The 60,948-nt window shown below is 44.4% G+C and overlaps 3 protein-coding genes across 5 annotated transcripts in view; 1 reads left to right on the top strand and 2 right to left on the bottom strand.

Annotated features, from left to right (window-relative positions):
* Positions 1–297: 297 nt before the first annotated feature.
* Erp27 (endoplasmic reticulum protein 27) lies at positions 298–17,028 on the bottom strand. Its single transcript, XM_038319140.1, has 7 exons — positions 16,935–17,028; positions 16,637–16,737; positions 14,740–14,877; positions 6,368–6,484; positions 3,247–3,372; positions 780–977; positions 298–342 (listed from the first exon to the last, which is right to left on the bottom strand). Exons 1-7 carry the CDS (start codon positions 17,026–17,028, stop codon positions 298–300), a joined length of 819 nt encoding a protein of 272 aa, XP_038175068.1.
* Positions 17,029–18,297: 1,269 nt separating this feature from the next.
* Positions 18,298–36,060, bottom strand: Arhgdib (Rho GDP dissociation inhibitor beta). 2 transcript variants are annotated; one of them, XM_038319142.1, is made up of 6 exons: positions 35,942–36,060; positions 27,831–28,018; positions 26,509–26,592; positions 23,899–23,975; positions 21,214–21,277; positions 18,298–19,002 (listed from the first exon to the last, which is right to left on the bottom strand). In XM_038319142.1, the coding sequence occupies exons 2-6, from the start codon at positions 28,006–28,008 to the stop codon at positions 18,803–18,805; spliced, it is 603 nt and encodes a 200-aa protein (XP_038175070.1). In that variant the 5' UTR covers positions 28,009–28,018; positions 35,942–36,060; the 3' UTR covers positions 18,298–18,802. The 2 variants fall into 2 exon arrangements, with proteins under 2 accessions (XP_038175070.1, XP_038175069.1); XM_038319141.1 differs by lacking the exon at positions 35,942–36,060 and adding an exon at positions 35,824–35,880.
* A 19,152-nt stretch (positions 36,061–55,212) lies between these two features.
* Positions 55,213–60,948, top strand: part of Pde6h (phosphodiesterase 6H) — a 9,451-nt gene continuing 3,715 nt past the window's right edge. The window contains exons 1-2 of one of the 2 annotated variants that reach the window (XM_038320606.1): positions 55,213–55,343; positions 59,925–60,102. In XM_038320606.1, the coding sequence (XP_038176534.1) occupies positions 55,220–55,343; positions 59,925–60,102 (302 nt within the window). In that variant the 5' untranslated portion in view covers positions 55,213–55,219. Of the gene's footprint in view, positions 55,344–57,015; positions 57,088–59,924; positions 60,103–60,948 lie in introns of those variants that run through there. The other variant, XM_038320607.1, reaches the window with a different exon arrangement.

Genomic DNA, 60,948 nt, shown 5'->3' with positions numbered 1-60,948 from the left:
ACTCGGGAGGCAGAGGCAGGCGGATCTCTGTGAGTTCGAGACCAGCCTGGTCTACAAGAGCTAGTTCCAGGACAGGCTCCAAAGCTACAGAGAAACCCTGTCTCGAAAAACCAAAAAAAACAAAAAAAAAGAAGAAGAAGAAAGGGAGACGTTCAGACACAAAGGAAGCATGGCGAACCTCCCGCCCCTTATTAGAACACCGGCCTTAACTGTTGGAGAGGTTAGATTCGGACTGCCCCTTTTTATTCAACACAGGATAGACACGTGATTGCAGTGAGCAGAGGGACCAGGGAGCACTCAGAGCTCCTCCTTCCTGGCATCTTCTTCAGCTGTGTGATTTCTCTGAAAAACACAGTGATGCTGGAGTTAGAGTGCAGTCTTAATTACTCCTGAAAACCTTAAATCCAGCTTCACTTTGAACTGCTGAGCTCTTCTGTTGTTGACACGGATTTTTTTTTTTTTTGAAGAGGTCTCACTTTGCAGCTCTGGCTGGACTTAGACTTATTACGTACCCCAAGCTAGCTTCACACTGTGGCAGGCTACCTGCCTTAGACACCAGAGTACCACTCGTGGATGGAGTGTGGATTTAAGTTATTTCCTATTGGTCCTTGAATAGAAAATGGAGAAATCCCAAAATGAGTTTGCTTACACAAACCCTTTTCAAGTGATGGTCTCTAGCTAATACTGTCCCATTAACTATCTGCCCAAAGTCGCCCTGCTCGGAAATGAAATTCACACCAAGGAGGGCGCCAAGTGCTTTATCTCACGGCCACACTCACCAGCAGTGTTCCCTTTAGGAAGCCGTCACAGAAGTCCCAGACTTTCTCCTCTGTAACTTCTGTGATGGGCAGTGTGTCCCACTTGTCATTCTCGGTTTCATAAATGGCCAGAGCAGGCAGCTGAGACTCCTTTAATTGGAAGTAGGATATCACCTTTCCATTTTCCCTTTTGCCGCTGTCTACCAGAACGAAGAGGACCTGTAGTTGGGGAGACATTCAAGAAAAAGGTCCAGCTGACAGCCTGGGGACAAGGAGACACTAGTAATGGCTGTCACTACACAGACTGAACTTACGGTTTGCAGAACATGATTTTAGTCTAAGTTAAAGCCAGGCATGATGGAGCACACTTGAAATTCTAGCACTTGAGAGGTGCTGTGGGACAATGGTCTGTACCCTGTCACTTGTATTTTAATAAAATGCTGATTGGCCAGTAGCCAGGCAGGAAGTAGAGGCGGGGTGACCAGGCAGGAAGTAGAGGCAGGGTGACCAGGCAGGAAGTAGAGGCAGGGCAACCAGAACAGGAGAATTCTGGGAAGAGGAAAGAGTCAGCTGCAGTCATCATCCAGACACAGAGGAATCAAGATTTGACTGTCTCGCCAAAAGAGGTACCATGCCCCGTGGCTAACACAGACAAGAATTATAAGAGTTAATAAGAAGCCTGAGCTAATAGGCCAACCCGTTTATAATTAATGCAGACCTCTGTGTATTGCTTTGGGACTGAACAGTTGCAAGATCAGGCAGGACAGAAACATCAGTCAACAGAGAGGCAGAGGTAGGAGGATCAGGAGTTCTAAGACACATTTAATTATAGCAAGTCAGCAAGTTTGAGGCTAGCCTTGGCTATATAAGATCCACCGCACCCCTCTCGTATAAACACATTTTGATTAAAATTAAATGATTTTGAAATTTATTTTTGTGGATTTGGTATTTTATTCAAATTTAACTCTAGTTAAATTTATCCTTTAGTTGAATTTAACTACAAAAATTTTGGCCAGTTGTGGTAGCTGGTAGGATTTGCTGAAGGATGAGGAGGAGGCAGGAGGATTGTGAGTTCAAGGCCAGCCTGGGCTACACATTTTTGGCTGGATATGGTGGTTCGTGCCTTTAATCCCAGCACTTGAGAGGTAGAGACAGATGGTTCTCTGTGAGTTTGAGGCTAGCCTGGTCTACAAAGCCAGTTTCAGGACAACCAGGGCTGTACAGAAAAACCCTATCTAGAGAAACCAACCAAACCAAACTAAAATCAAAAACTAAAACCAAACCAAAAAAACAAAACAAAAAAAAATAAAAGTTGGAATTTGTTGTTGAAGACATGCCTCAGAGGTTAAGAATACACGAGGTAGTTGACAACCCCTGGTAACTCTAGCTTCAGGCGATCCAACCCTCTCTTACAGTCTTTCTGGGCATCTTTACTCCCCCCCCCCAATTAAAAATAAAAACAATCTTTTAAAAAGACTTCTGTCTTTGAAGATTGATGACTCCCTAAGCAAGTCTAGCTCTGTGTTTGAAGACAGAGGATGGGGTTACATTGGCTTCTGTCTTCCTAGCTGTATGTTTTGCAACTTAGTTTCTCTGAGACTCAGTTTTCTTATTTGTAAAAGGTGCTGGTGGGGGCAGAGATGAAACGGGATGGTGCCTGCAGTAATTGTGGCACATAGTATGCCTTTGGTAAATGTTATTTTCTAGACATATTCTAAGAACCCCCACTCCAGCGGCTCCCCAGAGTCATGGATAGTGTTCTTCCTTGCTATATGTGCACACTTTGAATATAATTGCTAATAACAAAACCAAATTATTGTAATAACATGTGGCAGTGAAAGCCCTATTAGCGCATGGGTTGCTTGCTTCTGGAATTCTCCATTTACTACTCTGAGCCCACGGTTGACTGAGTAACTGAAATGCAGAGAAGGAAACCCCAGATGAGCAGGGGAGCTGAGTGGAGGGGTGGTTACTAAGCCACGTCTAGCCACGGTGGAAATCCTCGTGCTCTTCTGAGCACAAGAGTGTCCATATTCGGGAGCACTGAGTGCTCCCCATACCAGGGTCCAGTGCTCCCCAAGACAGCTTATGTAGTGGCTCTCGTTAGAAAGGCCTCTAATTGGGGTCTGCGATGCAGGGGTAGATGAGGGTGGTGGTTTCGGAGAACTGCACCCAGGAGGGGGGAAGGAGTGAAAGGATCGTGGTCACTTGAGGTAGGCTCCGGGTGCTGTGTAGGTACTCATGTGAGAAGTGGTCTCGGCCCTCTGTCCCGGCCTTCAGAGGTTATCATGAGGAAACAGATGCCTACTAGGCAATGTGTTTTCTGCGTATTTATACTTACTGTCTCCCACAATGACAATATAAAATCTCTTTAATTTCCAAAATCTTCACTTCTTGCCTCCCACTCCTTGCTTTATATCCTTAAAACCACACAGTTTTTCTTCTCCCCAGCCCCATCTTCCTGTGGTGGTGACCTTTCCCAACTCACCTGTCCCTGGAATTGCTTAGCTGCCTTCCGGTATCTCTGCATGCTGTCTTCATACTCTGCGGAAGCCTTGTTCATTATCAGGAGCAGATGGGTCCGAACCATGGCGTTAAATAAGCCAGCTGCAATCTGGGAAATTAAAATGTGTTGCAGAAGAAGGATACAAAGAGGGACAAAGAAGGAGGGAGGGTGGGAGGGAGGGAGAGGGAGGGAGGGGGAGACAGAGACACAGAGGGACAGAGACACAGAGATACAGAGAGAAATATAGAGATAGATACAGAGAGACAGACAGACAGAGATACAAAGAGGCAGAGAGAGACACAGACAGACAGAGACACAAAGATGTATAGAGACATACAGAAAGACAGAGGGACAGAGAGGCAGAGACAGAGGGACAGAGATACATAGATATGCCAATGCAGTGAACAGAATAACATAAATGCAAATAACCTCTAAGATGGCTCTTAAAAGTTTGACCACCTTTAATGTGGTAAAAATGCATTTATACATGTATAGAATTATCATATAATAAAAATATTTTTAACAAGTAAAATCACCAGGATATTGGAGAGATGCCTCAGGGGTTAAGAGCACATCAATCCTTGCTGTAGAGTACATTGGCTTGGTTTCCAGCATCCGTATGGTGGCTGCTGACAACTGCCTGTAACTCCAGCTCCAGGGGATCTGATACCATCTGCTGGCATCCTCCGGCTCATGCACACATGTGGTGCACATATATTTACTCAGGCACATATGCATATACATAAAATAAATATCTTTTTTTAAAAGTACAATTATCTGGGAGCTGGAGAGACAGTTTAGGGGTTGAGATCATGTACTATCCTTGCACAGGACCTGGTTCTCCTTCAAGCACCCATGCTGGGTAGTTTACAACTGGATTTAATTCCAGCTTCACGGGATTTGACATCCTTTTCTGGCTTCTACAAGAGACCAGCATGCATACAGACTGGCACACACAGACAAACAGCATCAGACAAATATGGATAAACAGCATGCACATAGTTAAAAACAATAAAAATAAAACTTAAAACTAAATACAACTTAAAACTAAATACAACCGTCCGGTTTTCAGACAACAGTGTCGATCCCCTACCCCTCACTAAATGTAATGAAACTGAGTAACAGAAAAGACAGCTGAGGGCTTGACAGAAAGTACAAGGTTAAACCATAAAATGCATAACTCTTTATTACATCCTTCACTATGGTATGAGCCCAGAATGGAGCTGTCAGGGAACGCTAAGGATGGATTTATATGACAGGAGCAGCCCTGAGGATGGATTTACATGGCAACAGCAGCCCTGAGGATGGATTTACATAGCAACAGCAGCTCTAAGGATGGATTTGTATGGCAACAGCAGGAATAGGTTGCTGGCCACACTTGTGAACCTTCTTCCAACCAGCTGCTTCAGCCCTGGTGAAGCCTGCAGATGACATCACCCCAGCAAAGGCCTGCAATCTCTCCAGAGACATCCAGCCACTCCTTGCCCACTGGCTGACCCCTAGGAACTGGGTGAGCTTTTCTAGTGCAGCTGGCCACAGAGGAACCACCGGCAAGGCAATAGAAGGATTCCTACAGACTTTGTCTTGGACCTTATCAACAGGTTCAGCTTACATTCGGGACACGGGATGGTCAATAATAGATTCCTATTATAATAGTCTTTGTAGTTAGAGTAACAGATTTACGATACTTCAATTCAGAGTGGCATCCACTCTTGTAAAGCAGAGAAATTCCTAGGAAGAGTCTAGAGATGAGAACTAAGGAGTCAGAAGGCAGAACTCTCTTTACTGAAGGGATGGGAGCATGGAAGTAGCTGGTTTCATCTCAACAGGCACAGCCTGGTTTGCACAGCAAAGCCACACAGAGTGTGTGCATTAGGTGTACGTGCAGGAGCAGAGCATGGCTGTGACTTTCTGCGCAGTCTTTCTAGGACAAATATTCATACCAGCCTGAACAAAAACTAGCAGCAGTTGAGGGGGCAGCTCCAAACAAGAAGGGATTACTTCTGAGATGTGAAAGTCCTAATAAAAATTAAGCGCGCTTCTCTAAAGAGATTCTTTCCTGACTTTCTCTTGGTGGGATTGGTTGTCCCTAATAATGTGAAATTTGAGAAAGACACAAAGTTATCTGTGAGTGCTGAGCCAGGCCTAAGAACTCAGGGATTTGTGTCCTTGCCCTGCATCTAGGACACTATGACATCATGGTCATGTGCACAGGGAACATTGGGCCATCTTTTTCTGAGTCCACATGCAGTTCTGTGGGCACAGCAGACAGCAGTGAATCTCTAGGTAAAGAAAGCTATGATGGCCACTCATGAGTGGCTTCTCGATTGGATTTAGAGTTACCTAGGAGACACACTCTGGTCATGTCTGTGAGGGTGTTTCCAGAGGGGCTTGTAGAGAGAAGAGCCACCATGAAGGTGGGTAGAACAAACCAATGGGCTTCAGTTCTGACTAGAATAAAACAAAACAAAACAAAACAACAATGATACAAAAAACAAAACAAAACAAAAACAAACAAACACAAAACAACCTAGGGAGAAAGTGATCTGAGGACCAGTATCCATCTCTCTCTTTCTTGGCTATGGATGCACTGTGACCAGCTATTTCACGTTCCTGCCTGCACACCTTCTCACCACGATGAACCGTGTCCCCTCAAACTGTGAGCCAAGATAAGGCTTTCCCTCCCTAAGCTGCCTTTGTAGCAGCAACAAGAAAAGCAATGAATAAAAGCAGCCTTCTTGGTCATAGCTTGAGAAAGGTGATTTAGTGACTGTCTCAGCGCCAGTGACCTTTACAGAGCCCACTCACACAAGACTCCAGATTACTAAGATTTTGATCCAGATACCTTCACTTTGCACTCTGGGCTTTTTTCTTATGAGTTGTATTGTAGGTCATCTAGTTTTGCTGCATCTGTTTCTCTCTTTGTCGAGTAGGGAGGGATGCATCTATCGATCTTAAAGGGTTAGTAAGGGTGTCAACGTAAACAGCACACTAGGTGTTCAGTGACGGACACTAACAGTGGAGAGAACACATCTCCTGTGGGGGCCAGGACCCTCCGTGACACAGGAACAGAAAGGACTGGTCATAGGGAATCAGTGTTTACCAGAGGACTGTACTCTGTCACCCAGTGGAGGCCATGCACGTGAATGAATTGCTTCAACTTGGCGGCGTCTAAGCTGTCAATGTCTTCAGAATCCAAATGCAGTTTCTCATTATCAACCTGGGGAAAGGAGACAAGGCACAATAAAGGACTGGGTGGCCCCTGCAGCATCTTTAGAGATTATTGGTAAACGGAATTTGACTATATGGCTATAACAGGCACCGAGCACAGCTCCAAAGACAGGGCGGACATTTCCTACCCTTGGTGACACTTTGCTCTACTTGTCTTTGAAGGGCTATTTTTTATGTAATATAATCACTGATATATTGACTTATGCATTTTCCATCAGTGCAGCTGTTCTGAATTCCATTCTCTTAACCTCTGGCTTATTTTTCATTTAGTTACTTCCCATTATTCCTTTTTTTCCTCCTCTGGTTGGGAAGTTGCTCAAGCATTATTTATCCCTTTAAAGACTGCCATTATGTAACACGTAGCTTTTGTTACCAGAACCTAATATTAGTTGACAGTTAGAATTCCCTGTTGAACCTTGCAACATACACACAAAGATAAAAAATACTGAAAAAAAATCTTAGATTATCTTAAGCCAATTAAACATGAAATAATAAGTGCCAAAGTATAGAAAATGTACTTCTAAACTAGAATCTTGGGGCCAGGCAAAACCCATCCAAACCACTGGATGTTTTAAAATGTGAAGTACTGGCGTCAATATAACCCAGTGGTAGAGTGCTTGCTTGCTTAGTGTGTGTGAGTTCCTAGGTTCAATTCCCAGCAACAAGCACACAGAAATGGGACTGGAGATGTGTAGATCAGCAGGCAGAAGGCTTGCCCAGCTTACAGGAAGCTCTAGGTCTCATCTCCAGCACTATATGAAATAGACATATTGATTCCTGTAACCCCAGCATTCTGGCAGGAAAGGCCAGAGAATCAGAAACTCGAGGTGCCTCTGCTGCACAGAATCTGAAGTGGGTGAGAGGTGGGTGAAGATGCCTGGTTCACGCAATTCTGTTAAAGTCCAAACGCTCAGTAGGAACACTGAGGAGAAGTAGGGACGTAGAGTTTCCATGGACTTTGTTCGGCTTTATGTTCCCAATATTCTTATCAAACCACTAAAGAATAAGTACCAGGTGGTTGTGGTGGTCCATCTTTAATCCCAGCACTTAGGAGGATAAGGCAGAGGGTTGCCAGGAGCCCAAGGCAGTCCGGGTTACATGGGAAGGAAGTTCCAGGCCCTGCTAGGCAATAGAATAAGACCTTGTCTCAACTAAACAAAACTAAACCAGGGGGTTAGAGAGTGGTTAAGTGAACTTGATGCTCTTTCAGAGGGTCTGAATTCAGTTCTCAGTTCGCCAGGTTGGGTGACCAGTGTCTGTACTCATGAGCACGTATCCACACACAGACACAAACAAAAACACAGACACAGGGACATATTCACAGAGACAGACAGACAGACAGACAGACAGACAGACAGACAGACAGACACAAGAGGGGAGGAGGAACACACACACACACACACACACACACACAGAGAGAGGGAGAGAGAGACAGAGAGAGAGAGAGAGAGAGAGAGAGAGAGAGAGAGAGAGAGAGAGAGAGAGAGAGAGAGAGAGAGAGAAAGGAAGAACGCTGTTCTCTTCAATCTTCTCTGCTGCCTGAGGTGGGGCTGGCCAGCTGGCAGGATATCTCACACTTAGGACTTTGCTATTGCAACCACTCAAATCCTCATCGTCATAATCAAAGCCCTCTTAATACCGAGTCCGTCCAAATGCTTGGAGGATTATTTTTCTAGGACACAGAGGCCTGGCTCCTGTGTGCAGCTGGCCCAGCCGCACGTGGGCCAGGGCTGCCCTCCAGCCCTGGTTCCAGGCAGTTCCTCAGGTTTCCCAGAACTGGAGAACTGGAGGCGCCAAGAACTCCAGGTGGATTTCTGGGCTCAGGAATGCTGAGGAAGGACAGAGGGTGCGCAGCAGGGATACAGTTTCTATCCTGGGGAGAGAGAGCGCTGCCCTAAACCGCCACGTCCCTTGCAGGCTCCCCAGATCGTCCACAGAAACATCCCGACTATTTCATTATTTCCTGAACTAATAAACTCAGAAGCCTTTGCTCCAGTGTAGGGATCCTGGAGGCAACACTTGAACGGGAAGTCTGCTGTCAGCCAAGGGGATCATTTGCATAATGCACTGGAGAGGAAGCTCTATCCTAGAGAAAGACTTGGGGAACGTTTTTAAACCTCTATTTTGCTAGTGTTTGGAAGATACCCTCCCCAGAAACAGAGATGCCAAAAGCAGAAAAGAGCGTCTGGAAGGGCTCTGAGCTCCGGTGACTAATTTTTTGTTTTGTTTTGTTTTGAACACTGTGCCTCTGCTGCGACCCCAGCACGGTCTAGCCTTTGCTCTGAGGGTACTCGCATTCCTGTGAGCGCTCTAACAATCGTTTCGGAAACTGCATTAAAACTCGCCTTAGTTTCTTTATGCTGTTCCTAGTTTTATTTTTATTTACTTATTTCAGGCAGGAAGTGAGACTCGTTACTGGTTTTCTATGTGGCCAAAGATGAATCTGAACTCCTGATCCTCCCTGCTTCGCCTCCGTAGTGTTGGAATTACAGGCTTGTGCCACCACGCCCTGTTCATCTTAGTTTATACTACAGGCATAGTATTTTATGACAGCCCAGTCACAAAGTAACTTGAGTAGCACTGAGAAATGATTTTTAAGCAATTCCTTCATGTCTCTAATTTTATATGTGCATATATATAAAATATATGCGTTGTTCAGTTGCCATGTATTTTTACACACACACATATATACTTTTGTTTTCTTTTGAGACAGTGTCTCCTGAAGCCCAGAACGGCTTTAACTTTCCTGTGTAGCCAAGGACGGTTCCTCCTTGTCAGTCTCCTAAGGGGCGGGATTATAGGTGTGCACCACCACGCCCCACTACCCACATACATTACAAAACTGTTTTGATGATTTGACACGTGCTACTTCTCTCATTTACTAGTTTGTTTTTACAGTCATTTCTTCTGACTTCCCGTGTCTGGTAGGGCACATCTCACACCAAACGTTCAAAAACGACTGTAGAAGGGTCAAGAAAGACTTACTGTGTTTTTCTTGTATTCCATTGGGTCAGATCTGGGCTAACTTTATTTCTTTTTTTTTTTAGGGAAACATTTTATAATTTATATATAAAATTTCAGTAAGAAACAATGTAAAATGACAAGAATATCCACCTTACATTAAAATAGAAGTGAATAAGAAAATCCAAAGTAGTACAAACATTCAAATAATAGGGCACACTCATGGCTTATCAACTCCAGAGACCGGATCCCTGTGAGAATTAACTCCGTATAGGTCTATACAGAGACAGAGGGTCTCTTTGCTGCCACACTATCAGACAACCTGAGTCCTTGAGAGCCACACTGTCATATGTGACTCCTTATTGTTCTCTGAATTTTGCTGAAATGCTTCCTGGAAACCTTCCTACAAGTCAGCAGCTGTTAACATGATATTTTAAATCGAGAATATGCACACCTGGTCAGCTGCGGTTGGAGAATCAGCTGTGACCAAGAAGAGCCCAGCATCACTGAGGTGAAATCTTCCAGACGCCCTTCAAGTCTGTGCTTCACACCACACAGAAGCTATGGTTGGGAGGGGCCAAGACGGAATCTCATGTTGGCTGCTGAACTCAGTATCGTGTAAAAGTCTTCCACATGTTACTGGTTTTGGCAGTGTGAAGGGTTCACGGAGAACACGGGGACTTGGCAAGGTGGGACAAGGCTAAAGTCCTTGAAGAGAGACCAGTAGAGGCTGAATAGGTAGGGTTTCTATTGCTGGGAAGAGATCCCAGGACCGTAACAACTCTTGTGAAGGGAAACACTTAATTGGGGCTGGCTTACAGTTTCAGAGGTTTAGTTCATTATCATCGTGACAGGAAGCATAGCGGTGTGCAGGCAGACACGGTGCTGGAGAAGGACCTGAGATTTTCACATCCAGATAAGCAGGCAGCAGGAAGAGAAAGCCACCCTGGGTGCGGGTTGAGCATCTGAGACTTCAAAGCCCACCTCCAGTGACAGACTTCCTCCAAGAAGGACACACTTCCTAATAGTGCCACTCCCTATGGACCTGTGGCAGGCTGTTTTTATTCAAACCACTACAGAGGCCATTTGTGAAGATTCAGTCCCAGCTGCAGTGGAGACCCCAGCATATATGAGATGCCAGGACTGTGTGACGACCACCAAGAACAGTGGCAGGTGTGGTGTGGAGCCAGGTGGAGCCTCACAGACAAGCCATGTGCGCTGTGATTGACAGAGCCTGGGCCAACTGGAGCTTCCCAAGACCTCTGGAGGCCAGAAGACTGGGAGTCCCTGACCCTGGGCAGCAAGCTACTGATACTGCCGAAGTCTGGTTTTGCTGTGATTCGATTGTAGATGTGTCCTGATTCTTACCTCTTGGGGTAAGAAAATATTTAACTTTTAAAATTATTATTATTATTATTATTTATTATTATTATTATTAATTATTATTATTGGAGCCCATAGACTTTGGAGTATTAGTGGGACTTTGGTTATTTTAGAGGGATTTTGAACTCTTTAGGAGACTTTGGATATGTTAAAGAGACTAAACTTTGGAAGTTTTTGAAATTTTAAAGACTGGGACTTTTAAGGTGATTTCTGCTTTCTGTTGTGATATTAATATGAGATTTTGAGGGTGGGCAAGAAGCCAAGGCAACAGTTGAAGAGTGACGCACTTTGTGTCAAGTAATTGTGCTGTTTCTGTCATCTTGACTCAGGCTGGAGCCAGTTGGAAAGATGGCTCCTTCAGACTGGACGAGAGGCAAGACTGATGGACATTTTCTTGATTAATGGTTGAAGACAGAGGGCCTAACCCACTGTAGGAGGTACGTCCCTCAGGCTGGCGGGCTGAGGGACATAAGAAAACAGGCTGAGCAGGCCAAGGGAAGCAAGCCAACAAGCAGCACTCCTCCATGGCCTCTGCTTCAGCTCCTGCCTCTGGGCTCCTGCCTTCCTTCAGCCTACCCTGACGTCTCTCTCGGAATTGTAAGAACAAACAAACCCTTTCCTCCACAAGTCATTTTTTGGCAATAATGCCTCATCACAGCAATAGAAACCCCGGCGATCCACACAGTTTTTAATAATGAGTCAGTGTATTTGTACTTAATCATTATTTCATCTTATCTTTAAATATATTCTTATTGTTGGAAATAAAGTAACCCTAAATTCTGATTTCACTTCCAAACTCTATAGCATCTAGATTCGGAGCTGTAATCCTGGCGTTTGATTAATTAATACCAGGGACTTAGGAAAGTGGTGTGGGGTAAAGTTTTTGAACTGTAGACTTAAGAAACACTTATAATTTAAGAAACATTCAATAACTACAATATTATAAAGATGGAGGTTTTGTTTGGGGGCTGGAGAAATGGCTCAGTCATTGAGAACACATGGGATTCCTGCAGAGAACCCAAATTCAGATTTCAGCACCCAGTTCAGGTGGTTCATAACTGGCTCTACCTCCAGCTCCAGCAGATCTGACACCCTCTTCTGGCGTCTGCTGCACCCCAAAAGCATACAAATACATACAGGTACACAGACACACAGAGACGCGTGTGTAAATGTAAAAGAATCATTAAATTGGTTTTGAAAAGAATTTCCTTGCGTGTCTTAGAGAACCATTAAAGGGAGGCTGAGCATGGAATTGGGCAGCATTTTATAGGTGTGAGCCTTCGGAGAGCTGCTTCAATCTGCTAGAACTTTCCTTTTTTTTACTGAAAATTCAGGAATAACATTCGTTTTTTTCTTCTTTTCTCTTCTTTCTTTATTGGGTTTTTTGAGACATGGGTTCTCTGTGTTACAGTTCTGGCTGCCCCAGAACTTGCTCTGTAGACCAGGCTGGCCTCTAAGTCCCAGAGAGCCATCTGCCTCTGACTCCTGAATGCTGGGATTGAATGCATGTGCCCATCACTGCCTGGCAGGAATAATATTCTTTTCTTCATAGTTTGTGAGATTATAATAGTGCCTAACATAGACACAGTTCTACATACAGAGACACAGATAGGCAGATGGACAGACAGACACACAGTCACACACGCATGAAAATAAGCCAAGTTTGGAAAAGCTGCAAAAAATAAAATGTGGATCTGAGTTGGAAGAAGGTCCCAGAAAGTTTGGCATAGGCTCATGTTTCCCAGTGTAAAATAAAAAGATCTCATTTTTTCTTTATTAAAGTTATTCTGAACTCCTGAACAATAATCCTATTAAGATATGTACCAAAATTTGAAAATGTAAACCAAGAAAAAGTGTTTATGCAACAGCTGGCTTGAAAAGTCTCCCGCCTTTTCCAGCACCGCTAGTGAAGTGGCAGAAAACCAGCCTGTTTGCTTTCTGGCACGGCACAGAAATTTTGTGCACCCAAGTCCCAAGGCTTTGCTTGGAGGAGAGATGTCACTAGCAGTCAACATAAAACAGAAGCTAAGGAAGGATCCTAGGAGAGCCACCAACAGGGCTTCATAAAGAATACATTGTAAGCAGAGTTCACGCTACTGTCAGGTCGGCTTAATGCCTCCTTTGGGGCTGGCTTTGAACTCCTGGTCCTCCTGCCTCAGACTCCTGAGTGCCGGGATCACAGGGCTGCATTGCCAAGCTTAGCAGATGACTTTTTCTTTATTCTCTATCACGGCTCCTCCACAGCAGACCCTTTCTATCTCTTTAAAACATACGTGTATGGTTATTTTCTCTACTTGTATGCACAGCACATGTGTGCCTGGGGTCTGAGGAGGGGAGAAGAAGGCGTCAGAGCCCCTGGAACTGAAGCTGAGAGCTGCCATGTTGATGCTGGCAATCAAACCCCGGTCCTCTGCAAGAGCATCCACTGCTCGTAACCTCTGGCACCTCTCCGTCCCCCACAGACTCTTAAGTCTCACGTAGTCTATTTTGCTGAGCTATCAAGAGCTCCTGCTTCTCACATCTCTGCCTAATAACCCATCTTAGTCTTTGTTTCCAAAACCATCCTGCTAAATCTCATTTCTGTCCACGTTACTCTCCCGATCCAAAGGCTTTGGGGAGCTTTCTGTTGCCAATCAAATTAAGTACAAACTCAGAACTCTGGCACTGTGGTTTTTAGCACAAATATGGTCTAATAAAACTCCCCTGTCTTATTTTCCTTTTTCTGTAACACGTACCTTGGGATCCAGTCAAGCTGGCATCTTGAATTCCTAACTACCTTCAGTTTTCTTCCTCTGGCCACGTTTCTCCGCTTGAGTGCCCGGCTTTAACATATACTTCCCCGTCGATTGTCTCTTTTCTATTATTTTCCTGAATTTCCATACTATTTTCATTCTCCTAACACTACTTACAGTGTTTTCTTCTAATTTTTTTTCTTTTTTGAGACAGAGTTTCATTATGTAGCTCTGGCTGCCCTGGAACTCACTATGTAGACCTGGCTAGCCTCTAACTCACAGACACCTGCCTGCCTCAGCCCCCCAAGTGCTGGAATAAAGGGTGAGCTCCACTTGACCTAGCTTTAGAGTGACTTTTCTATTAGTCTATCGGTTATAATTTTTCCTACATTTCAAGTCCCGAGAACAGAGTGTATATTCCATATGCTGCTATTATCAGTACCTAACACACGAGTTGTCTAATAAAACATTTGCTAACTATAGGTCAACTTCTCAACATGGGAGATTATAAGATTGTTGGCTTGGTCTGTGGCTCAGTTGGTAGTGTGCTTGCCCAGTACACATGAAGCTCTGGGTTTGTTTCCCCTGTGTAGCATAAATAGGGAATGATAGCACACACCTGTAATCTCAGCATCTGGAAAGTGGAGGGTCAGAAGTTCAAGGTAATCATCATCTACGTGTTGGTGGCCGTCCTGAGCTACGTGAGAACTTGCCACACGCACTCACACTCTCTCACAAACACACACATATGTATTTATAGAGCATAAACTCCTGTTTCTCTCTCTCTGTGTGTGTGTGTGTGTGTGTGTGGTGTATTTGTGCACGTGTGTGCATGTGTGTAACTTCAGTGCTTAGTATGACCTTAGAGATAATATGGTCAGACCTTTTATTTTAAAGATGTAAGAACTGAAGTTAACAAACGCTCAGTGGCTCACCCTCCCTCTCTGCCTGGTAAGGGACCTTGCAGGTCTGTTAGTCCCACACCTGGCTCTGCATTCCCGTCCTCTGTGCACCTCAGCCCAGCACCTGTCTTCTAGAGTGATCTGAGTCACTATCCTTGTCAGCTACGACCCTGAATTTGACACTAGCAACAGTGTTAAAGACACAGAATTCTATCCCGTCTCACAAGGGAGAACCAGGAGAGGCTGAAGTTGCTCGCCCAGCTTACCATTCGGAAGAGGTAGATGCTGTTTCTGGTGACGTTGTAGTAGCTCAGAACCTCAGAGCTGTTGCTCATTCCAAACGATACGTCTTGGAACTGTTGTGCCATGCTGCTGAATATGGGCACTATCGGCGCTTCTAAATCCTATAGCAAAACAAAATACAATGAGAGAGAGAGAGAGAGAGAGAGAGAGAGAGAGAGAGAGAGAGAGAGAGAGAGAGAGAGAGAGAGAGAGAGATCCATAGGTCTTTTTTGAGAGAAGAGGTACAAAAGAAAAATATGCACATGTCAGAAATTGCAGGCTTGATTTGGTCTAGTAAAACCAAAGTTACTCTTACACATGTGGGTTATACTTACAGTAGTATTTTTTAGTTTCCCAGGCTGTGTGAGTTTATAGGTCGTTATGAAAACTGTGTCTAATCCTGGGTTTTTGTGTGGCCTTATCATGCAGCCTGAATTCTACTTGTAGCTGATGGAGGCCTTGTTGTCCGGAGGTCTGTGAAGTCTGTGAAGTTGGGCCACACAGCCACTCATATACCCAGGGAGGCAAGTGTTTGGGAACAGTTTGTGGAGGAACAGGGCAATGCAAAATTAGGAAAGAGGTGCTTAGCACGGTCACTGGGAACATGCAGGGGACTGAGGTCCTCTTCTCCCAAGGGTCCTTCAGTTTGTGAATGAAGGTCCTCACTGGTCCATGCATCTATGGCATCCCAGGCCTGCACTTAAGGAGCTGGGAAGCCACTCATCAGTGATGGCAGCTGTCCTCCCCAGACACTGACACTGTCTTCTGTGCAGTGTTAGGATGCTCCTCCGCAGCCACTCTAGGCAGTACATGAGAGTAAGCCACATTTTCCCTGCACCTCTCTGAGCTAAGGGGTGTGTGCAAGGAGAAGGGAAGATTGCTAGTCTTGCATGTGGGATCAACGAGACAGAGTTGACAAGTTGCTCTTTTGAAAGGAAAAGAGTTGTTCATTTAGAAGCTGTGGATCTTTGTTGACTAACTCTCTGGTTTCCAAACTTTAGAATTTCTGAAGAACCCAATGACGCCATCTGGTGGCTATTTATGTTACCGCACCCTTCCAGTTCCCTCTTCTTTTTTGTGTTTATTTCCAGTTTTGCACACGGAAAGGGCAGGGTGACTGTGAACTGGAATCAAGGAATGAACGTATACAAGGTCTGAGGTAAGAGAATAGGGCTGGGTTAGCTCTGAGGATTGTCAGGTGCTATCAGCGGAGAGAGAGGGAAAGGCTAGAGTGAGAGTCTCTTGTTTATGGCTGTCTGCAATGCCCAACGTGAGTGACTACTTCACTTTCCTTTGTATTCAAAGAGGGCAAGAAAGATCAATGAGGATCTGTCTATTTGGTTTAGCACAGCCTGTGGAAAGTGTTTGCAGGTCACAGAAGATAGATTTAGCCTATCTTTCCAGCTAGTCCTGTTATATAGAACATCCCAATATGTCACTACTCAGAAGGCCGAGGCAGGAGGGAAGCAGGGTCCACATAGAGAGTTCCAGGCCAGCCTGAGTTATGAGACCTTATCTCAAATACATCACAGAACATAAATTTAAAAGTGCATTTGCGTTCACGGGGCACCACAGGTATAGTTGAGGCTGTTTAGGACAGCGGCGAGGGATGACGGAAGCTGACTTCCTGAAGACACCCACTTCATTTCAAAGTGCCCATAGATAAGGAGACCCAGTCAGGCAGGTCCGACGAAGACCTAATGCATAGGGCGGCCTGCTTTGAAACGAGGGGGTCTCAGATGAGAGGCCGCAAGCAGGGTCGGAGAGTTCTTGCTTCCGGATCAGTGTCCCTAAAACTGAGCAGATCACTCTCGCGGCTACCCTAAGGCAGAACATGCCAGACCATAGGGTGTAGCAGGTAGGATGTTTGCTTCCACAAACCTGGAAGAAGCCTATGACAGCGACTTCAGCAGCGTTGATGAGTTCCTCGGTAGCTGGGATGTCTGTGAGCCATATGGGTTCCCGGGTCGTGCTGAGACCATCTGCGGTAGGACGGGTGGAGATGCCAGGCAACACACACCTTTACTCAGAAACTTCTGGAAAAGTTTCTAGGCTCGAATTAAAATACCCAGAGGATTTTCATAATCCCCTCTCTTCTCATGACACGCTTCCTTATGGCAACCAAACTGTCAACCCCTCTCCACCCCCGCGCTTTTTTGGTTTGTATTTTTATTTTTACCTGAGGCTTCTTCAGCATCTGCTGTGACTTCTGGGACCAGCCCACACATGAGGATAAATGAAAGGATTAGGCATCTGGACCTGGAGATTCTCATTGTTCTCCTGCTCCAACCCTAGATGTTGAGTTTGGGGGTGCCGATCCAGGATAACCCGGTGTAGTGAAATGGCCGTGGGTTATTAGCACTGTGGGAATTTTACAGCTGGCTCCAGGGGAACCTTCACCTTCTGTGATAAATGGCTCAGAGTGGCAGGGCTTTGGAACGTATCCAACCAGGAGAAAGACAGCTTAGTTTATTTGTTTAATAAAAATATATAAGTACTCTGTGCCTCTTAATAATTTAAATAGGAAGCTACAAATATGGCTGTAAGCTGATTCAATGTCTCCCAGCTCACACCGTGGATGGGAGAGGTGTGCACAAGCATTGATGATTTAAGTATGAAACAGACAGGGTGGGACATGGGAAAATTCCCAGGCCAGTGTAAGAGAGATGATGAACACTCGGGGCAACATGGGGCTTGATGAAGGGTGTCTGCCTGCAAGTACAAGCAGAACCCTGGGTGAACATGGTCTCCTAGACATCAAAATGTGTGACGGACACATATGGCTTTTATAGGACAAGACAAAATAGTGTAGCTGGCAAAAGCAACTTCAGAGGAGTTGGGGTTGCTTTGGTTTATCCCAATTTGAGGTTACAGTTGGTAACGGTGAGGAAGGCGCGCTGGTAGGAGCGCGAGGCAGCCGGTCACGCTGCATCCACAGTCAGAAGCGGAGGTGGTGCTGAGCTTGCTTTCTCCGGCTCATTCAGCCCAGGAGCCCAGCATGGAGAGATACTCCTCCTGAGCAGGAGTCCACCTCAGTGAACTCAGTCTGGAAGCTCCCACCGTCGTGCCTAGAGGCCTTTCTCCTAGATTCCATCGAGCTGACAATATGAACAAGAGATCTCGCGGGAAGAACTAAAGTCTAGACGTGAAAGCAGAACGTGAACAAGCATTAGTCACTGAGGATTACGGCAAGGAGGAGAGTGATCAATGTCGAGGCCGCCTTGCCGTAGGCCTTTATGTAATAGACTCAACCAGCATAGATGTTTCTTCATTCAGTAGATGCTGAGAGCCCATGGAAGAATCCCAAGCAGGAGCCAGAGTCTGACCTGGCCGCCCTAAGCAAATATTATATGATAAATGAAATTCAGAATGGTCACTCTGGTTACCTACACTCACTGGCCATTATTATGTAACAACGTGTTGGCAAGGATATATACATGCCCTATACTGCAGATCTTACCAATGCCCCATCTGCAAGATGACTTAAGATGCGAGCCTTCTGGTACCATATTTGTTTGAGGGAAAAACGAAGGGAAATGAGGTTCTCAATCACACAAACAGTTCTTTATTCTTTTCCTTTTGTGTTGTTTACAGTGTCTCCCACAAACGAAGAGCCCCCATGGAATCATTGAACCAGAAGAACCTACTGGCAAGAATGAGCTTCTGAACAGAAGGCAAAGGCATCATGATAGCTTGCCTGTTGCCTGGCATTCAGTACTCACATCAGAAGAAAAGGGAGTAACGCTAAATGAGACAGAGAACTCGAGAACTCTGGCCCTGCTGAGGGGAAGGAAGTCTGAGGGAACACGCTGGGGTAAAGCCTAGGTTTTAAGTCTCATCTGTGGGGACACGCTTGAAGAATGGAGTAAGAGAAAACACATCAATGAGGAGGCTGTGTGTACGTGTGTGTGTGTGTGTGTGTGTGTGTGTGTGTGTGTGATAGAGTGGATCCAGCTGTGAACAGGGAGGAAGGAGGGAGGGCCATGATTGACATGGCTGGGAGAACCCTTCCGGTGGAGAAGGTAGCAGAGGAATGGACAGACGCGCTTATTCTACCCATTCCTTCTTAATGGCCAGGTTCCATTCCCAGGTGAGGTGGTCCTGCTTGTCGTCATCAGTGAAGAAGGACTTGTTGTGGTAAGTGCCTCGGGCCAACATGCCCTTCGGAGCTTCCTCCACTGGAGTGAGGAACTCGTACTCCTCTGGTCGGGGCCCGTAGCTGCCAACCATGAACGTAGCTTTATCCACTAGGGGGAAAGAACGGTCCATTAGTGTGAGACTCGGGCAACAGAAAAGCAAGCTGAAAATGGGGGATCCTAGAGCACAGCTTACACGGGTGTAAGTCCAAAGCAACAGTGCCCAAGCCTGGCCAAACAGCAATTTCCCTGGGGCATTTTTTAAAAACTAAGCCAGGTGTGTATGATTGCATTTCTGGAACCAGGGAGGTTGAGTCAGGAACTCAAGACCAAGTTTGGATATGTGCCCAGGATCTTGTCTTAAAGACCAAATAATCCCTTCGGACAGATGTATTCAAGCATTTTAAAACCCAAAATTCCTTTAAAAATGTGATTTACTTTGCCATTCCCCGTAATGGATACCAAGGTTCAGTAACCTGTGAGAGCCAAAAATCAGTCTTTAAAAAAGTATCAGAGTCGATTCTGATGATGAAGCCAGAGTATTAATCACTTAAGTCACTGGGGTGGCGGTGGTGGTGGTGAAGCCTCCACACAGGGCCATAGCAGATTGAACCACTAAAAATGGGCAGACAGTCAGGTCTCAGTCTCCCTCGGAGCTCTCCAGTTCTGCAGCACGTGGGGCCTTCTTTCTTTCCTTCTTTCTTTCTTTCTTTCTTTCTTTCTTTCTTTCTTTCCTTCTTTCCTTCCTTCCATCCATCCCTCCCTCCCTCCTTCCCTCCCTCCCTCCCTCCCTCCCTCCCTCCTTTCTTTCTTTCTTTCTTTCTTTCTTTCTTTCTCTATATAATGGACTTTAAGGACCCCTTGTCTGAAATCATTCTAAGGGTGTCTCAGTTGGAGGGGGTTACTGTACCATTTGGTGATCAGAATAGGTAGAATTTAGGAATTCAAATGTGAGATGGGAGGGGTCAATTGAAGAACCGGCTTGAGGGGACTGCTGGGTCTGGGTTCAGAACACCTGGACTTCAGAAGTTTAACCGGCAGCGAGTAGCTGCGGGGCAGGGTACAGCTGGCCTTGTAATTGCTACGCAGTTGGAGGCGCAGCTGCACACTTGCCACAGGCTGCTGGCCCCAGTGAGTCAGCACAGCCTCTGGGCTCAAAGGAAATAGCAAATTGAGCTGGGTTTTCATGAGACCAGGTATTAGCAAGCCAGTCAAAGTTTCTCAGGTCCTCGATCTTCTCTGGAATTTAATAGACTGATTTTTCTGTCCTGAAGTCATATCAAATTAATAATTTCTCCTGGCTCCTTTGTTGATTTGGGGGACTGGGCTATGTTATTTTGTGTACACTCCTGGTGCAGAAAGGAAGACAGGTCAGGAAGGCGTGTGCATGTGTCTGGATTAGGTTCCTGCCCAAGTGATGTCCAGAATAATAGCAGAGGGAAAATGTGGTTCAGTATTTCAATTATACTACTTTTTCTGCACCCTAGAAAGAAGTGTTTTCCCATTTCTTTGTTAAGAGATAAAACACCACCTCTCTGTCCCTCCTCTCAATGAAAACCCTGAGGCTCACCCCAACACACAGTCCTCGGGCAGGTTTTTCTTGTCTTTCTGTTATAGTTTTACACTGTAGACTGTTTGTGCTTTTGAATATTTGGTGTGTGTATGAGTGTGTGTGCGTGCGTGCGTGTGTGCATGCGTGTGTGTGTGTGTGTGTGTGTGTGTGTGTGCACACACATGCGCATGCACGAGCGTGCACACACAGGGCAGAAGTTGACCTCAGGTGTTCTTCCCAGGTAGTATCTGTCTTGTTTTGTTTGATACAGGGCTTTCTCACTGATCTCAAACTCACCAACTAACCTCTGCTGGCCAGCGAGTGATGCCCAGGGGCTCCCCAGTATCTGCATTTCCAGGCTGGGATTACAAATGCATGCCACCATACTGGCTTGCTTCCAGGGCTTCTCAGGCCTCAAACTTGTGTCTTCATGCAAACACTTTACTAAGTGGGTTATTCCTTCCACTTCTTCACCTTTGATGAGCACTTTATGACCTTTGCCTCAATTTATCTTGGTACCCCTCCCCATATATGAATGAGCAACAAACTTGAATTCCGGATTCTGAATGCTGAAGGCCAGTGGTTAGCCTTACCCGAACCTGGCATCCTAAATGCTGGTCTCAACGTCTAGGCCTGATGTACCGTGTAACTTTGCCTAGAGTGGCCGTGCCATCTGCCTATATCTTTAATCCAGCTCTCGTAAGCGTATAACCAAAGGTTGTTCAAAGCCTGGGGCAGAAATACCAGTGAGAAGTTTGGGGCAATCTTACCTTTCATCCCAGTCCGATACGTGTGCTGAACATACTTCAGGCCCGAAACAATATCCTTGTTCACCTGTGGGTCAGAAGCACCAAACAATTCAGATTAAAGACCCTTTCTGGTTTTTTTTTTCCTAATTTCCCCTGCCCATCCCATTTACTTAAATAGATTGAGTGCTCCTGTATTAAGTCAGTGTGTTTCTCTCAGAAAGTGGAGAGACCCAATCACAAGACTTCAAGTTGCCAATGCATGCTTAATATGCAGTATTTCTTGATTTAATTGCTTCTGGGGAGGATGCTAATTAAAAAATGTCTCAGTATTCTTCACCATCTCTCTCCCTCCTTAGTGGCTTGGGCAATAATTTCTAGCCCTCTCTCCTTAATGCTACTAGCAAAAAACACTGCCCTGGTCTCAGGGAAGGTTATAAAAATACCAATGGAAAATTCTATGTAAGTCTGTGGACACCATATCCCCAGAAATGCTCCACCTCGCCTATGAAAAACAAACAACAGGCAGAAAAGCAGTAATGGAAAAGCCAGGCCTGGGGGAGGCTGTGTAGCTGAGATCGGAATCTACAGGGAAGGCTGTGGTCACACCAAAACACCCACCCCATAAATAATGGATGAAGCCCACGGGTACCCGGCAGACACATCCAGGTTCTCTCACCACGTATGTTATCTCAGGACACTGTTGCTTTCCCTAGATACTCAGTGAAAATCCCCTGGAGGGAATGGAGCTGGAGGCAGCCTGGCATTTTTATTTTCCATGACTCACTGTACCTGGGCCTGAGCTGGGCTGCCCGTGAGTTTTTCACAGTGGTCGTGTCTATGCAAACAAGTTAAAGAGGATGCTGAGTCATGAGCCGAAGTGCTTGGGGAACTTTCACCAGCAGAAAAATTAAAGCACCTTCAATAATTTTCCCTGTCAACAATTTTGTCTCTCTCTGTACATATGGAGGGCGCAATAGTTAAAACCAAACTTCTAGGGCTGACATTCATTCTCCTGATGGTGAGACAGACACGCGTGAATCTCGTCACCTCGGTGCTCCCCAGAGAAACTGCTTCATAGAAACATATTTAGGGAAGAAAATAGATGGGTTTTTATATAGTACCCTCTTCTGCCCATGTCCCCTCTCCACTGGATCTCCCAACTCCCAAAGCAAGACGTTTTGGTTACAGGACACTGAAGACTGTGGAAGTCAGAGGTACTTCATGTCCTTAAGAGGCAGAGTTCGGGGGTGGGGACCCAAAGAATCACCCTAGGTCAGGGTTCCAGGGCAATGCCAACTTCAGGATAAGAAAGAGAACATGGAGAAAAACAGAATGCTGGAGGCTTGTAGGTGACTGGTATTATAAATGCGCTTTCTTTGAATGTTTGCCATGAAATGTCAGGAAAGATTTAAATTGTTTTGTAATTGCTCTTTACTGTGGTCTGGGCTCCTTCCGACTGCAGCTCCAAGCAGGGACAAGCTACAGGCTGACTCACCTTTGCTTGAGTAACAGAGAGAGAGATATTGATCTTGATGGAAACCAAGGCAAACCAGAAGCGGGCTGGACTCGAAGGGCCCTCTGTGTCTTGATTCACAGCCCTGACAGCACTAGACTCATCTATACCCATTGACCTCCCCTCATCTTCTTAGTCAGTCAAAATCTACTGGATGGATTCATTTGTAAACCCAAGTTTCCTAAACTAACAGCACAATAGTGCAAATGATTAACCACTGGACGGAGGGGAAGCCATTCTAGGTGCTTTAGATATGAGGCTTTCCCAACATCCCAGGGGCTCTGGTAATAAACACTGTGGCAGGAAGCAATGCCATCCACAGGTCAAACGATGGCTGTGTAGGTGTTAAAAATATTTACAGGATGAAAAGACCTTAAACATTTTAGCATGTGGTAGAGAGTTGCTGTCTGGCCACCTTGAATCATATCCTGCACCCAGGAGAAAGGTGGGCCCAGTGTGCAAACAGAGAGAACAGATGGAGAGTCCCCTGGAGAACATGACTGAGTGGGGCTGGGTGGCAGCCAAGGCAAGCAAACCCTGAACTTCAAAACAGTATGTGTCTCACTTATTTACTTCCAAGGTCCAGGTTATTTTTGGGGGAGCTGTAGTTACTCACTGGGATGTATGTCTATTCATGAGCTGGGAGCTTCCTCCTGGCTTAGTTTTGCTAGGTGATCTGCTCACCTGCTCTACAAATGCCACTGAAATTCCTAGCCACTCTGTAAGGGTCATGGTTCCTGGATCTGAAGGATAATTGAGCAGTTGGAGCATCCTGTTTTCTTCTCCTTTTCAATGAACCATTTATTTGTAACATATATCCACAAAGACTTACAAAGCTGCGTGACATAGTGGAAGGAAGAGGCACACACTTTCGGCTTGCCCTTGCTTGCTTAGGTTGTGTAAGGGAGAAATGGCACAATGCACAGTAGTGTGTGCCTCGTGGAAGTGTCGGGGCACTGAGACAGGGTGGTGGAGGAAGGAGAGGCTGAGGTGTCCTGGCAGGAAAGGTTCAGGAAGCGAGGGCGGATCCCCACAGGAAGAGCTCAGAGGTGAGAGCAGGTTATTTCAGACCCAAGCTGGGAAAAGGAGGACAGCAGCAACCACCACCAAAATCAGTAGTGACAAGAAGAGAGTACCAACACAATTGCACAAGAGACGGACAGTTAGAGCAAGCACATGTGGGAGATACTTACTTTGAAGTTAATTTTGACTCTATATTCAATACCTTCCTTTAGCACAAATGTTTCCTTTTTGAGGGCTTCGAGGTCACCTATGGAAGAGGGTTTAGAAAGTTAACATCCTCAGGAGCTGCTACATAAAGAATGAAAGCCAAGGTTCAGAGTCTTCTGCTGAGACCTTCTGGGTTGCATGATTCAAAAGGTTCTTAATTCAGATAGCATGTGAGATTAATGCGCACACACACACACACACACACACACACACACACACACCCCTATACTGCCTGGAATCTTATAGTCCAGTTATTAAAAAAACATAGTAACATGGTAAAGAGTTTTCCTAAATGTTTGAGGCTAATGCCAAAAATATACAAACTTTATGATTAGTTGTGAACATAAACCTTTTTTTCCCATAACTTCCAATTAGTCCTGATGAAGACAAATACTTTTTATTATTTGTCAGTAACAAAAAAGTGTCAATCAACCGACCACCCTAAAGGAAAGTGAGTTAATATCCTTTCTATTGAAAACTTCATGTATATCCATAGCCAGATGAAGATGTGAATGTTTTTCTTCAAGAAATATGAGAAAAAATATATAAGAGCATCAGCTATTGCTTTCATAAAATTCATATGTCTTCATTAGACTTTCCCTCCATCAATTCATATAATTGATATTATTATTATTATTGCCAGTTGGTAATATGTGGTATATTCCAGCTTTAAAAACTACTTTTAATTTTTATAATTATTTAACTAGGTTCTCATTTTAAGCTTATTGGACTCACATTTACAATGTCACATCATATTATTTTCCTTAAGGAAGAGCATTTAAATTGTAACAGCTTTAGGGTTTATAATCCTGAGAGCTGTCTTTAAACCCTGGGCCCTGCTTAGGGAGGCTATGACGCTTTGTTCTTTTCTCCATACATTTTTTGTAGCTCAATTGTATGGGCATGTACGTGTGTGTGTACATGTATGTACATGTATGCATGCATATATGAATGTATGTGCATATGTATAAGTATATGTGTGCATATGTATGCACGTGTGTCTATGTGTGTGCATATGTGTGTCTGTACATGTGTGTGTTTCACACAGCTTTGGATAAGGATTTCACTTCACAAACACGATTACATGGCTTCAGCTCAGCAGTTTTCTTCCCTAGGACAGAAAACCAGATTCGGGGTTTCAAAGACAGAGTTTCCAGGCGGTGTTCTCATCCTCTGGGCACGCCCTCAGCACTGCCTGACCTACACCTCCCGACTGACAGCTGTACCTAGCCACAGCACAGGCTGAGTCTGGGTGAGAGACAGCCTGTTTCTGTCCTGGAGAGATGGGGCAACGTGGGGCGGTGAGTGTGTGTGTGTGTGTGTGTGTGTGTGTGTGTGTGTGTGCGCCTGCGTGCGGTGTCTGCTCTACTGATTTCAGTTGAACAGGAAGCCTGTCTTCTCAGGCCCTGATTTCCTCCCTCTGACAGAAGAATCCATATAAGGTAAAGTGCACATGGCCTGTGAGCAGGAAGTTCCTGCCGTTGAACTAACAGCCCCAGAGTTGTGCTTTCCTTTGCTTTGGTGAAGCTCTGAACCTGGCAGCAGCCTGCCCCCTGCAGATCTACCTTTGATGCCCCTGATTTGGCTTCTGACCCTTTTCTCACCCCCTAGCAGGTGCCTATTCTTCCATGAAGACCCCCTTCCCTGTCTGTGCCCATCTCCTTGAGACCTGCCCAAGGAAAGAGCACAAAGGGGGAAATGAACACTTTTGTTTGTTTTTTGTAGGAGAACTTGTTTAAGGCATGGAACTTTAAGCTTTGAGTGTGTTGAGCAGGGGAGTATCTATTGTTACTCAGGTGGTCTTGGGGTGTTCCTCCCCTCAGCCATAGCTGGGAGGGGATTAGGGCCTTTTCTGGCTGTCAGACCATCTGAAAACTGCAGGCCCTGGCGGGTACAGTGTGTGTCCACATTTCCATCCGCAGTCTTTCCTGCGGGAACAGCTGCATCTTCCATGTAGAAACACAGAGAGGCGGTAAATGTCACACAAGTAGACATATCAAAGGTGAATAACTGGAGGCTGGGAGAAGGCTCAGTCAGGGACATGCTTGCCACGCAAGCATGAGGACCCGAGTTTGACCTTCTGAACCCATGGTAAAAAAATTTCAGAACTAAATAATCCCCCAAATAAATAAAGCTGGGCATGGTAGCCCTGGAGGGATGGAGGCAGGCAGATCCCCTCCCTGGGGCTCTTTGGCCAGACATACAAGCCCAAGTGAGAGACCACGAGCAATGACACCTGAGGTTAACGTCCGGCCTCCGCATGCATGTACACACATGCACTCTGCACTCTTCACATGCACATGAACTTGGAATCCTAATAGTATGCAAATACATACATGTGTATACACACAAGAGGTGTATAATTCTCAACTGCTCCATTGCATTGAGTCTGGAGCTGGATTTTTCATTAAACACAGCAAGCAGCGGACACTCAGAATGCAATGCTTTGCAGACTGATCCCAGCATGTATGATTCCAAGGGCCACCTTGATGGTTTCTCCAGAGGGGATTGGGGACAAAGTTTTCCTTGTGACATATTAGACCCCTCTGAACAGTAGGGATGAGTTCACTTACCAGTAAGGTCCATGGTGATTGGTCCTGGCGCACTGTCACAAACAAGGCTAAGCCGGGTGACAGTCACGTTGGGGACTGTTGGGTCTGTAGGAAACATAGACAGAGAAAACATAAGTATAAGGAAAGGGCATGTGTGTGGTGTGTATGGTGTGTTTGTGTATGTGTGTGTTTGTGTGTGTTTCAAGTTGTGGAAAGGGAAGAGACTATAAAGAGAAAATGACTTCTCTATGTGGAATAGCAATAGAAATAGTCACTGTGTTTAGCTTTGATCCTTATAGAAATGGCAGAATTGTGATCTTTCTAATTCAGGAATTTGCATACTTTTATATCAAGTTGACACAAGCTAGAGTCGTTTTGTAAGAGTGACCCTCACTTGAGAACTTGCCGCCACCAGAATGGCACACGGACAAGCCAGTGGTGTATTGTCTTCATTGATGATTGCTGTAGGAGGGCCTAGCTCGTTATGGATGGTACTTCCCCTGGGCTGTTGCTCCTGGGTGCTATAAGAAAGCAGGCAGAGACCAAAGGTGGTGGAGGCGCACACCTTTAATCCCATCACTTGGAAGGCAGAGGCAGGCAGATCTCTGTGAGTTCGAGGTCAGCCTGGTCTACAGAGTGAGTTCCAGGACAGCTTGAAAAAATAAAACAAAAAGAAAAGGCAAAGAAAGGAAAAAGAAAGCAAACTGAACAAGCCAGGAGGAACACGCTAGTAAGCAACCTTTGTCCATGACTTTTACATTAGTTCCTGCCTCCAGGTGCTCGCCTTGAGTTCCTGGCCCGACTTCCTTTAGTGACAGATTATGACTGTGGAAGCATGAGACAAATAAATCAACCCCTTTATCCCAAGATGCTAACTAAGACACAGACTTATCTTAATTATAAGTCTCAAATATCGAGACACTGTCTACTCAGGCCTTGTCGCCATATTTTGTTCTGACAGTGTGTGTGTGTGTGTGTGTGTGTGTGTGTGTGTGTATCAGAGACAGACACACACACACACAAACACATAGACAGAGGAAGAGGACTAGTTAAGAAACACCCCCAAAAGAGATAAGAACCTAGGGGCTGATGGAGACCAGAATACGATGTAGTTGTGGTCTGAAATTCTAAGTGCTTTTTGTGGGTGAGTAATTTTTGTCTGCCTCACCTGTGACTCTCACACAGTCTACAGAGAAGACTTAATTATATAGCCTACGACCTTAGACAGCACAAATAAATAGTGCTCATCCACCTCACCGTGTAGCCCTTGGCTTCCGACGGTGGGTGACAGCTGAGCGTGTCTCACTGGAGGCCCTGCCCTGCCCCTCCCCACGCGCACACACCTGCTACCACAGGAACGTCTCCCAGCAGTGTTTTCTTGTACTTGGTTAGGCTCTCGTCGTCTTTGTCCATCTCCTGCAGCTCCTTCAGGGACTTCTGAGGGGGGGGCTTATAATTGAGCTTGCTGTCCAGGTCATCGTCTCCCTCCTCCAGCTGGGGCTGTGCATCCTTCTCGGTCATCTTGATTTCTCTTTATTTCAGAGATAGGATGATGGTCCGTTAGCCAGTTGGGTTGCTATTGGTGCTACCCTTGCCTTATTGGAGGTCTATATGCATCAGGGAATCTTTAAATTGTCCCTCAGCACATTTCATGAAACATGTAATCTTCCCAGCTGTTTCTCTGACTTAATTTTTCTTTGTAGAAACAAAACTATATAAATAAACAACTCACTTGTGAACAATACACTCTAGTGAAGAAGCATAGTGAACAGTCCCAATGACCAATCATTCTTGCTCTTTTTGCTCCATTGCTGTTCCCAGTATATAGTCTGAGCTATGGACCTTACAGACACAGGCAGGGCATCTGCGCTCAAATGGTTGGTTTCTTCTCATGAATTTATTCTTTCATTGAATATCAGTCAGATCTTGAAGGTGACACTTGGGGAAACACAGACCTCTGACACCTGCCTGAGATATATGAATGGGCCCCTTCCCACACTGCTATGACTTGAGGGCAGATACTGGGTCCTAGGTTTTCCTTGAGTTCACACCCCCACCCCATAACATGTATGTAGCCCTGCATTTTATAATTTTCATTGACTGATTTATTTCACTGTGTATCCTGTGTTTTTTGGACATGCCACCAAGTAGCAAAGGGATCAAATTCCTCTCGGCAAAATCGTAAATGCAAATACGTTATAAGGGACCTTCTTTAATCTTCCCATTTCTTTGAGTCCTTACTATATTTTTCTATATTTCTAGTAATCCTGTGCTGTCTATACACTGCAGGTTAGCTATGAGTGTGGTCTAATGGAAAAATCATAAACTTACTTAAAAGATAATGAGATTTGTTTTTGAAAAAAATTTCAACTTGATGATATGACTCGTTCATGAAGTTTACACGTGGTGACATTGTATAAAAGTGTCAACAGGTTAGACGCATCTACAAGGTCTCCTACGGGTGGACCACGAATCTTAATGTAGACATTAACTTGAGGGGTGGAAAGAAAACTGAGGAGGAGATCTAGTAAGATTATCCTCATGTGAGTGATGGTGAGCATCTGTAGATACAGATTTTCACAGCCCAAAAGTTAAGAGGTAAAATAGTCCAGTTCTCACTGAATCATTGGGAATCTGAGAACTGATGGTTAAGAGACTCGTTTCTGGTCACGTAGCAGTGAACTCGGCAGTGTGTGGCTCACATAGCGGTGAACTCGACAGTGTGTGCCTGGAGGTAAAGGGAGGTGCTGCTTGGGAGATGCCCGGGCAAGAATGTCAAATTTCTCCTCTCCTCTTGCCCATAGGCACAGCCTTCGTTTCTCATAGTCTCAAACCTAGAAGACATTATGTATCACATCTCATCCAGAGTGACACGGTGGACGTCTGGGAATTCTCTGGGAATGAGGAAATGTATGGCCCAATTTGATAGTAGTTCATATGTTACTCATATGACAAGAAGAAAAATAATTTGGGATAGAGATGAACTAAAGCAAATTTGATGGAACAAAAGAAAGAAATGGCTGGGGAGTATGAAGAAAGGATGAAGAAGAGGTTGAAACAGAGGAAGGGAAAGACACGAGGGACCTCCTCATTCTTCTTCATCTTCCAGCGAAACATCAGGCCAAGCACCAAAGCCCTGTGTAGCTCTGAAAGCCACATTGCAATGCCCAGGACCGTTTTCCTACACAGAAAGGAAGCATGTAGGGTGGCTCTTCTGATAACCCTGTCTCACTTGAACCACGGTATCACCTCACTCAAAGCCAAGACTCCAGAGATAAGCAGGGAAAGCATAGTGACTAATCCAGCTCATATCCCAAACAACATTCAGAGAAAAAAATAGAATGAACTGGTAGGAAAAATAAAGAAGGATGCAGTGGGTGGATCTCGTAATCTGGGGGCAATTTAAGGACATGCTTCAAGGGGCAGATGAAGAGCAAGCTGGATTAGATGAATCGGAAGAAGCAGAGTCTCATCTGGCGGCCATAGCAGCTTAGCAGAAGAGCATGGTAGTGAGTCCCCAACCTACTGGATAGAGAAGCAGGCTATTTACAAGGACAAGGGTGGCCCAGCGCACAGGAGAGAACCTTTGGGAATGTATCATTCTGTCCCAACAGCTCCCCACTGAAAGCCTAGCCATTAGATGGTGACATCGCGCCCATTCATGAGTTAAGGATGACCTCATTAGCTTGCAAGAGCTGTGATTCTTCAGCTTTAGATTCCAGTTCTTGAAAAGAGTAAGAGAAAGAGGGAAGGGGAAGGAGAGGGAGAGAGGGGAGAAAGTGAGGGGTGGGAGAGGGGGAGAGAGAAGGAGAGGGAGGGCGTGAGGGATGGTCTGCCATAAGACTTGTAAACTTCTAACTGTGACCTTTGCCAAATCAATTCTTCCATCATCTTCCATCTTATTATTAAATCTGACAAAATTTAAATTTTCATAATTCATTGCAACCATAGACATTTCATAAAACCAAGACAACTTTTTGAAGAAGTTGAAGTGGGGAGGACAGTGTGCAGTGTCTGGAATTGATGCAATAAAAGTGGGCATTTCAGAGCCGATTACAATAATTTGACATAATCATAGCATAAGAAAAAGATATGAGACCCGCTGATCCGAAGTTCCTCACTGTGGAAAGATGATTATTATGGTAATACACACAAAATAACTGCAAAGGCAACACTCAGCCGAAACCTTTTAAGCAAAAAAGAGGTTAAGACTTGTCAGTGGGCAGCCAGGGCTTACAAAGGCCTTCACTTTGGAGCATGTTGACATGTACGGTGCTGGTCAGAGGCATGGAAGGAAGGGAAGCTGGTAACTTCCATCACACTCAAGAGACCTAGATGGTTGATTGGTGGTCCTTCTCTTTTGGGACATGGCGGGACCCTTAAAACATGTGATAAGTAGGAAGTGAGAGATGATCCAGTCGCTATGAGTGCTGTCTGCCCTTCCAGAGGACCTGGTTTGGATTCCCAGCTCCTAGGCTGCTCATAACCACCTGTAACTCTAGTTCTGGAAGGTCTGTCACCCTCTTCTTGCTTCTGGGGTCCACACACAAACGTGTGCAAAAGAGTCATAAACATAAAATAAAAATAAGCAACTCTTGAAAAATATGACAAACATCATGGTCTTTAGTCCAAAGAGAAAAAGAATAGAGAAAGATATGATTTTTTATTCTTTTAGCTCATAGACTCATGGATTCTGAAGCCCTTCATAATCTTTTGTTTTGCTTTGTTTTTGTTTGTTTTGTTTTTCAAGATAGGGTTTCACTGTTTGAGCTCTGGCTGTCTCCTGGAACTCACTTTGTAGACCAGGTTGTCCTCGAACTCACAGAAATCTCTCTGCCTCTGCCTTCTGGGTGCTGGGATTAAAGGCATGTGCCACCACTGTGTGGCCTGGCCTGCCCTTCATAATCTTTATCACGGTCTAAGAACTCCAGGTTGGAAATGTGACCTTGGCCCTATAACTTCTGGTGAATGCAGTACAGTTAATTGCTACAGAGGAAGTTCTTTCCCCCTCCTCCCCTAAGGCCCTGCCGGATCCTTGAGATTAAACCTCAAAGTCAGGACTGAACTTCTTGACCCCAAATGTTGGATATACAGAAGCGGAGGACATCAGGTACTATCCACGTCTCATGAGTGTGGGCTTGTGGTGAGACTGTGCCATCCGGGGCTGTTTATCTCCACACTAAGCAACCCCATCACATATGGAGGTTGGTTCTGCCTCCCTCAAAGTGAACTCTGTGGGCACATAGTTCAGCCTTGAGGACCCTATGTTCCTTGTCTTGAGAGATGGGGACCAGGGCACGTGGTCTCTAGATGGCCCACTAGTCCCAGCCTCTCTCTGCAGGTTGTCTCCCTTCAGTGTGAAGCTGAGCTACTCTTTACTAACTTTACCTCATTTGTGAATATGAATGAGAGAACAATGCCAGCATTTAACTCTTTAAATTTCATATGACTTTCCGCAAGCTGCTACATTCTGAATTTTATTTAACTTGCTTTTGTCCCCCTCAGATGTAAATCATTTTTCTTTACCTGAAGCTCTTTGTGTCACAAAGACTATCATAGAAACAGCCGCAAGCAGTTACTGGGCTGTTCTGAGTCCAAACTTAGTGATTCCACACTCGGTGCAGCCCATGGACTATTGAAAGGAACTACCAGGCATGGTGAGGGAGCTTCATGTTACAGAAACAGAAAAAAGCAGGAGAAAACAGTAAACACAGCTTAACCTCAGGCTAATACACACACATCTGGCTGTTGATATAGCTTCATATGAGTTGTTGGCCACAAAAGAAATTAGATTCTACATTTGTAGGAAAGAAATCTTGCCCCTGGTTAACTTAGCCAAGTGATCTTCATGTTTGATAAAATGTGGGCTCAAAAAAGGTGGGACTACTTGAAGCTTGGCTTTGCAACAAACTTCTTACAGGCCCTAAGCGAGCTTCTAACATCCGCCAGGGATGAAGGAAAACTGGTCCTCCCCCATAGGACTGAAAGGGGGGAAGAACTGGCCAGGAGATTATTAATGCATATTAATAAACATTAATCCCTTTCCTCTTCTCCTCCCTTGCTGGCCTTGCTGACACTGTGTGTTTTGTGGTATGTAACTGCCTAAGTGCCGAAAGCTTGCCCTGCGTACAAACTGATCCTGTCCAGACCTTTCTCCTCAATTTGTAGTCTGCTTTTCTAAGGAGTAAGGAAGAGAGCCAAGGTTCAGGGACTTCTGAGGGTTGTTTATAAGTGGAGTCTAATGTAAAACTACAAAGATAACTACTGTATTTCTTTAGAAATACCTCGCAGTAACAATTTCATCTTAGACTTTGTTTAGTGAGCTTTTGCCTGACCAAAGCCCCCGTTCACTCTGAACAATGAGTCGGTGGATACAGAGCAGTGGATGGAGAAACTCCCTCTGGCTCTGAAGCAAAATGCAGGGGCGATTCAGCTAGGTTGAAAGGCTGGGTCTCCTGGGGTGTTACCCTGCACATCTGAGTCACTACAAGGAAGAAGTAGCAACTAGAGAAAGGGAGAGAGGTGTGGAGGTGGGGAGGGATAGGAGCAGGGGATTTCCTGCAGTAGGGCCCAGAACTCTCTGAAAACTGCATGTCTCACAGCTAATCAAGGCTCTTCAGGCTTTGATGCTGCTGCCTGGTCTCAGAAGACCCCAGATTATCTTGCGGGACATCCACAAGGCCTCTTGGTTGCTCCTTGGAATCATCCCCAATCCTTCAGTATTCCTAGCTGCATGGAAGATTTGGCCCTTCCTCAGCATTGAAAGGCCATTCTCTACCAAGTCAGCTGCTTGGACATTCCAAACTCAAAACTAGATGAGAAGATCCAAGCTAGCAACTGAGAGGGACCCTTCTTGAATGCTGCACTGAAGGTTCTCATGTCCAGAAGGGGACGTAGTTCTTAAACCGAATTCCCTATTTCTCTATTTTCAAAAATCCACCCCCCCACCCCGACACCAGGCTTCCCTTTTTTTCCAGACCCGGTCGCACTGTGTAGCCCGGGCAGTCCTGGAAGTCACAGAGAAACCCCTGCCTCTGCTTCCCTAATGCTATGATTAAAGGTGTGAACCACGGCTCCTCCAGAAACAGAGTTTCACCTTTCCCTTCCCGAGGGAGAGGGAAACGGCTTATTATTTCCTGCCTCTGCATTCCTAGCATGCTTCTCCAGCCCTGGTTTTTTTTTTTTTTTTTTTTTTTTTTTTTTTTTTTTTGGTGCAGAAGGAGATAAGACTAAGATTTACGGTGCTTCTCCAACTGCCCACCCTGCGACACCCTTCTTTCACAGATAATACTTTAAAACAGTCTTCAAAGGTAGCTGTGCTATAGAAGCCATGACTAGGCAAAAAACAAAAAACAAACAAAACAAAACAAAAAAACTAGCCTTGAGTAACACAACATATCCCCAAGGTTTTGAATGAATGAAACATTAGAAGTCAAAGACAGTTTCACGGCCGGTCGAACTTAGGTTATCGGACCCCTGAAGCTTCAAAGACCTGGTAGAGTTTTAGTCAGTCTTGGTTGAGGAAATCAAAGCATTATCAACAGAGAACAAATTGGTAAGAGCTTGCTGTATGGCAGAAAGTAGCGATGATGGTCCAGGAGCAAGTGAGACCTGAGACCTGCCACTGTAGGCTCTGCATAAGACTCCAGTCCACCATCCACCAGCACAGTTCATAACAGAGCGTGCTGCCCCATTAATGAAGGCACTCTATACATGGGCGTAGAGAAACCCTCTTCCATGGACGTTTCCTAAGGCTACCATTTCCTTCACCCTACCGGCTACATGACTTCAGTCGAACTACCAAACACTTCCGTGACTTAGTAATCGTCTCCATTTGCTCAGTATGAAAATGTTGAGTTTCCCAATACCAAGCTTGGCACACAGAGGGCTCTGAGCCAAGGCTGGCTGTCTTCTCTCTGCATAATTTTCTCCCCACAGGACTCCTCCTTCCTGCTAGCTGAAGTTAGTCACATATTATATTCCCATAAATTCTCCTCAGAATAACTCTGTTGTTCCGAGCTTCCAGCGCAAACAACGCTGCGAGACTACTCAAGAGTCTTTCTCCCTAGGGACAGACCCATGGTCCCCAAAATGGCGAGGGACCAAATTCCAAGGGCTGGGAGATGCCCATGAGGCTGAGGCCGCTTAGCCATGGTTGTGGCTGTTCCTCACCGGCTGAGTCTGGGCCATGGAGATAGAGAGGGGATCATTGGGTCTATCAGAGACTCGGGCCTCCCAAAAGAATAAGCTGACTTTGCCACTACACTGTGCTGTGTTTGAAACTGGCAGGGAAATACTCTTAGAAATGACAAGATGAACGGCACCTGCTGGTGATCAGTTCTGAGCCAACAGGTCACCACCGATCTCTTCTTGAGTCCTCATGTGAGGATTCCATGTGCCAACCCTGACTTCGGGAGGCTCTTGTCTTTGTGAACAAACGCTTTGGGAGCCTTCCTGTAGTCTATGTCTCTCACTGGCAGTGAGGAACTGCTCAGGGTTTCTCTCAGTCACATCACAACTTACCCCAGATGGGGGGGACATTAGAACAGGCTGCCTGGGAGGTGATAAGGAGAGGAAGGCCTGTCAAGTCATCCTGAAAGCACTTCTAATGAGGCCAAAGTTCAGACCATGACAGCCCGAAGGCCCACTGACCCTGCTCATGGTTGAGCCCTCTTAGCTTCTCCTAGCCTCTCTCTCTCCAACACCCTTCTCTGTATCTTTGGGCTCCCTTTAGCTCTCCCTGGTGTGAAAGGCTGTTTTGTTTTGGGCAGTAACCGTGACTATGTTTCTGCCCATCCCATTGCAGGAATTTAATCCCCTGCTTTTGCTAATGCCTTAGTACTTGACAGCTTAGAACCATATATTTTTTTTTTTTCTCTTCTCAAACATTCTCTTTAAAGTGTGCTCAAAAACAGGAAACCGCATAACCCCACCCCGGCACAACCCATTATCCACCAGCACAGTGCATATCAACGTGGAGGTACAGCTTTTCTTTTCCTGAGCTTGGTAAATTCCAGCTCCTGCCAGGCTAGGAAACAGCTCAGCGCACCGCCCCCGCCCCATCCCAGGTATTCCCACAGCCCTTCTCTAGAACATTCTCACAGCAGGGTACTCGCCTACCTCCTCCAGCTTGTCTACCAGTCCCAGCCCTGACTTCCCCTTTTCTGCTCCAGCGGTCTCTTAGCACTTTCTTATCATGAAGTTTGTTTTAAAGAACCAGCCTTCTTAAAAAACCAGCGAGAGCTCATCTGCTGCAGGGCAGGCGCATGGTTCCGAGATTTCCTGCATGGCTCTGCGCCCTCCTGCAGCCTCCCCCACCTCAGGCATTCAACTTACATTCAGGGCTTCGCGTCTCTGTACCTCTGCCTGTCAACTCTGACTTCTGAGTACTGGCAGTTAGAACAGGAAGGAAGTTAGTGAGAGAGAGAGAGAGAAAAAAATGTTTTAAACCTACTTGAAGAGGAAACCCTGGGCTGTCTCAAATCCTGTTCCTTTGCACTGCCTATCTTCCGATCAGCCAGCTCCGAGCAGCATTCTTGACAATTAATGACACATGTGGAGCGAGCCAGCCCATGTGACATGGGACGCATGAGTGTGCATGCTGGGGGTGGTCCCCATAGCTATGCGTGCTATGAATAACTGTGCGTGCGTGTCTAAAAGCCGTGATCTTAGGGAGATACGTGGAGCCCCCAAACAATAGTAATAAATTTGTAGAGGCTTTGGTACACACGCCTAACTTCTGCCTCTACAGGGCCCCCGCCGGCTTTCTTTGTTTTCTTTCTTTTTTTTTTTTCCTGGTAAGACAATTTGTTGGTAGGAAATGCAGAGAGGAATTCTGAATGTTAAATGTATATACTTGGTGCTAAATATTTTTTTCAGACATTTTTGGAGCTTTGTTTCCTGGTTCTAGTTTTAAGATGTTGCTGTGTATTGAGCCACAAACCTTCAAGTGAAGTAAGCAAAAGCAAAAACAAAACAACAAAAATCCTGCTGCCATTGGCTATATCCAGGAATGCAGATTTGCAAAAGAAAATTCAACTTCATTAATTCATCATCTAAGGCAGAAATCTGTGATAATCACATATATGCTAAAATTGACTTTGCTGCTATTTGAGGAAATGGTTTGTGAAGTCATGTAAATGAGAACAAGCTGCCAAGGCCATATGCAAACCTTTTGAGGAAACAGTGGTAGTGATCTGTACCTCACTGACTCTCCACGCTCCTATGACCACAGTCAAAACTGCAGGCTCATTTATACTAAGATTTCAGTCGTCAGTATTGTATCTATACACTTAGTGCTTGCTACCTTAATACAGTCACTTGAAGAAACAGCATTAATTCAGTCTTCATCCAAGTTTAGTGGATGCTGCCTGTTCTTAGGTTTATTTTGAAAGTCACTGCCAGGGATTGCATTTGCCCTTAGGGTAATTAGAGCTGGAGCAGCCGGCCAAGGAGATGGTGGTCAGCCATCCTGAGAACATGGACTAACCTGGAAAAAGTATACGAGGGAAAGCAGTGGGGGTTGAGGGTGGGTGCTGGATAGTTTAGGGCGCTTGAGCAAGCTATATGCATTCAAGAGGAAGGAACCTCAATTGGAGAAAAAAAAGCTTCCATAAGACTGGGATGCAGGTAAGCCATATAGGACGTTTTATTAATTAGTGATTGGTAGGGGAGGGCAAAGTCGACTATGGGTGGTACCACCCCTGGGCTGGTGGTCCTGGGTTCTATAAAAAAGTGGGCTGAACAGAGGGCAAGCAAGTAAGCCATGCTCCTTCCTGACATCTACATCAGCTTCTGCCTCCAGTGTTTTTTTCTTCCCCGTTTGGATTCCTGCCATGACTTCCCTCAATGACCTACTATATGTAAGCTAATTAAACGCTTTTCTCCCCAAGGTTTTTTTTTTTTTTTTTTTTTTTTTTTTTTTTTTTTTTTGTTCATGGTGTTTTATCTCAGCAATAGCAACCCTAACTAAGACAGTGTGCATGCCTGAAATCCAGCAGGCCAAGTCAAGAGGCTCTCAGATTTGAGGTCAGGCCTGGGCTACATGGCTTCATAGTAAGGCCATCTCACCAGTAATAAAAAAACAAACAAATAAATAAGCACCAAACACGAGAATAGTACATAATTAAATTCAACCAAATTAAGAAAACCCCCAGACAGAGCCATTTTATAAATTTCAAGATAATATGTAGGTAGAAGATCACCCATTAAACACAGTAGATAGCTGTACATTGATAAAAATGCTCTCTAATTGGAGCTAAGACCCCACTCAACAAAACAAACAGCATGCCAAATACTGAAAACATAGTTAACTTTTCAGTGGTGGTAAAGTCATGGTTACTGGAGCAGAATCTACGGTGATTCATTTACTAAACCATCATCATCCCAAACAACAATCTTTAACAGTTGGTCTTTTACCCACAGAGAAGTCCAGTCTCTACCCTTCATCAAGAAAACTTCTCTTTGGAACTGATAGAAACCACTATGGATAGACCACCACCAATCAAAATGCAGACTTGTGGAGCCCAGATCAACGAATACAAAATACTCCCACATCCGAGGCTCAGAAAACATTGCAGAAGAGGGTGTGGAAAGGTTCTAAGAGCCAGATGATGTGGGAGTTTGCTGTGAGACTGTATCTCCTAGTAATGTCAGAACCCACACCCATGAAGTCTCACAAACATGACTGCCTGAACACGAGCTGGACAAGGACAACACCGATGGACATGCCAAAGTGGACTGGAAAACCCACAAGAACTCTCTGCCCTACACAGAGGACTCCAGGCAACCGAGGAAGGCTGGGAGTGGGAGAGGTGATCTTCCCCAAGGAAGAGCACACTAATTAGTTGCCTAGTGCCAATACAGCCCTGAAAACATCATGCAAGTAACATTATACAGAGCAAGCTGGTTATATTTAGGAATATATATATATTCATGTATATATATGTGTGTGTGTGTGTGTGTGTGTGTGTGTGTGTGTGTGTGTGTATGCATGTGGTAATAATGGGAAAAAGGTCAAGTATTTGAATGTGTGTTTTTATGGGGAGTGGTAGTGTTTGGAGGCAGGGAAGGAAAGAGAGAAATGTTGTAATTGTATTCTAATTTCAGAAATGAAAAAAATGTATATGATTTACCCAGAAGAAAAAGAGGGGCATATTTATTCATTTGATACTATTTGCTGGGTATTTCTCTTCCAATCAGTGTTGGGGTACTGAGGTACAAGAAAATCAAACCTCTGCAGTGTGGGGTAACTTACATTCTCAAGGGGAGACAATTAAAGAATAAACAATACATTAACAGAATAAAGCAGACTTAAAACTTTGCAGTGGTGGGGGTCAGGGTCTACTTGAGCACACCCATTTCCTGTGTGAAGAGGGCCAATACCACGAGTTAGGCCTGACTGTCCCTGTTAAGCTGAGCCCAATATGTTCTGGTAGTCTGTGTTACTGGAGCACTTTAGGGAAAGATATCAGAAGGCAAAAGCTGTAGACTCCGTATGATCTATGTAGTCTCTACACCACCCTTGGAACACAGAGAAATTCATAATTTTTATCAAGTTTTCAGAGGAGTCTACAACCTTGAAATAGTAGCACCTACTAGGTCAATCGTCATTTTGATGATACAGTCTCGGAAATTGTCCTCCCATGCACAAACGCTAGGGGTTCCAGGAAACTGGTAGGACCTGTGAAGAAGTTGTGGGAGTCATTTACCCCAGGTGACCTCTGCCTGTGTTTCTCTGTGGCAGGTCATTCTTTTATTTACCAGAGGAGAAAATGGAATAGATTCCTTCAAAAGGATTGAAACAGCAGACACTGCCCTTCCAGCCCTTGCTGGGAAGAATTAGTTATTCACCAAGGCTCCCTTCCCCGGCTGCCTTTGTGGTAGGAGGATCTCTGTTTCAGCATACAGGCAGGCTAATGCCGAGTGACACCACTAAACTTTACAAACCTGCTTAAGAATTTTCAGAAGAACGACAAAACCCTGGAAGCGGTCCAGCTGTTTCAAGGGTATAGGACAGAAAGGTGAATCCAGAGAAACCTTGCATAGGGTCATACTTTTGGCAAGGGCCTCGGAAAGTGTTGACCCTGCCCCACCCCCACCCCGCTGGCTGCTGACACAGCAATGATTTTGCACAGACATGTTTCTTAAAGGACATGAAAAAAAGCAGGCAGAGAAGGCTTTCTGCTCTAACCTCTGCCTGCTGTGAAGTGTGTCCATACACACCCGTCTTGGAATGGGGGGAGGAAGGCTGCTTCTGACCACACTGTCAGCATCTCTGGTGGCATTCCCCTCCCCTCTACCTCCACCCCATCTCTCATCTGCTTCTGACCCCACTGTGTTGGTCAGCACCCTTGGTCTGACCACGCCCCTCTCCTCCACGCCACTTCCAACTGCACCCCATCTCTCATCTGCTTCTGACTGTCAGCATTCTTGGTCTGACTTTGCCTTCTAAGCCTCAGTTTTCTCAACTGCAGAAAAAAAAGGTGTATTTTCTTTTGTTTTTTGAACACACACACACACCCAAGCAACAGCATAACCATTCAAATCAGACCAATTTGGACAGGATGACAGCCACCCACCTCAACTTGTCCCAGGCTCTTCAGGGGACTGGCCATCTTGGAGCTCTGATTTCCTTGATAGCACCTTCTGGGATCCTCCTGAGGATCTGAATGAGGCTCTTTTATTGCTCATTTTTGATTTTCCTTTTTGAATGGAATGACTGTGCTGTAAAATAGCAGAGAAAACACCAAATCCCAGTCAGCGCACAAATTATAACAATCATTTATGATCATGTGCGAGCATGATAGCATGATATAGGACACATATGTATTCCCTCCAACATCACACACACACACACACGAGAGAGAGAGAGAGAGAGAGGAGAGAGAGAGAGAGAGAGAGAGAGAGAGAGAGAGAGAGAGAGAGAGAGAGAGAGAGAGAGAGAGAGAGAGGCGGGGGTGCTGCAGGCTGTAAAAAGTCCTGAACATGATTAGGTAAAGGAAGTATGACAAAATCCTAGACCCTGAACTTGATAATAATATAAAGGGGAGATAGAAAAAACTTTTAACTTTTGATAGAATAGGACAAATGAGTTTCCATGCGTATTTTGAGGACAAAAATGAGGATCTATGGAAGGCTTCTTGGAGAAGGTGACCACAGTGCTCAGTGTGAAGAACAGCTGGTGCTGGGTGGCCAGTGTGAGAAGATTGGGGGCTACAAGAGGAGATGTTTGGTGTGGAGAAAGCGAGTTAGCAATGGCCTGGTAGCCTACAGTAGAGCAGCTTGCATAAGAAGTTTGTATGGACCTTGCTGGGTTTTGGTGTAGCAAGCTTTTTTACTGCCAGCTACAAATAATGGCATGGAGACTTATTATTAATTATAAGAGCATGGCCTTAGCTTAGGTTTGTCTCACTAGCTCTTATGACTTAAATTAACCTGCTTTTAAAAAAATCTATTTTTTACCATGTGACTTTTTACTTTTATTTCATATTGTATGTTCTATTCCCTTCATGTCTCATGGGTGTCTTCTCCACACCTCTACAGTCTCCCCCTACTTCTTCTCTCTGCTCGGAAGTCACATCTTTACCTCTTCCTTGACCTTCAGCTCTTTATTACACCAATCACAGTGATATATCTTCACACCGTGTACAAATATCCCACAACATTTTGGCTAACTCATGACGGCTGGAATGGACAGGGATGATCTTGGACATCAGTGATCCCAGAGGCAGGCGGATTCTGCATTTCAGGCTGTCCTGTACTACACATCCAGTTCTAGGCAGAGCTTGGGCTAGACTTTCTCATAAAGGTCAGAGCAGGGCCGCCAGACAGGAGGTGAAGTGAAAGTCAATGGAATGTAAAGTCTTTGAAACATAAGGGATGAGAAACATATCTGAGAGGGGCCGGCTCAGTCAGAGTCTAGAACACACTAGACCACACTGGAACATAAGCCACGTTAGTGAGGAATTTGGGCTTGATGCCTGCAGCAGTGGACAGCCACTGAAAACGATGAAGGAACGTGATACACCTCGGATTTCACATAGTTGGTGCACAAGATCCATTCGGTACTGTAGACATGGACGAGAACATTCGACACAGAGGAAGTCAGGTCTCAGGAATACACAGGAGAAACTGAAAAGACTCGTGCTTGAAGGACACATGGCTATCAGACTTCCTGCTAGGGTTCTTGGTGTCCCACCCGCTGATGAGGAGCCCTGGAAAGGAGTGGCAGCTGTGTTGGTGGTGGAAATAATGGCTCTGCCTTTGGCTCTGCCGAGTGTTGAGTTTGAACTCAGATGTTGTTGATAAGGTTATTTCTGTCCGACAAGACAATATATCAAGCTTGGGTTTCGATACCTGGCTCTGGACAGGGATTTAAGGCAGGCTTTCTGCAGCATCCCGACAAATCATCACCACTGGTCTCAGGCAAGGGCTTCAGAACGGGTCAGACAGCTCCAGCCAGGAACCTACTGCAGAAAGCACTGTGGCTTTCACTGTGATGTTGATGAAATGCTTGCTTAAACCAGAGAAACAGACACGATCACTCAGAAGGAATGAAGAAAAAAATGTCCCAAGTCTACAGAACTTCCTTTAGCTCTGTTTCAGATTCATAACCTGCTGACTCCCGCATCTGTTGCTGGCACCTTGGTCCTCTGCTGTGCCTCAGTTGGACCTCCGGAGTGCCTCTCATATAGTCCCCGTCTATGGTGTTATTTTGTTTGTGATCTTACAAATAAAGTTTGCCTAAAGATCAGAGTGCAGTGCTAAACCATTAGTTAGCCATAGAGGCCAGGAAGTGGTGGCATACACTTTAAATCCCAGCACTTGGTAGACAGAGGAGAATTTCTGAGAGTTCAAGGCCACCTAGGCTACTTGAGATTGAATCTATCTAAAAGAGAAACAGAGATTACACAAGGATGATCCCAGGACTTGGGATTCCACACCTTTAATCCAATCACTAGGGAGGTGGAGATGTGGTTCGGTGGAGACAGTAACATAAGCAGGAGGAGACATGAGCTCGGATTTAGTCTGAGGTTTTCGTAGAAAGAGCATTCAGTCTGAGGTTTTGCAGGCGCAGGATTTCCCCTTTGGTCTGAGGATTTAGTAGCGCTTACTGCTCTGCTTCTCTAATTTTTTAGCATTAACCCCTATATCTGACTCTGGGTTTTTATTATTAAGACCAATTAGAAACTATGCTATACCCATTTCCACAATAGCCTCCAGCACCAGCCCTACAACACTCAGCACAGACTCAAGACCATAAATCTTTCAAGCTCCTGGGGACCATTTATTCATTTAGAATAAATGGGGGTTGTAGGTGGGTCTCAGGTGGTAGACTATTTGCCCACCAGCATGGAGCTCCGAGTTTGATCCCCAAGCCTGCATAAGCCAGGTGTGGTCACATGTGACTCTAACCTCAGAACTCAGGAGGTGGAGGCAGGAAGATCAGAAGGACATGGTGCCTTGTCTCTAAACAAAAAGGATGCATAAATGGAGACTTTCCTGTGGCCTACATGTTGGTTTGTTGTGGCAGCCGACCTCCAAGACACGCCCCAGTGATCCAGAGAGTCATACCAGACGTGATGTTGGTCTGTGTGACCTACAGAATATGGCAGAAGTGATGGTGTGTCACTTCCAAGGCTTTACTATAAAGGATATCATGCCCATTTTCCTGACCCATCTTAGATTCCCCCATACAGTGGAAAACTGGGTACTAGGACATAATGATACTTAATGCCCTATGGAATAGTCCACAGGGAGAGAAACTCCAGCCTTCTGACCAAACCACGTGAGTGAGCTATTCTGGAAGTGAATCTCGTGACTATAGATGACTACAGTCCTGACTGATAACTTGCTACAATCTAAGGCCCTGGGCAGGAGCCACTGAGTTGTGTCTCTGAACTGACCCTTAGACATCCTCAGGAAAGATAACATGATTATTGTTGCCTATCCAAGTTTGGGCTTACTTTTCATGTGGCACTTATAGCTGGTTTTTGTTTTATTCTTTGAGGGCCCACCACCCAGCTCCCAAATAAACACACAGAGATTTAATTCTTACTTATGAATGCCTTGCCTTAGCTTGGCTTGTTTCTAGCCAACTTTTCTAACTTAAATTATCCTGTTTCTATTTACCTGTATTTTACCTCTGGGTTTTTACCTTTCTTTTTTTTTTTCATGTTTGATAGCTTTATTTTTTTTATATTATTAAAAATTTCTGCCTCCTCCCCTCCTCCCATTTACCTCCCCCTCCCCCTCCACTCCCCCTCCCTCTCCTGTCCGAAGAGCAGTAAGGGTTTTTTTTTTTTATCCTATATATCTTTCTTTCTTTTTCACTCAGAGGCTGACTATGTGACTGGGTGACTAGCCCCTGGTGTCCTCCTCTCCTTCCCCTTTTCTTGCTCCTTCCTTCTCTTCTTCTTCTCTAGAGCCTTGATTTCTCCTCCTATTTATTCTCTGTCTGGAACCCTACCTATCCTTTCTCCTGTGTAGCTATTGGCCATTCAGTTCTTTATTAGACCAATCAGGTGTTTTAGGCAGGCACAGTAACACAGCTTCACAGTTAAACAGACGCAAAGTAAAAGAATGCAACCCATCTTTGCATCCTTAAACAAATATTCCACAGCATCAACGAATGCAACACATCTTAAACTAATATTCAGCCACAGGTACCAAATGATTAATGAACTCATATCTGGTTCCTTGATTATCTAAACGTATCCTCCTGCACTTGGCTGCTGTTTGCTCCAATGCAGACTTTCAGAAGAAATTGTCTTCTAGTGTGGAGTGGGATTCTCTCTGTAGGAGTGTGCCTCTCCCTGGATCCTCATGCATAAGTTGCTTTCTGACTTTATTTGGGTTTCTACTCAAATATTAAACCACCAAATAGGTCCTTTCTAATGCCACATCTAAAGTAGTAAGAGGCTGGCTGGCTGGCTTATCAGGTAAAGGTACTCGCTGGCAAGTGTGACTGTCAGTTCTATCCTCGGGATTCCCACGATTGAGTAGAGAATTGACTTACACAGGTTGTTCACACACACATGCCGTAGGATGCACGCACTCCCAAAATTAAAAAACAATGTGAAAAAACTTGTGCTCTCTAACAATTTATACTTGTTTTTATTTATGAAACCAAACATCTAAATTTTTTATAAATATTCCCCTTAGTATTTTTCCATTTCTCCCCAAGAATAAGAGTTCTCCCGGGACAAAGATGTTGCTCTATCCACAACTCTCTCAGGGGCTAGACCCTTGCTCACACTCATGGTAGGCTATCAACAAACGTAGGAAAATGAGTGTGAGAAGATCACACACAGGGGAGCAGAATCCATGAATGCGGAAGTTATAGGTACCTGGCATGGGGAAGAGGAAGAGGAGCTAGAGAGGGCACAATGGCTTCAAGGCCGAGGAGGGAGAAGTGAGGACAGAGCAGCCATGCCAGCGGACTCAGGCCTACATTTAAACTTGGCACAAACATTGATTTGATGGCTTCTGTGTTTAGGCTTCTTTGTTAAACATTTAAAAACCAGAATTTTTAGCAAACTTTGTAGTTTTGAAGTAATGAGAGGTTTATAGCAGGTTGTGAAGAAACACACAGTCCTTCTGTGGCTGCGTCTGACCCCCCTCCCCCCACCCCCATCCCCGTGTCACATCGTTATTAGCTATGTCCAGATTCTCGGCACGGTACAATATGGAGAACTTATTCAGATTTTCCTCTCTGTGTGTATTATGCGTGTGCATGTGTATACATGTATGATTATGTCTGTTCATGATCAAGATATAACCCATCATCATCATCCAAACTACCTTTTTGCTATCTTTACCTGTTTCATTTCTCGATGGTCATCCCCACCTCTTCCTGCTTCCCTGATCCACGGCAACTGCCAATGCAGTCTGCATTGACAACTTTTTCAAGACGACTTCATGAACAGAATTGTATGCACTTTTGAAGTCTGGCTTCTTCTATTTGGTCCAATTTCCCTAAGGTCCATCCAAGTAGGGGAGTGTGTGTGTGTGTGTGTGTGTGTGTGTGTGTGTGTGTGTGTGTGTTCTGTGCTTCTTCCAGGGCTGGGCAGCATTGCATGGTACAAACATACCACAGTTTATTTACTTGTCAGAACACTGGATAGGTTTTAGTTTGGGACAAATAGGAATCAAGCCACTAGAACATTTGCGCACAAGTTTCTGAGTGAAACTAAATTTTCACTTCCCTAGGTAAATTTGTAGAAATGCATTTGTTAGGTTGTATAGTAAACCCGTGTTTAACTTTAGGATACGTAGAAAACGCCTGCCAGATGTTTGGCAGTACCAAGCACCATGGCTGGAACATTCTCCATTCTGCTTGCAGCACATAGGCTGTCCAGTCTCTCCACGTCCTTGCTGTCATTGACTGTCTCCACTTTTTAAGGGGTCCCCATTGGTCATCTCTCACTGTGCTTTAATGCACATTCCTTTAATATGTGTTACAGTGAACATCTTATATGTTTACTTATGAATCTTCTTCTATGACGTGTCTGCGCTTTTTGTTCATTTTCTTAGTGAATTGTTTGCCTTTGGAATGGTATTTTTAACCGACATGTATTCATTGTACATGTTCCTGTGTTTCTTAGAGACATTTTCATGAAATATACAAATGTGCCTTGAGAATTTTCTGCCACCACCACCGACCTTCCCCTTTCTTCTCCTTCCCCTTCTGGTTCTTCTCTGTTCTAGTTCCACCTCTCCTTCCGTGTCATTTTATTTTATTTTATTTTATTTTTAAATATTTATTTATTATGTATACAATATTCTGTCTGTGTGTATGCATGAAGGCCAGAAGAGGGCACCAGACCTCATTACAGATGGTTGTGAGCCACCATGTGGTTGCTGGGAATTGAACTCAGGACCTTTGGAAGAGCAGGCAATGCTCTTAACCTCTGAGCCATCTCTCCAGCCCCTTCCGTGTCATTTTAAACCTTTGATTTTATGTACCGTTTATAAAACTGAGGATCGAGCGTGAGAAACAGCATACAATGCTTGTCTTTTCCAGACAGGCTTAATTTCTTTAGTGTAGCAATTCCCATTTGAATCCATTTTGCTGCAAACAAGAAAGCTTATGGTTGAAACCATTGCTGCGTGCATGTGTGTGTCTGTGTGTGTGTATGTCTGTGTGTGTGTGTCTGTGTGTGTGTCTGTGTGTCTGTGTGTGTGTATGTCTGTGTGTGTGTGTCTCTGTGTGTGTCTGTGTGTCTGTGTGTGTGCCACTTTTTCCCCATCCTCTCCTCAGTGGATGGACACCTGGGTTGTTTCCATGGTAACTAATGTGAACTGAGCTACACTGAACACTGATGTGCAGATGTCACTGTGTTGGAGGCCTTCAGCTAACACCCAGGAATGGTAGGACCCAGTCATGCTCTTTAGTGTATTGAGAAGCCTCCATGTCGACTCCCAGAAAGCCATTTTATTTTCCATTCTTACCAGCAGTGTTTGTACAAGACTTCCTCCCTGTTCTGTGCGTTCTCACCAGCATTTGGGATTGTTTTCTTGGGTGTCGTAAGATCCCAGTGTAGCTTTAATTTAATTTTCATTTCTATGATATTGACTGAGATTGAACATTTAACATTATTGTAATTGCCTTTTTAAAAAGGCAGTGTCATGAACTGTGGCTAGATTGACCTTGAACTTCCATCCTGTCTCAGCCTCCTATGTGCTGTGATTAAGGGCATGCACCACTAAGGAAGACCTGCATGACAAGAACTTTAAATCTTTGAAGAAAGAAACTAAAGAAGACACCAGAAAGTGGAAATATCTTCCATACTCTTGGGTAGGTAGAATTAACATAGGAAAAATGGCAATTTTACCAAAAGCAACCTACAGATTCAATGCAATGCCCAGCAAATTTCTTTCTTTCTTTCTTTCTTTCTTTCTTTCTTTCTTTCTTTCTTTCTTTCTTTCTTTCTTCCTTCCTTCCTTCCTTCCTTCCTTCCTTCCTTCCTTTCTTTCTTTCTTAAAAATTTCCACGTCCTCCCCTCCTCCCATTTCCCTCCTCCTCCCCCATCTCTCCTCCCCCTCCCTCTCCAGTCCTAAGAGAAGTTAGGGTGCCCTGCCCTGTGGGAAGTCCAAGGCCCTCCCCCTCCATCCAGGTCTAGGAAGGTGTGCATCCAAACAGACTAGGCTCCCAAAAAGCCAGTACATGCAGTAGAATCAAAACCCAGTGCCATTATCATTGGCTTTTCAGTCAGCCCTTATTGTCAGCCACATTCAGAGAGTCGGGTCTGATCACATGCTCATTCAGTCCCAGTCCAGCTGGCCTTGGTGAGCTCCCTTTAGATCAGTCATACTGTCTCAGAGGGTGGACACACCCCTCGCGGTCCTGACTTCCTTGTTCAAGTTCTCCCTCCTTCTAATCTTCATCTGGGCCTTGGGAGCTCAGTCCAGTGCTCCAATGTGGGTCTCTGTCTCTATCTCCATCCATCACTGGATGAAGGTTCAATGGTGATATGCAAGATATTCATCAGTGTGGCTATGGGAGAAGGCCAGTTCAGGCTCCCTCTCCTCTGCTGCCCAAGGACCTAGCTAGAGGCATCCCCTTGGACACTTAGGAACCCCTCTAGAGCCAAGTCTCTTGCCAACCCTAAAATGGCTCCCTTAATTAATATATCTTCTTCCCTGCTCCCATATCCACCCTTCCTCCATCTCAGCCATCCCCTTCCCCCAAGCTCTCCCCAATCTTCCCCTTCTCCCTTCTCTCTCCCCATCTCTCCTTCTCCCCACCCCACCCCCACCCCTGTGCTCCCAACTTTTGCCTGACAATATCCAGGAGGATAACTATAGGTTTTTCTTTGGGTTCACCTTCATATTTAGCTTCTCTAGGATCACGAACTATAGGCTCAATGTCCTTTGTTTATGGCTAGAATCCACTAATGAGTGAGTACATACCATATTCATCTTTTTGGGTCTGGGTTATCTCACTCAGTAAAGTGTTCACAGACCTTAAAAGAACAGTACTCAACTTCATATGGAAAAGCAAAAAACCCAGGATAACAGAAACAATCCTGTACAGTAAAGGAACTTCTGGAGGCATCACAATCTCTGACTTCAAACTCTACTACAGAGCTACAGTACTGAAAACAGCTTGGTATTGGCATAAAAACAGACAGGAGGACCAATGGAACCAAATAGAAGACCCAGATATCAATCCACACACCTATGAACACTGATTTTTGACAAAGAAGCAAAAAAATATAAAGTGGAAAAAGAAAGCATATTCAACAAATGGTGCTGGCATAACTGGATATCAATATGTAGAAGAATGAAAATAGAGATCCATATCTATCACCATGCACAAAACTTAAGTCCAAATGGATCAAAAACCTCAACATAAAACCAGCCACACTGAACCTCATAGAAGAGAAAGTAGGAAGTACACTTGAACACGTTGGCACAGGGGACCACTTCCTAAATATAACCTCAGTAGCGCAGAACTGAAAGAAACAATTAATAAATGGGACCTCCTGAAACTGAAAAGCTTCTGTAAAGCAAAGGACGTGGTCAACAAGACAAAACAACAGCCTACAGAACGGAAAAAGATCTTCACTAACCCCATATCAGACAAAGGTCTGATCTCCAAAATATACAAAGAACTCAAGAAATTGGTCATCAAAAGAACAAATAATCCAGTAAAAAGTAAATTGGAGTACAGACCCAAACAGAGGAATCTAAAATGGATGAAAGACACTTAAGGAAATGTTCAACAACCTTAGCCATCAGAGAAATGCAAACCAAAACAAGTCTTAGATTCCATCTTACTTACACGTGTCAGAATGGCCAAGATCAAAAACACTAATGACAATTTATGCTGGGAGGATGTGGGGTAAAGGAAACACTTCTGCATTGCTGGAGTAGTGTAGCATGAATAATAAAACTCAGAGACAGAAATTGGGGTTCAACCTGAAAACCAGAAAAGCAAGGTAGTCAAACCATTAGAAAAGCTTTACCTCTACCATGGTTGGGTGACAGCAAACCAAGCAAACTAAACCTCTCTCTCCTGCCACTTTATAGCCCATCTAGTTCTGGGATTAAAGGTGTGTGATTCCCTACTACTGAGATTCACTGCCACCTGGATTTGTTTCTGCATTGATCTTGTGTAGCCTAGGGTGGACTTGAACTCATAGAAACTCATCTGACTGTCTCCTGAGTTCTAGGATTAAAGGTGTGTGTCACCATTGCCTGACCTTTAGTGGCTTTAGCTTTGCGTCTGGTCTTCAGGCAGGATTTATTTATCAAAATATAAATAATATCCCACTGCACCGTTGCCTTGTTTTATGCAGTTGGGGCAAAAAGCTAATTCTGCACATTTGTGTGAGAGTGAATATCTGGACTCTTTAGCATTTCCTTGATCTGCAGAATCATTTTGGATACTCCTATTCTGATTTTGCTGAGAGGTTTGTTAGAAATTAGGATTAGAAATTAGAAAGCTATTGGTTGTTCCCATAACAATTGTGCCATTACAGCAGTGGGTAAAACTTGCCTCTTGGTTTATTGTAAGTTCTAGGGTTCACATCTGGGTAGGATCACATATGCCTTTTCTCCCCTAGCAGCCTTCACAGCACCCTCAGATCATAGGAAAAATAACCAGCACAGAGGAAGCTTCCGGCTCAGCCCTAGTTTGATTTCCCTTTATCTTGCAGCCAAGGTACATGGTATCTTTAGCAATAGGGTCTTGTTATACAGTTCTGGCGGATGGCCAAGAGGAATAACAAGAACTTTTCTTGTTTTGGGAGCCTTGGGGCCTCTTAATAAACAACTCATAAGGATTCCTATGGCTTTTCCACACACGTTTTGCTTTTGTTAACTGCCCCCAAGTGTTTTCTTCACCAATTGGTAGATAATATGATTTTTCTTCCTTAGTCATTTAGTCTTCATTTAGTTAATATAACAGAATATATTGATTTATTTTAGTCAACCCATTTGTTTATGGTATATTATTCTTTATATTATGAAATATATTAACTGATTTCAGTTTACCCATTTGTTTATGGTATATTATTCTTTATATAATGGAATATATTAATTGATTTCAATCAACCCATTTGTTTTGGTGTATTACTCTTTACACATTCTGCTTTGTATAAATACATTAAAGATACTGGTTGGTACATCTCAATTCTTCCCATCTCTTTTGGTTTTGATGGTTTGGAAAATCAGACCTCACGAAAGGAGTTGGGATGTTTTCTCCAATCTCTCTTTTCTAGAAGAGGAAAAGATGAACCCAGGTTGTGTGCTCCCCTCGACCTCTCCCTGCCTTAGTAAAAGTGGGAAACCCTGACTAGGGCATTCCAAACATGGAGAAAGCATGTGTTTTCCTCCTCTCATATATTTTAAGAAACACCAAAGAAAGCTTAGGGATTAGCACTGAAGTTAAGCAGCTTACAGCACTGCTAAACTTTTAATTGCTTGATACCTGTCCTGTAATGACTTCCCTATATAGGATCAACAACCCTTCTCCATCTGTCAGAAAATGTCAGATGCTAAAGATTATAAAAGTATAGAATATGGACTAAATCCCTGGCTTATTATATTTAATTTTAAAGGAATGAAAAAACCATTTTTTCTTGGTGGTCTACCTGAGTATCAGCATGTACATCAGCTGTGTACCCAGGTACCAAGTTGTCTACCCCTCAAAATATTCCTCTTGCTTTCTCTTTGCAGTAATGACCACCTTGCTTAAGCTCTGGTTTATTCTCTAGTGCTGAGGTTCTGACTTGCTAGAGTGTTATCAACGAAACCAGAAGGTATAGCTCTTTTGAATGCAGTGTGAATCATACTTTATTGTAACTACTGATAGTCTCCTCATCCTCCCATGCACCTCTGCTTCTCTTCCTTCTTTGTGTTTTGGTCAGTGAAATTCCTGGCAGTTTTACTTTTTCACAAAAAAATCTCAGAATGTTGCCCATCCAAACTTCTCCTAGAGGAATCCTTGCTCAGTGTTCTGGCCTTAGCACCTGGTTGACATGACAAACACACCATCCTTAGAAGTCTTCTAAAATGACACCAGCCAGTGACCGATGGTGTGATCTGTAGCATAATTCTGTCCGATAAAGGCAGTGCTATGGCCATCAGTGGAACAACCTTCTCCAGCAAGCTGAGACTCAGTAGACACAGGCCTGGAAGGAAACAGAAAGAGCAGCCCCTTGAGCAGAAAGCGACAGATGCATTCCTTGTGGATGTGAGAGCAAGTGGCTCCTTAGGTAATCTCAGTGTCCTAAGCAATGACTTCTCCTCTGCCCAACCCTGCTGAAGGAGGCAGAGTCCTTTGTTTTCCACAGTACCCTTGTGTATGTTCGTTTTTGTTCTTTCCTTTCCAGCTGTTCCGAAATTCCTTTTTATTTTGGTTAATCCCTTCAGTCATTTTTTAGCACACACTTTCCGGTTAGACACATGCTTCATCTTCCTTTGCTGCACAGTGTCTTTATTTCCTCTTAATCCAGAAGGATATGGTTACTTCATATAGAGTTTAAGGTCACCGGTCTTCTCTTTAAAAATGTGGAAGGTCTTTGACCTTCTGGTCCTCATGGTGAAGACCCCACTGTCATTCTAGTCATTTGCCCCATAGAGATAGGTACTTCGCTTGCCTCTGTAATTTTTTTTTTTTTTTTTTTTTTTTTGAAAGACAACTTTCTGAAGGTTAGTTATGATCTATTTGGGCACAGATTTCTTTGAGTTTAATCCGTTGGGGTTTGCAAGGTTCTTGATTCTAGGTATGCCTGTCTTTTACCAAATCTGTGAAATTATTTACCCAGTACTTTGAAACCCATTCCAACCCATCCCTGATATCTGTCATTCATAGATGCTGATGCTACTGAGTCTTTCTTCAGAGATGCTGATGGTGCTGAGTCTTTCTTCATAGATGCTGATGATTCTGAGTATTTCTTCATAGATGCTGATGGTGCTGAGTTTTTCAGCCTCAAATGTCTCCTATCTTGCTAAAATTTTCAATTTGATCATGTGGGATCATTTCTATAACCCTGTTTTTAAACTCATTGATCCTTCGCTAGGCTCTCTGTTCTGTGACTGAGCCCATACACTAATTACATTTAATGTCAGCCATCTTTGTTTAACCTAAAATATGCATCAAATTTTAAACATTTTTCTTTAGATGCCTTATTATTGCTTACTGAAGGTTTAAAAAGTCAAATCCTTCACTTGAGCTTCTCTGATGCTGTTTAGGTGAAGAAAAGAAGGGACCCATTACATTTGGCTAGATGGGGAGGACCTAAGCCAAGCTGGCTCCTCTCTGTCTTCATTAAATTGGAGTCATATTTTCTGTGATGTTTAACTACCGTTGAGTGTTTTTGATCTAAATATTTTCTGTTTGGCTGGGCTGCACCTTTCCTGGTCGTTTGTCTAGAGGGACAGGCTTTTGGCGAGGCATGCTCACTTCTTTTGCTGTTTTGTTAAGTGTTGCCCTTTCACACACATGGGTCAGGAGCCACACAGCAAGAAGAAAATACATGAGCTTGGCAGCCACACCATTCCTGGGGCTTCCAGGCTTGCCACCAGTCTGCTATCTCAAATGTTTTATTAACTTTTTTGTTTTTTATTAAACACTTACTTGGTATTTGTCAATTAAAAAAGACATCGTATGCCAAAATTAACTAGACCCAAAGTCTACGCATTTCAAGGAGTGTCCATGCAGTTAGAATAGCCATTCTGAAGCCCTGGAATGTCACATTAGATTTACTTTCACTATTAAATATGTTTATGTGCTTATCCGCCACCAAAGGGTGAAAAGTTCATGATAGAGTTAAAGCTAGGGGGAAAAAAAGCTTTATATTCTTTTTCACGACTGTGGACTTTCTTCAAAACTCTGGAAAGACAATCCTGGCACTGTCAATCATTCCTTATACAGATGAGAAGGTGGAGACATGGGAAGGTAGCTGTCTTCTCACTGAGCGAACAAGTGATGCCTCTGATCCTGTGCACAGGCCTGGAATAGCACTTCTCAAATGCTGATGTGCAAACAGATCAGTATAGACCGTGATACATACAGTGCGCGTTGATTCGGTAAGTCTGCAGCAGGTGCTGAAAGCCTGCCTGGGAAGTACCGTGTGTGTGTGTGTGTGTGTGTGTGTGTGTGTGTGTGTGTGTGTGTGTGCGCGTGCGCGCGTGTGTGTAAATGTGTGCCTGTGGGCATGCACCCTATGCACATGGGGACAAAAGGAGGATGTCCAGTACTCTGCTGTCATTCTCTGCTCCTTTCCCTTGAGTCAGAGCCTCTCCCTGAGCCTGGAGTTGGCTCATAGTCACAAAACCCAAGATTTCCTCCTGTCTGCACTGCCCTCCCTGACCCAGTGTGGTTACAGGCACACACTTAACTATGCCCCACTTTGTATACAGGTTTGAATATTTGAACTCCGGTCTTCATACATGGACAGCAAGCACTTTTACCTGCTTGGTCGTCTCTCCAGGGTGCTGCTCTTTTGACGGACAACATTCTGGAACACACACTCGCCTTACAGCTACTCACTGCCTTTGTGAATTAAGTCCTTTGAGGAAGTGGAGACTCCAACAAGTAATCACCCACACCTCCATGTGCCTGGTGTATAGAAACACAGATCATGTAAATGATCATGGAATCGCTGAGGAGAGAGTAGAGGGACCCAGCCCAGGACTAAACACTTGGCTGGATCTATGCATAATTTGTTGCTTTCAGAATGGCTCTAATTTCGGTAAAGAGCATGGGAAAGCACATAAGCAATCCTTAAGCTGCTTAGCTGCTCTTGTAATCTGCTTGGGGCTACAGGTTAAGAACCTCTCCTTGCCTTGGGAGGATAAATCAACATTCCAACTCTGTAATCTTGAGGAGAGTGACTCTCTAACGAGGAGAAGTTTGAGGAAGGTGCACTCCAGTTCTAAGGCACAGCATTCTAAGGAAGTAGGCAGAAAATATGCACCTATTCCTTATCTGCATTGCTGTGATGTAATTGAGAGACCATCGAATATTTCAAGGGGTTATGAGTGTTGATCTTTATCCCCCTACTATCAACTCTATAATCAATCTTTGAAAGTGTCACTGAATTCTCTATAATAAAATTAGGAAAAGGCTGAAAGGCCCATGAGCTAAGATCCCTTTAAAACTCATGTAATGAAGTGCTCAAAGGAAGACTAGGAACTGAAAGGTACTGAAGCCTGAGCTGAGAGCTGCAGCAATCGGATGAAAGCCTCCAACCACATCATGAAAACTGACGATCCTGGGATGGGTTTTCAGACTTCACCTGTTCTCAGAGCTTGGCAATCTCCTGAACTCATTCTCTATCCAATGTTACTGAGTTTGCAATGGCTGACCTTACTGTGTCATCTCTGTGAGGGAGAAGACACGATGCCCTTACTGAGCCAGAGCTAATCTGCACTCTTCCTTCTCACTGTTTCCATGCCCAGCTGCAGTTTTGTAAGAACCATGTTGTGGTATGTGTGTGTGTGTGTGTGTGTGTGTGTGTGTATGTGTTACCAAAAGGAAGAATAGGTTTAGTAAGAACCAAAAATGGTAATGGAGAAACACAAATCATATTGAATCAAAGACTGAACATCTGTCCCAGGTTTTCAACATGTTGTGTTATGTGAACTTTATGTTTCCTCACTGCTGGAGGATGTCCTTGTCATTCGGTTAGGGTCTTTATCAGAAAACCATTGAGTCTGTCACGGTCTCACCCCATCCCCTCCCTTCTTCTTTGCATCTGTTTAGTGATCTAAGCTTATGACGTTGGACTTAAGTGTCAGGGGAGATAAATCAGGATGCAAAGATCCTCTTGTCTGCTGTGGAAAAGGCTACTGGACTACTTACAGGGACAGCATTCAGCTCCGTGAGTTATTAACTCGTGGTAAGTTTGAGTACAATAATTACTAACTAAAGGGAGTTAGAGGGTTGATCTGTCTGTAAAACAAAAACACACAGGAAGAGAACACTCTGGGCTTGTGGGCCTGAGCTGAGGCTGGGGGTGAACATGGGACAGAACACACCCAAACCTCTTTATAATGTTTTGTGACAGACTAGTACGTGAATTGTGGTTATTACCCGTCCACTGCAAACCTTGGTTACTGAATTTGTTCACGAGGAACCTAGAGCAACCCTCCCTGTTCGTGGCTTCCTGGCAAACAGTTTTCTGGGAAAGGATGGATCTCGGGCATTACACAACCACAGCACAAATAGTTCTTTACACCCAGGACGAACTTGAGGCTGACGGGAGTGTGAGGATAAAGAGAAAGCAGCGTGGGGTGACCGCAGGGCAGTGTGGGTGGCGCTGCCTTGTCCCTCTGAGGTTGAAATGTTTGTTTGCTCTATTCTGAAGCAAGGTACATGGTGGATTGTCTTTTGGTGGCCTTGCCTTGCTTCTTTCTTAGAGGGTCAACTTATTTGATTCTCTCTGTCCCAGAGAAGTCCTGTTAACATTTATGGGCCCAGCCTATCAGTGGAAGAAATGGCAGTGCTCATGTCTCTACCCCCTTTTCAGTTCAGTGACCATGATTCTGTCCATATATATATATTCTGTCAGAATATATATATTCTGAGGAGGAAGGGATCCGGAGGTCTTGGGCGATGGAGCAACATTAGAAAGCCTGTGCCAATCCTTCCTCAACTGCTTTTTCTTGGTAAGATCTAACAAAAGATTGTCCTCTATAATTCTGCTGAGTTCGGCATTGCTACACTGGGTTTAATGTGACATATCCGCAGATAGCTAACACACTGTCCCTCAACACATCACTTTGCCACATCCATTTTTTTCTACGCAAGAGCATTTTGTAATCTGAGAAATAGGAAGAATGAGCACTGCCTTAAACATAGGAAAACAGGCTCTCTCATGAAATAATGGTTTCCTTGACACTTGGAGAGACACAAGTGTAAACTAAAGCCATGTCTGATGTTCAGTGTAGGCATATCTAGCTTCAGGGCAGAAGGGAAGCCCACATTTCCTAGGAAGCACAGCCAGGATGAGCTTAGTTTTTGGAGATGTCTGTAGTCAACAGAATTCTATTCTGTTGTATAGGAAGAGTTGTATTCATCCCAGTCTTCCCAAAGGCTTTGCAGAGACCTAATGGGTAATTGTGACAGAAACTCTGTAAGGACCAGTCAGATTTCTCAGCTCTTCTGAACTGCAGCATCCACACGAAGCTCACAGAGCAGGAGTCATTCAGAGAGCAAACACCAAGGTGCAGCCTCATGACTACCATCTAAATCTTCAAGGAGTCCTTGTTTTTATTTTTTGTTATTTTTAATTCTATGTGTGTGTGTGTGTGTGTGTGTGTACCTGTGAGTATGTGTTTTTTGGTGCATGTGTTCATGCTTTGCTTTCTTTTATGTTACATTTGTTTAACTCTGAGAAACTGTGTTACTTTGCCTGTCTAAAACACCTGATTGGTCTAATAAAGAGCTGAACAGCCAGTAGTGAAACAGGAGAAAGGGTAGTCAGGGCTGGGAGGCAGAGAGGATAAATAGGAGGAGAAATCTGGGAACAGAGATGGAGGAGCGAGAAAAGGAGGCGAGGAGGAAAGCAGGGGTCAGCTCCCCAAATACACAGCCAGCCACGGAGTAAGAAGTGAAGAAAAGGCATACAGAAATAGAGAAAGGTAAAAGTTCAGGGGCAAAAGGTGGACAGGATATTTTAAGTTAAGAAAAACTGGCAAGAAACAAGTCAGGCTAAGGCCAGGCATTCATAAGAAAGAATAAGACTCCATGTATTTATTTGGGAGCTGGGTGGCAGGCTCCCAAGAAAAAAGAGTAAAACGACCAATTACAAACCATAGGTCTATTCACATGGCTTTCTTGGCTTCTTAAATTGTCTTCTCTATTGTTAGATACAATACTTTTATTATCTTCTTTAATTTTCTTTGATTCATTTTATGGAGAGGGCCTCAGAAAGGAGTTATGAAACTTAAAGAACACATAGCTAGTTTTGTGGAGCAGGAATTTTAGACTACACGTATAGTTGGTCCTAAAGAACTCATTCTTTCTGCTGTTGCTTCCAGAGGGTGATGGAATTTACTGTAATACATTGTATTTTGAACTCTGTCTCCAAAATAATAGTTTCCAAATAAAATATAAAATGCTCAATTAATTTGGAATCTCTGATAACATTTTAAATATATTTCCACTTAAAATTTGTTACTTCTCTAGCAATTTCAATTCTAATAGATTCTCCTGATTGGGGTAAAGGATTCATGATTTATTACTATTCTGAAAGAAAAGAAAGTCCAAGAGTCTGATCTGAGATCAATTCTCTAGTTTTCCCTGTGGCTTTTGCACAGCTGTGATGTGTCAGTTACTGGTCACACATGCTGAGAGCCATGCTGCCCTTGGCTGGCTGCCCACCACGCCTCCTGGATTTCCAACCACACTTTGGAGAGGCACACAGTTGCCTGTTGACAGAGGTAGAGGAGGTCCCATTGCACAAGAATTAGACTCAGTAATCAGAAGAACCGGCACTGCTCCCCCTACAGCCACTGAGGGCATTGTGAGCTGGGGCCAGCTACTGTTTTCTCTGTGGCCTGATGGAAAAGTCATGAGTCAGATCTCATTGCTCATAGTCAAGGACTTTCCCTGAATCCCTAACTAACTTATGCACCCACTCAACAAACACAGTCCTATACCAAAGACACTTAAGTGCCAACACCCCTTGTAGGCATGGAGGCTACAGAAATGACCCCAAGCTGAGAAGGTGGGCACACGAAGGACCTTCCAGTACGGGTAAAGGCAAAGGGAAGAACAATAAGACAAGGCAATCAAGTTCATCCTGAGCACTGTTCACAGCTTGGCTGCTGTTTTCCTATGGAACAGTTTGAGAACTGGAAGGCAAGAATGGTAACCACGATAGGAAAAAGAAATAAGGGCAGAGAGTCTTGAATGTTCAAAGAGAAGATTAGATAGTGGAAGTCACCCCTATAACATTAGAGGGCACCCCAGTGAGGCAAGGATGAGTGGAGCAAATAACCCAGGATAAATGTGGACAGGGACAGGGCCGTCCTAAGAGCATCACCATAATCTGTGCAAGGCTAATTATGGTACCATCTGCAAAAGAGCTCCCATGCACTAGGTCATAGAAAGAACCATCTCAGAGGAAGCCGTTAAGACTAGTTGTAAGTTCCTTCCTTTCCAAGGGAAACTTTCTTGAATGTTGAGAAAGGAAAGGAAAAAAAAACCCATATGTTAAATCTTGTAAAATATAAAATTTCCTTTATATTTTATTTTATGTGTATGGGTGTTTGGCTTGCACAAATGTCTGTGTTCCACATGCATTTCTGCTGCCTTTGGAGGGCAGACAAGGATGTTAGAATCCCTGAAACTGGAGTTACAGGTGGTTGTAAGCCGCCATGGGGATGCTGGGAACTGAACCCTGGTCCCCTGCAAGAGCAGCTAGTGTCTTAAACTCTGAGTTACCTCTCAAGCCTTGAAGTTTTGGGGTTTTTTTTGTATGTGTTTACCTTTGTTGATAATTTTCCCCCTGAGGCTTATGTTTATAGGGCTAGGCATATGTCTGAGGCCAAATGACTCTGGGTATACAGTGTTGGATAGGCTCAGGGTCTGCACAAGAGACAATATAGAGGCTATCTGTGTGCCTGGCTGAAGAACTCTCTGTCTGGACACAGGGTTAGAGAACACAGGCATTAGCCACTCTGTCGTATGTTTCTGTATTTCTGCAAGTTTGTTACAACAGGCTACATTGAATATGTTCACTGTTGTCCGTAGCTCAGAAATCCTTCTGTCCGGCTGGCTGTGTTGTCATCCTCAGAACTAAGTGAAAAGTCTTGAGTTAAGTGAGGATTAAGCAAAGAGCACTAAGGCAAAGAGCACACTGTAGAATACCTTTTAGAGGCAGGCTAGTCGGTAGCTGGATGGAGAATATAGAGCCGCAAATATCTATAGGCACTCCAATCATTTATTTCAATCAGATAATTCCCCTTCTTTCCATAGGGTTTCTGAGGGGAAATAAGGTGTTATGATAAAAATACTATTGGATTTATTTTTGGAACATAATAAAGATTTATTATTTTTTTTTTAGATAAGGTCTCATGTATTTGAGACTGGCCTCAAATTGGCTATATAGCTAAGGATGACCTTGAACTTCAGATCCTTCTGCCTTTACCTCTTGGATTACAGGTCTACACTACCAGCTCTGGCTTTTCAGTGGTGGGAATTGAACCCAGGTCTTTGAGTGTGGTAGGCAAACACTCTACCGATTGAACTATGTCCCCAACCATCATAAATCTATAGTTTTTGTTTCAAAATCTCTTAGTTGACAAACTATTGCACTCTCCTGAATACCTCCATTGCTTTATATCATGTTTTCTAAAATAATTTCTCCTGGTTTGCCTGCGTCAACATGAAAGGCCAAGCTCACGGTGCTCAAAGCTATGATGACTGACAGTCCTTCTGACTCCCAAGGTCTTCATTTCCTTCCACTCTCCAGAGAGCCTGAAAGCAAAACACAGCAGCTACCCCGGGACGGCCAAGATGGCTGACACCACTCCTCTGGGCCCTCCAGCACCGAGCCAGGGTCCTATTACCCCACGCAAAGGTCCCCCCAAGTTCAAACAGAGACAGACCCGGCAGTTCAAGAGCAAGCCTCCTAAGAAAGGCGTGAAAGGGTAAGTGTGAGGTGAGAAGGAAGGGGCCTGTCGCCTTCCGTTCCCACAGATGGCTTTAGTCCCGAGAAGGTACTGATCATGCTATTACACAGACTCACAGCACCTCCCACCTCACCCTCATTTTCCTCTCTAGCCCATCTCTGCTGAATCCTGTCCATGTTTCCTTGTAACACCCCCAGGAGAATGGCCAGTTTCAAAAGGAAACTAGAGGTTTTCATAATGACCTTGGATTTGACCTTCCAGATTTTTCTTGTCCAGTCATTTTAAAAAGTAATTTTAAAAAACTTACTTCATTTTAATTATATTTACATATGGTAAGTCTGTGTGTGGGTATATGCATTTGAGCGCAGGTTCCAGAAGAGGCCAGAGGAAAGCGTTGGATTCTCAGAACTGAAATTACAGGCTATGGGGAGCACCCAAGTGGGAAATGAACTGAGTCCTCTACAAGAGCAGCAAGCACTCTAAACTGTGGCGCCATCTCTGCAGCTCCCTCTCTGTTCTTTTACTCAGATATACCCTGTGCTTTAACCTGGAATTCTGAACCACTAGTCATTTCGAAGGAACACTGGGTTTTGTCTTGTTTCTGCTGTTGTTGACTTTTTTGTTTATCTTCATGTCTTATTTCTTGAGTCTTCTGTTTTTCTCTATTGCTATTTGGAAAAAATGTATTCCCAGCACACTCATCAGATGTTTATTTATCTTTTGCTGCTACTTAAATTTCATCATCACTTCTGTGTTTATATTAGGATGCCTTCAGCCATCGTAACCTGTGCTAGTTTACATTACATTTATTTATTTATATCTACCCTTGGACCAAGATCACTGAGAGAAAATTTGGTTTTTCTT

Source organism: Arvicola amphibius, chromosome 2 (assembly GCF_903992535.2).
Source record: "Arvicola amphibius chromosome 2, mArvAmp1.2, whole genome shotgun sequence".
Classification (NCBI taxonomy): domain Eukaryota; kingdom Metazoa; phylum Chordata; class Mammalia; order Rodentia; family Cricetidae; genus Arvicola; species Arvicola amphibius.
This window is presented reverse-complemented; position numbering and strand designations above follow the sequence as displayed.

Bases quoted from the DNA above. Each gene is read 5' to 3' on its own strand.
- Erp27 (XM_038319140.1), bottom strand. From the start codon at position 17,028: ATGAGAATCTCCAGGTCCAGATGCCTAATCCTTTCATTTATCCTCATG. The intron at 3,373-6,367 runs GTAAACACTGAT...TTAATTTCCCAG, and splicing joins TGACAGAGTACAGTCCTCTG to ATTGCAGCTGGCTTATTTAA. The intron at 978-3,246 runs GTGAGTTGGGAA...CCCCAACTACAG, and splicing joins CTAAGCAATTCCAGGGACAG to GTCCTCTTCGTTCTGGTAGA.
- Arhgdib (XM_038319142.1), bottom strand. From the start codon at position 28,008: ATGACCGAGAAGGATGCACAGCCCCAGCTGGAGGAGGGAGACGATGAC. The intron at 23,976-26,508 runs GTAAGTGAACTC...CCTCTTCCATAG, and splicing joins AATCACCATGGACCTTACTG to GTGACCTCGAAGCCCTCAAA. The intron at 21,278-23,898 runs GTAAGTATCTCC...TCTGACCCACAG, and splicing joins GAGTCAAAATTAACTTCAAA to GTGAACAAGGATATTGTTTC.